This window comes from Lissotriton vulgaris, chromosome 6, assembly GCF_964263255.1.
Source record: "Lissotriton vulgaris chromosome 6, aLisVul1.2, whole genome shotgun sequence".
NCBI classification, from domain to species: Eukaryota; Metazoa; Chordata; class Amphibia; order Caudata; family Salamandridae; genus Lissotriton; species Lissotriton vulgaris.
In genome coordinates, this window is record NC_141694.1 from 594,474,222 (window position 1) to 594,546,310 (window position 72,089).

General features: G+C 44.8%; 1 protein-coding gene across 1 annotated transcript; it reads right to left on the bottom strand.

Annotated features, from left to right (window-relative positions):
- Positions 1–16,122: 16,122 nt before the first annotated feature.
- LOC147707748 (trypsin-like) lies at positions 16,123–47,188 on the bottom strand. The gene is made up of 5 exons (XM_086926604.1): positions 47,107–47,188; positions 40,515–40,683; positions 38,364–38,623; positions 28,845–28,981; positions 16,123–17,172 (listed from the first exon to the last, which is right to left on the bottom strand). The coding sequence occupies exons 1-5, from the start codon at positions 47,150–47,152 to the stop codon at positions 17,020–17,022; spliced, it is 765 nt and encodes a 254-aa protein (XP_086782730.1). The 5' UTR covers positions 47,153–47,188; the 3' UTR covers positions 16,123–17,019.
- Positions 47,189–72,089: the final 24,901 nt, after the last annotated feature.

The following is a 72,089-nucleotide window of genomic DNA, read 5'->3' on the forward strand; positions in this document are numbered from 1 at the left end:
CCCCCACCGGAGTTTGGAAAAGGCGAGGGCTTACATAGCCCGCGACGCCATCCCCATCTAGGAGAGGGGGAGGCCACGTCAGCAATGATGCAGCGGTCCCCCCGCATCGCAACCAATAGGAAGAGTTGGCAATTTTGAACTGGAAACACTTTGGGCATCCGGCCCAAAATGTCCAGCCTGCGCCCAGGTAGACCCGTCTGGCCTGGTCAGCCTGGGCGCCCTCCTTCCAAGGGGGAAGTAGGGAACAGAACAGTTTCTTGTTCTTGCTCCCCAAAGGAACATCCAGCGGGCCGGCTGCGGGCCCGTAATCTGTTTTCTTTTTCCCTCCCTCGCAGGTCTCAAGTGTCATTGGATCGAGTAGCGGTTTGGACGCCTTCTGCGACGTGTGGGAGTTGGCCTGTAGCACCGCTACAAAGTCAGCAAGAGGAGCACCACAAGCGATTTGCCGCTTTTCCGTCCTGACCCCCCTGTTTTCTCCTGCTTTCTTGTTGCAGGGACACGCAGCGGTTTGGACGCCTACTGCGACGTGTTGGCCTGCAGCGGCGCTACGAAGTAAGCCATTTACCGTCCCGACCCCCTGTTTTCTCCTGCTTTCTCATTGCCGGGACATGCAGTGGCAGCAGTAAGGAGAACCGGAGGCTGGAGAGAGTGGCTCCGATAGGTTAGTCGGCGGAGCAGCGGGAGATTGGTTGCGGTGTGCGCATGTTGTTTGGTTCGCCTGTGGGCGGTCCACCGGGTGAGCGCTGTAGTTTAAAGCGTGAGTGCCTCCAGGGCTGAGTAGATCTGTTCAGGGTTGGCGGTTATGCTCGTTTTGTTGGAACAACATGCCAGGCTCATAGGCGATATGGGGGAATTGTTTTTTTTTTTTAAATAAATCTTTTTATTGTTCAAAGCAAAACATAAACAGACATATCTGGTGCCATACATACATCCAATAATGACCGGGTGAGTTGGTACAAAAAAACAGGATAGTCGTGGAACAGCAAAAATATTCGAGAGGCTCGCACGATTAAGCACAATATAAAATTGCATCAGTATAACCGGTTAACAGTTCAGTTGCGAATCCTCAAAACCTTCCCACCCATAAAATCAAAACAGCAGGAGAATCATGGCAACCAAGTACTAGAAGTTAAGGATCAACGTCAGGATATTTCGGCAATATTATGAGTAAAGGAAAGACTGAGAAAAAATTGAAAAAAAAAGGAGAAAACCATATGGGCGATAACAGAAAGAAAACAATAAACCCATCCCCCCACCCTGCACCCCTGCAAACGGCTATTGCCTAACCCCCAGTAGCAGTGTGCCTGTCGCCCCAACTAACTAGGTACTAAAAGAAGAAATCTACCGAAGTAGAGAAGAGAAGTGGAGGAGGGCATATTCGTACAGGCTCCCGATCGCCCCTTCCCCCCGCCAGAACCAAGGACTCCCAAATTGAAGTCAAGAAATCAATCGGACAGCAAATATGTGTCTTAACAAGGGAATCTTCAAACACCGCCCAGCCTTACTATAGCATAAGTTTAGCAAATCCCGTGCCCATCGATACTTGAGTCACACCCAGTCTTTCGATCTCATCCTTGCCCCTTCCAATCAGACACATGAGTCCCCACCTGATAAACTACCTCTTCCACAAGACAGTCCGAGTGCGAAGAAACTATCATAGAACTCAATGCAAAACAAGGTAGTAGACGGAAGTGTGAAAATCGTCAGGTCCAGAGACTCCATTCCCCATTATGAACTCCCAGCGTTGATTCGTCCGCCATCTTAGCAGCTCCGATACATAGGGAAGTGACGCAGTGTCATTCCGATAACAGTTCTCATCAAAAGTTTCTGGCGTGGGAACATCAATTAGTCCTCCAGTGGTCGGCAACGATCGTGGGTTTAACAATCCATTGGTGGCATTGAACTCGTGTTTGTCTTCCAAAACACTGGTCAAAGGCTCCGATACCTCACACAATGGGGGGGTCTACTTCCTTCATTAGAGTGGCCATATTGGGTGTCTCGGTTGTTGCTGTTTTTTGTAGTGGAGCAGCGTCCGGTCCAATTCGTAGCATCTTAACCAAAGCGCTCCATCGTCGCCTGAATGCGGTCTTCAAAGTACACCTGAAGTGACTCAATGGCCGCCAACACCATTCGCAGTGACGGGCCACTCGGGGTCTGTTCAGCCACTCTACGATCAGTGTCGATCATGATCGCTTCCCCCCGCGGCTCGATCTCTCAGAGAGGAACGGGCGAATAGGAAACGGTTGACTGCAAAGGGAGACTTATGTATTGCTTCGATGGTATCCTGGGGCTGCCACCGCAGGCAGAGAACCAAACCCAGCGAACACCAGCGGACCGATTACCGGGTCACCGGGCAGGGCCCCCGTCCACAACTGCTAGCGTTAGGCTGTCACCCCTCCTCTGACCTTCACCAAGGCAGCCCGCTGACGTCTACATCAATTCGAAGAAACAAAAGAAAAATGTTCTTTGTCCACACCGGTAGACCGGACCCAATCACACCACCACAGCCGATGTTGTTGAACCGAAACCCGGATGGGCCAGTACTCGAGACCCCGGCTTCCGGGCAGATCTAGGCCGCAAACTTCCACTCGACATATCTTCGTCAGCCGAGCAAGTAGAGATCTCGGGATAGCACCATTAATCTCACGGCAGGTTCATACACATTGTGGCGGGGCGCAAAGACAGGATAATTGACAGGATATTCTGGCGGGAGGCCGAGGTCGGCGGAGCCGAGGAGCTTACGCGGCCATCTTGGTTGCTAGCGTGGCTCCTCCCATGGGGGAATTGGTTAATGCTCACATTTATTGCAGGTGGGGGCTAGGGTAGCACAGCGCTCGGAGACATAGATCTCTCTATCCCTTTTGCTACTAGTTTAAGGACCCAGCTGCCGAGTATTCACTGGAGCATCGGTGAATTTAAAGGGTGCAAACAGCCAACAGCGTGATTTTGTACTAACGGTTGGCCCGCGCAGGCGGTATAGAACACATTGAGCTGGGGGTTTTAAATCAGCTGTCTCAGCTACAGTTTGTGCATGCTCAGAGTCCCTTCAGGAGCTAAGGGGGTTGTTTTATAGCACTTTTTGGCTGTTTTGTGAGGGGCGATTACAAGAGGTTTAACTACAGGGCACAGTCAGATAATAGGTGACAATCTGCTTGGGCAGGGGGTTGGTGCAAAGGCGCTGCGTTTCTTTTGCACCACGTTGGCCTGGTAGTTTATCTGCTGTTTAAATGACATACTGTGGGGGCTTAATGTAGGCCTGGTAATCTACTCTTCTACCTAATAGTAAGTGAGGCTGGTTTGCAGGTGATCCTGAGGGGGAAAGTCTAAGGTGTCCGAGAATAGCAGACACAGGGCCGCGCGCAGCGAAACCAGTATTGTTTGTTTTTTCCACAGTCACAGCGTGCATCATTGGGAGGACAAGACTGTTCCTGGCTCAAAAAGGTCGCTGGTGGTCACTGAAGGAACCTGCCTGGGCAGCACCGGCTAGCCAGCATCTCATCGCTTCTGGGAGCCACAGAGGGTTTGAGCGGGCAGCTCACATGAGACTACTGGGTTAGCCAGTAGGTCGTGGCTCTGGTTGCGTGGGTGCAAGGGTTGGCTGGTGCTGCTGCTTCTTGGAAGTAAGAGGTGACACAGTGATCTGTCAAGGGCTCTGGTCCACTCGTATTGCAGGTTGCGTATGGTCAGGTCCCAAATTGAGGTAGCCTCATTCGCCATGGCCCCTAAGGTGCGGTAGATTGAGAAGCGGTCACGCATGGACCACATGCTGGAGGCTTTAATGCAGCAAGTCAGGTAATGGGGCAGACCCTCAACAGGTTGCAAGATAAGGTGGTGGGTCCAGAGGTGCATGAAGGGAGGCCCAGGCGGCCTATTGTTCTGCCAAAAACCTACTCCCCACCACCGCCAAAATGGAACAGGCACAGGCCCAGTGGTAGAGGGGCTCTTGTGAGCACGGGGGTGGCACCAAGAGATGTTGTGCAGGTTCCACCTGCACCTACGCCAAGCCTTCAGGTTGAAAGGGGCTCAAGTGACACAGTGCCCGCAGGGCTAACAGAGGGCCAAGCTATTGTCCCCGTGCCCCCCCAAGGGGAAGGGCCAGTTGAAGCCACACCTGTTCAGCCCGACATAGCATCCAGTCTGGTGGCAGTGCTCCCATGGCTGGAGACGGTGGGGAACTGGTCCCACGCCACAGGGCGACATACGGGGAAGGCGATTCATACGAAAGGGCAAAGAAATTGTTGGCTGAGTTAGGTAAATGGAAGCATAAGGAGGTGCCTGCAGTACCAGTAGGGGGGTGCAAAACCCATGGCCACAATACCGGTCCCCAGTGGCGAAGGCAGCAACACGAATAACACTGAAGCGCACAAGACGGCTGATGCAGCAGCACCAGCAGGTACAAGTGCGACATTACCTCCACTTGGCTTGGGGAAGATGCACTCCGGGAGGGAACGTTTGGTGCGGCATTTGTCTAAAGAGATTAAGGAAACCATCTGGAAGGGGGAATATGTCAGCAAGTTTCCCCTCCTGATAGACAAGGCAGAGAGGGAAGAGGCCAGAAAAAACAAGGAATGGACACATCACAAAGAGTGGTCAAACATTATTCTGAAGTATAGAGTAGAGGAGAGCCTGGCCAATTGGATACATGGCTTCACTATTTACATGGCTGTCATGTTAGAACGTTTCCCAGAGGTTGGGTCTGAAATGGCATGTTATCAGAATAGGATCACCGTTGCACACGCGACAAAAGGAGGTAATGGGTGGAAGGACTATGACACAGAGTTTAGGAGGGCAAAAGCACAGGATCCAACTCTAAGATGGAACCAGACTGACATGTTTATCCATTTGAGACATCTTGTCCAGGGCCCAAACAGATAACGTGCGGGGGCAAGTAGCTGACAGCATTCGGTTTCAGCCCTTTAAAGCAGGCCCCACCGGTAACACAGGGTTGATTATAACAAAAGAACCTACAGTAGGGCACCAGGTACATGTAGGTTCAAGCATTCCTGTGGTTTCTGTGGTAATGCATCCCACCCCGAGCCCAGGCATCACAAAAAATCCAGAGAAAAAGGGGGCAAGAACCAAGAATAGCGAGGAACATTTAGGAAAGGCTAGATCCCCAGTTAACATTAGCGCCATGATACCTTGGTTAGAGCTGTACAATAGCCCCGAAGCAGCCAGGAGGATTAGAGAAGGTTTTGTTGAAGGTTTCAGGATACCAGCTGAGGGCTACAACGGGGTGACACACTGTAGGAATCAGCTGCCAGAAGGAATTAAGCCTGGGTAGGGTGGCAGGACTTTTTGATGACATCCCAATGGAGGATTTTGTATGTTCTCCTCTAGGGGTTGTACCTAGGAAAACGCCAAGTGATTTCAAACTGATTCTCAATCTTTCAGCGCCTAGGGGCAGTTCTGTGAACGATGTCATTGCGGACACACTGTGAAGTGTGATATATGCATCTTTTGACCAGGCAGTTGACATGCTCAGATCGCTAGGTCACGGATCGTTGCTGGCAAAACCCGACATTGAGTCCTCTTTCAGACTACTACCGGTCCACCCCTCAGATTTTCACTTGCTGGGCTTCCAATTTCAGGGGAAGTACTACGTGGACAAGTGTATGCCAATGGGCGGCTCAGTGTCTTAGGCATACTTTGAAAAATTCAGCTCCTTTTTAGAGTGGGCATTCAGGAGGGACTCGGTGCAACAATGGGTGCTCCACTACCTGGATGATTTTCTTTTTCTAGGGGCACCAGGCTCAGGGGAACGTGGGGCAGCCCAGCCAAAGTTTTGTTCCCTGATGGCGGATTTCGGTGTGCCTTTGGCACCCGGTAAGACAGGGGGTCCGAGCACCAAGATTGAATTCCTGGGGATTGCAAGGGTGTCTAGAATACCAGCAGGCACTGTCAAAGATTTTGGGGTTGCGCTGCAACACTGCCTCAACAAAGATAAGGTTACTCTGCACCAGTTACAGCAGGTGGTAGGGCAATTGAATTTTGCACTGCACATTATCCAAATGGTTCGCCCATTTTCCTGCACCATTGCACAAGCCATGTCAGGCCTCAGAGAGAAGCATCATCACACCAGGCTGTCCGGCGAAGTCAGGCAGGACATGCTGATTTGGAAAGCATTCCTGCGTGACTTTAATGGGAGAGTGGTGTGGCCCAGCCCATCCAGGTCCAGCCCAGGACTTGATCTGGTGACCGAAGCGGCGGGCAGAGAAGGTTTCAGGGCCATTCTGGGGTGCTAGTGGGTGGCTCAGCGATGGCCAGAATAGTGGAGGAACTCTGGGCACACGAGTAACATAAGCTTCCTGGAACTTTTTCCAATCCTGGTGGCACTGTCTGTATGGGCTGAAGGACTGAGGAACCAGTCTGTAATATTCTGGTCTGATAACATGGCGGTAGTGGAATGCATACATAGCCAAACTGCTAAATGCAGCATGATGCTGCGTTTGCTGAAGAAGATTGTGTTACAATGCATGAAGTTGAATGTCCTTTTTAAAGCTAAACACGTGCCAGGTATTCTGAACCATGTGGTTGATGCATTGTCTGATTTTAAAATGCAGGCATTCAGGTCGCACATCCCAGAGGCAGCGGTGCACCCAACACCTTTCCCAGAACAGCTTTGGCAGCTTAGTGCCCCCGAGTATCGAACCTCGTGGCAACGAGCCTAGCGCCCAGAACCAGGAGTGCTTATAAAGGGGCTTTTTGTCTTTTCTTGGGGGAACAGTGGGAGCACAGGTCGCACGACCCAGAGTCAGTGGTAGCATATATTGCTTTCATGAGGGAACAAGGATGCACAGTATCAGGGGCAAGGAGGCATATCACAGCAATATCATTCTTTGCAAAGATAGGTGGAGGGTGGATCCCACGAGGAACTTTGTGGTGCAACGCTGAAAGGGTGGCAACGCTTGCAGGGAGAGCAGCCGGATGTCAGGAGACCCATAGGACTAGAAACGCTAGGGAAGCACGACCGCAGGTTTGTGTTTCCCCAGGCACGGTGATCCTGTTTCAAGCAGCATTCTGCCTTGCATTCTACGGTACATTTAGAGTAGACAATCTAGTTGCAAGAAACAAGAAAGATTGGTAAGGTGGCCTACAGATAGGACACATGAACATAGGGAAGGATTCAGTGCTGATCTCCATCCTGAAGTCAAATAAAGTGATCAGGAAGGTAGGGGGGAGAGCATTGTGTTACACAGGGCAGGGAACACTGCATGCTGCCCTTTCTACAGGCTGGAGGCCTTTATGGCCCAACGTGCCCAAGACACGAGGGGGCCTCTCTTGATACATAGGGACGGGTCACCACTCACGTTTTCCAGTTCAAGAGGGTCATGTTTCTAGCATTGGAGAATGCCGGTTTAGACACTGCCGACTTCGGGACTCATTCTTTTAGGATAGGGGCGGCAACCGATGCAGCAGCAAGGGGACTAGGGGACAAGCGTCTCAAGAGGATTGGTCGGTGGTCCTCTAACTGTTACAAGAGGTATGTGCGGCTGCACAGGCTCTAGCAAAGGGTGACCGTCTATTTTACGTACAAATTGAGTCTTCCCTTCATCCTGTGACTCAGGGAGGAGGGTATAGTTCACTATCAGATAGTGCTATGTACATGTTTGTAATGTGTGCAGTATGCCAACGTGGAAATGTATTTACCTTGGCTCTCTTTTTCCATGTGACTCAGGGTGAATCCTGCACTCGTTCGCACTCACAAGCCGCAGGATCAACCGGAAGACCGCCGGACAACGAACTTCAAGGAAACAGAAGTGGCGGCGCAAGTTTACTCTTCGCATCAAGAATATCAAGATATTTGGGTGATAGGGCAGTCATATATCCGCCGTTTGAAAAACTTCTTTTCAGGGTCTGTCAGGACTAGGGCCCATCAGCTAGGGGTTAGGTTATCATTTTTTTGACAGGGTGGCTTGTGCGTAGGTCAATTCAGGGAGCTGGTGAACCACACTTGAAAGCAAGTAAGGGAACACCTGCGATCTGGATCCTGCACCTAGGGGGTAATGACTTGGCCTGATTAGGTAGGAGGTTGCTCGTGGAAGATCTGCTCACAGAAGTAGGGTGGCTAGCGAAGCAGTGACCTCAGTCGATAATCGCATGGTCTCACATGATCCCTAGATTCCAGTGGAGCGGGGCGAGTCAGTGGGAGCGTGGAATCACGCAGTAAAGCGGATCAACAACAAATTTGATAGGTTATTTAGGACCCCTATATTGAGGTCAATAGGACACAGGGGGAACAGTTCTTTCTACAAGACGGGGTGCACCTCTCACATAGAGGGAATCAGGCTTTCATGGAGGACATCCTAGCTTGGATGGAGAGTATGAGGCCCAGTATATGACCTTCCTAGTGAGCGAGGGGGAGGCCAGGTAGTTGGGCAACTAAGCTGGCCTGTGGTGGTAAGGTCATGATTGGTAAGCATAGTCTTTGGTCATTAGCGGTCAGCACCATGTAACTCCAGGGGTAGTGACAGCTGGTAAGTAAGCTGTCGGGGTGCGGGTCCGGGGGAGTCATCCTTTCCAGTGGTCCTGGGGCCGCGCCCGCATGCGCATCAAGGCGCCAATATGCAGAAGTCTGCAGCCCCCGTAATGGAGTTTAAGGCATGGGCGTAGGGGGGAGGGCGGGGGAAAGTATGCGTCCAATAAGCTGTACCCCCTGCGCAACCTTAATCCGGGAATAGTATTGGTAGTACACAGGGATTGGGGGAGCTGCCAGTCATTGACTTTGCCGTAGGCTCTAGATGGGACACGCAGAAAGTAAATACATGTATTGTTAGATTTACTGTAGGAGCGTCTTGTGTATCAGACTGTTTTAAGGTTAGCCCTGTAACATCTGTCTATCAATGTATCTGTAGTTTCTGTGTAAATTTCTGTCTATATTGTTTTTAAAAATGTTTGTTGATTTTTATTAATAACTAGGGCTGGGGGTGGATTGGGGGGTGTAGGGGGTTACACGCTCCCTAATCCAAAAATATTAAATGTTGGTCTGGTTTCCAATACTGTTAGCCTGGGGGAGGGAGGTGCCATCCATAACCCCAGAGCAGTGGCGTAACAAACCTTGAGGGGGCCCCCCTGCAGGGTACGTGAAGAGGCCCCCTCCAGACTCAATCTAGAGTTCCCCAACAGAAGTGCGGTGCTGACGGGGCACCCTGGAGGTTGAGGCCCCCTGCACCGCGGGGGCTGCAGGGGCCTGTGTTACACCCCTGCCCCAGAGTCTGTAGTTGGAGTAGGGGACCTAGGTAAGTACCAGACCATATACGCCCCTGTCAAATTGTGCCCCCCTTCACATATTTTCATTTTTACCCCTGCCCCGATAATATATCGGCAAACGATTTTTTAATTTGTTTCATACTTGTCTCCAGTTTGTCAAGTCTAGCCGAAATGGGCAAAACAATTTTGGAGATGGTTTTTCTATGCATGATATTAATGTTTCAATAGTTTGCAGGGAAAGACCTTTAGAGTGGAGATGCAAAACAGTGTCTAAGTCACTCAGAGAAGATGATCTTTGCCTTGTGTCATTAGCCACTTCCGGAACTAATTCCTGTATCTTTTTCCTGGATCTAGTCCTAATAACCCTTGGAGCTTCTAAGTGTTTCGCCTTCTTTCGCTTTTTAGCTGGCGTGTCACCCTGCGGAGTTGCCGTGAGCAGGGAATGAGACAGATGGGTTTTATTGTGTACATGAATGTTCTAACTAGAATCACTTGTTGGTGCAGTTTGTACAATGACCTAAGCAATAGGAGCAGTAATGAAAGCAGCCGAACCGCCTTCTACAGACAAACGTCACTCTGCAACCAGAATTTCCTTGTCAATGGCCTTGGAGGCCCGTAGTAGGAAACAGTCGAGTGTAGAGTTATACAGAGGTTTTGAAGTGACCGCATTTCCCCCCTTGATTTCAGTTTAGCCAACATTTCAAAAAGGGGAGTGTAACTGGTGTGTATCAAACTTACCTATGCAAGAAGACTCTGTTCAGGCTGCTCCTTGGGATTTGACGTAGGTTTCGAAAAGTGGAATAGCCGTAACCAGGAACCAAGTGACTAGGCCCAGCCTCTTCCGGGCTCTGATAGTCAAGGACGCCCACGAGCAGCTTTAAGACACCTCCGGGTGCTGGCAAATGACGTGGGGGGCAACGGCCGCGTGCGAGGCTGGAACCAGTAGCCCTGGTCCTCCTCTCCCCCACTGGTAGCTGGAGGCAACAGGCAACTGTGACAGGACGGGCTTCTTGGAACTTATTATCACTATGTATTCCTTGTAACCAAGAGGCATTACAAATACTCCCTTACAAACTGAATAACTGCCTACTTTCCTGGTAGCTTGCATTGAGGTAAAACCTGCAAACGTTGTAGCCCTCAAAACCGTAGTGACCCTGAAGAATCAAGTATTCCTCCAGGTTCTTTTAAATTGCTTGTGGGAGCACCTCAGTACAATTTCCCAAGTAAATCAAGGAACTGCTCCATATAGACCATTTATGTGTGGACCTTCAAACACATACATAGATGCTGAATGGCACTCTAGCGTCTTTTTACATAACAATCTAGGGCTCAATTGGCCTCTTAGGCCATGGTTTAGTTCACCCAGACAGCTACTATCCTTCGTCTTACGCTTATGAGTTACATTGACTATTTTATGGCATGGAAAATGCTTAAATTGCCTGGCTGGCAGAAAACGTTAATACAGAACGTCTTCAAACGGTCTTGAAAGCCCAGAGTTCACAATGACCCCCCCCGCCCAAAAAAACCTTTTTCAACCCAGCTTTCTCAAAAAGCCATAGGCTATTATCACATCACTACAGGCTAGAGAGTCCAAAAACATTATCTCTTTTATGCAGTAATAACCAAATCTATAACCGAACTCCATAGAGAGAACTGTAAAGACTGATCTGTGTCCAGAGATGGCAGAATATGGATGTCATCTCTTCCCCGCATTAAAACTCCCTCCAATTTTCCAATTGTCTTTCTCACATACCGCATGGCATACTAGGTACTGAGCATCCTAAATAACCTGACAGCGAGGGTTTCTTTATGAGGTCAGGGGAGCGCCCGCTGGAAGCTACGCTAATTGTTAAAAATAAATTGGCAATGACATTATTTAATTGCCATTTTATTTTTAACAATTAGCACGGATTCCATCAGATGCCAACCTGGCCCTGAGCTAAGAGAAATAGGGGCTTGTCATGATTGTCCTCTGCTGCCGATTAGCAGCATGGAGGACTGTCCAGACACTCCAAACTACGCATGTCAGTTTGTCCGGCTGTCTTATGATGGCCCGCCTGAAATGCATACTTTGCAGCTCTCCACTCAGCTGCCTTAGACAGCTAGGTGGAGAGCAAGCACACGCCTCCAGGGCCTGAAGGATCATGGGTGCAACAAGCTCCATCCAATCCTGGCGCTACTCCCATGCTGGTTAAGGGAGCTCTTTCTTCCGCAGACTACAGGATAACTCAGAGCAGGACGCGTCATAGCCGTGGGTAAGTGCAATTTACTTTTTATTTCTTATATATTAAATGTGTAATCCATGTAGTTTAGTGTATGTTTAAGTTTGGGCTTTTGATTGGAGGGGTTGTTTGTACTTGGGCTTTTGGAGGAATTGGTTGTTTTGTTTGCGCTTTTGGATGGTGAGTTTGTCTAATTTTGGGGTTTTTGGAAGTGGTGGGGCACTTTGCTCGCCCACCACTTTCAAAAGGTATCAGTCACCCCTGAACCCAGATGGCACCACATTGATTTGGTAAGACCTCTAGCCACACCAAACACCAACATCATTGATACGTCAGTGAGTTAAGGCACTCTTAAATGTAAGCAGTAAAATAGCCACACATACCCCACTTTGAAATGCAGCTTTCCAGTCCTTGCTGCAAAGGCGTTAAGGTACCTGGACTATGTTTGCATGACAAGCCGCTAATAATGGCAAAATGTGTGCTTTAAATGGTTAAATATTTAGATTATCTGAGCCATATTGTACAACGTTCCCCGGCAGCACAACTTGCATGAGCACCCCCTCTTTGTGCCCTGGGGCCAGTTTGGTATTACAGGCGTTGCAGGTGTTTGCATAGCTCCAACTCAAATACAGATCTCGTTGGCACTAAATATACATTGGTGCAAGCTCCAGGGGGCTTCCCTCATTTCCTTGTGGTGTGACCCCATGCAAATGAGATAACCTTTTGCCTTTGTGCCTGCGCCACATTAAAGACACTGGCACAGAGGCAAGGCTGCTGTCAGGCAGCCACTGACTTTGCGCCATGTAAAGGTGAAAACAGTCAGCGCGCTCATACAGCTCCCATTCACAGTTTGCAAAGGGAGTCCCAAGGTACCCATAAGCATCCTGCTGAAGGTGGTTACAGTCACTCACTGCACTAACTAGCACGGGGCCATCGGCCATTCAGGCCTAGTTACTAACTGCCCAATGAAAGGCTCTCTGGCAGCTTCAAGCAGCTGGTCTGCCTTTTGAACAATATATTGTTCCTGTCAGAGGTGCAAGTTTGCATCTACTCTAGGAACAGCACATTTGCTGTGATTGGCATAGTGTCCTGTCTGTCCCCATTGCACAGATATAACTGCACAGTGGTGCAGAATGCGTCAGTGCGCCACATGTATACTGTGGCTCCTGGTTGTTACCTTGTGTAAACAAGGCAAAGCTTTGCCAAGGAGAGTTGTAAGAAAACTATGTTAATATAATGACTGCGATATAGACTTGCATTTAAAAATATAGATCAAAAATTCCCTAGACTTTAAGTACTAGCCCACAATGTCCTGCAACAAATGTAAATCACTTATATTCACTGCTCCTAATGTGATTGCTCATGACCTAGTAATTGAGATGATTGTATCCTACTAACCAGAGTTGGGTTTTAAAAAGTGTATGTTGACATTCAGCACATGATATAGGAATTAATTTCTGTTTAAACATGATACCTACCTATATGCAGTTCTGATGGCATTGGTGTTTGAACATGATGGGGCCGATTACGATGTTGGGCGGAAGCCTCCTCCTGACAGTCGGAATCTCCTCGACCGTGTCAGAGCCCTTCCGACCGACTCGGTTGGTTTACATTCTGAACACCCGATTACGATGTTCGCGGTCAGAATTCAAACCACGCGGTCATTCTGAATTGGTTCAGAGCGACTCGCAGAGTATTTGTGTTGGTCGGAACCGCATCATACACCCCTATTGACAGTGTTTCCACCCTCGGGATTGCAATGTCGATTTTCCAACAGCCTTTCCACATTAGCCTGTCAAACATGAAAACGCTGTTGGAAAGTGACTTTGGGGGGCCCTGGTAGGGCCTTCTATGCTCTGTGGCCTACGGTTGATGTCCGAGGGGGTACCTAAGGGACCCCCCCCTGTAAAACCCTGCACTTAGTGGCAGACACCATGGGGTGCCTGTGACAGGGTGCAGGGTTTTCGGAAAACACCCCATTTCCCCATAGGAGCCTGTGTTACGACCGATTGTCGGGCGGAACACAAGCTCCCGTAGGAAAGAATGGGACTCCGACCGAACAGTGTTCAGTAACATTGTAACCAGTCAGTCGGAACCACCAACCGCAAACTGGTCGGGCCCGATTCCGAGTTGATGTCGGGCAGAGGCTTTCCGCCCGACATCGTAATCGGACCCAAAGTGTATTCCCAAGAGCACTGTTTGTTAGGCAGGGCAACCTGGACAATCAGCAGTGCTTCTAGACTCCAAAGCTATTGATGTTAGGCAGAAACAGGCTAAGGGTTGATGTGACTCCAAGTGAAAGAAACATTTTTCAAAGCTCACAGTCTCTGTAGGTGTAATATGACATACCCTTCTGATGATATATATGTGCATAGCCTTGCACTGCTCTAAATTCTGCCATAGCATGATAAAACAATTTGTGATAAGAAAAAATTCAGCAGTTAAACATAGGGATGCATACCATCTGTGAAACTACCATGTTGATGCATGGACATATTTTTTGGGCCGCAGCTGTGACCCCTGTCTTGCAGCTTGTGACCCCTGGCACTGCTTTTGCAACCACTGGCCTCAGAGCTGGCAAAATCAGTGCCAACAACACTGTGGTCTCGCATTGTTGACAGGCTCCGCTCTTCTTGTTTTCGGCTAGTTAAAAAAGAAATTATAATAATAGAATGTAATTGTGTATTATTCACTATTAGTATAATATAAAATGGAGCAGCAGGAGCTGTAGCAGGACCTTTGCTGGTAGCTGAGGTAAGTAAAAATGCTTTTAAATGTATGTTGTGCATGCTTGTGTGTGAGTGTTTGTGTGAGAGACAAGAAGCATATGTGTATGAGTATGAGTTAGAGTGAGTGAGAGTAAGAGTGACTGCAAATGAGAGTGGGTGAATGAAAATGGATGAGTTAGGATTCATTTGAGGGAGTGTTAGAGTGGGAGTGACAATGGGTGAGAGTGACAATAAGTGAGTGTAACTGTGAATGAGCGAGTCAGAAGTGAGAATAAATGAGAATGTGTGCAAGTGAGTGTGACTAAGCATGAGAGAGTGAGGGTAAGAGTGAATGTGAGAGTGAATGTGAATACATGACTAAAAATAAGTGAGTCAGAGTAAGTGAAAATATGTTAAAGCGAGTGAAAAGGAGGGCATTATTAAGAGTGAGTGCAAGTATTTGAGAAAAAATATATGAATTTCAAAAAGAGTAAGGCTGAATAATAGTGAGTTCCATTTAGTTTGAATGAATAAAAGTGAGTGTAAAGAAGTGAGTGAGACTGAATGACTAGAAGTGAATGTGAATGAATAAGTGTGAATGAGCAAATGTAATTGAGTGTGAATGTGGTGTTACGCTTTTGAGTCTGCCAGTGTCCCTGGCTTAATGTAAGTAGTCATAACTTTATAAGCACCCATGCCAAAATACTGGCGTTTCATACTGGAGGCAATTCTCTGCATGATGGCCAGTTGTGACAACAAACTGGCACAAACATAATGGAGTAACGTTTTGTCATAACAGGCACCCCTGCAAAAATGCTGGTACTAGTATACAAATGGTATTTCTTTCAATATGGGCACTCATGGACAAAATCTGATTTTGGCATGCTTGAAGAAACTCTTGGGATAGTAGGCACCTATGGCAAATAATGGTTGCACAATGGAGGTAATTCTTGCCATAAGAGAGGATAACCGCGGCATATGGGGGGGGGGGGGGGATCATAACAAAATGCTGGCCCAAGTTTTTGGCATGAGGTTCAGCCATGGTATATTGACGGCAATAAAGACAAAATCCTGGTACTGACATGCTCCATGCAAGCTTTGCATAAGGGGCAGCCATGACATGTGAGGGCCACCCAAGAAAAAATGCTGACCCTGGCACAATGAAGGTCATTTTCGAAATATGGGGGCACTCATAGCATATTTTGAAAGAATTGGGTCAACAACTGGGGAGATTCAGGGTATATTGGCTTGGCACATCATGAATGGGCTTTAATATTTAATAAGTGCCCTTTCAGAGCCTGTGACTTTTAAGTAGGTTTGTGAAAAAATTGTGCTTGAAAATGAGCCATGCCTCAAATTTTGGGGAAATGTTCTGGAGTCAGAACTTGCCCACCCTGAACTCTCTTAGAAGAAAACTAGTTCACTCACTTCATTCATTTGCTACAATTTCGGGAAAGTAATACGCCCCATCACTTTCAAAGATCATGTCAGCAACCTAATAAGTGGTGTCTAAAGTAGGCATTAGTCTGTTCTGTGTTGTTATAGTAATCATGCAGTCATTATGGCACTTCAGCAATGTCAATTAGTGTGATGTTATCATGTGACATCACTTCAAGGGTGGATTTGGGGTCATAGGTTATGCAACTTCCTGACATTTCATTAAGGTTATATGGTGTGTGATGTCACTCCTACTACTGGCAGTTTGATGAATCAGCGTCCATGTGTTGATGTAGCTACCCGGAAAGCTAAGGATAGAGCATGATTTACATAGAAAAAAAGCAATAATGTGACTTTCGTAGAAAAATAAACAACCATAGCAACAGTGAATTGCAAAATGCAACCAACCTTTAGTGTATGAGATTAAAGTCAAGACTTTAGTGCAAGAGACATCAATAATTTACACTATCATGGTGCTGTGGTGTTGGTGCAAGAAAATTACAACACAAGGTAATGGGTTTTCGGCGAATGAATAGTCTACAGAATTTTTTGTTGCAACTTGAATGTTTATTAAGGAAGTACAGAGAATCGTGTAGTTTCCTGAACATATAGAAGTTTCGCTGTTATGGAAGGGACTATTAGATACAGTGTACAATTTACTGGAAGTTACACTATCACTATAAGCGTGAACGACAGCAGAAATCTCCAGACTGCAAATGGCACTAGATTTTGATACACTTTACTTGTTACAGCTCTTTCTATCACTTTCAGCTGGATTAAAAATTCACCACAGTCCCCTGTCGCATATATTTGATAGCCAGTTTCTGGCTTCTTCGGGTGCAAAGCATTCTGGTTCAACTCGTGGGGCGACCGATGTATCATATGTTGACTGATTCATGCATATTATTGACAGGACCACTGGAAGTATGCGATTACGTGGGCGCAGCTTGTTCCGCATAAGTATGGATTTGCCACAATTACCAAATAATCCATCATGTGCTGCATAATCTGCTGATTTTAACCCAAAAAATGTGTTTCTCGATCAACCGGATACAAAGTTAGTAAAAACTTGGTGAAGTGGTTCGCGCAGGCCCTTTTCAAAGGTTAGTTGGTCATCTTTGGGTTGCTATTTTCTGTATTTTGTTGTTAAACTGGTACTAATGAGGAGAAATCTTTGCCCGGACAGTATTACCGTGTGTAGAAACTAGAAAATAATGAAGGAACAGTATCTAAAGAATGTGTTGCATTATGCTGCACAGTTTGCCTTTTCTTGCCTCATAATTTAGCATACCCTGGCACATAAACTGGTGCTCCCTGCTGCATAATTCCAGTGGGCCTGACTATAGATGGCCATATTATGAACATGCATTATTTGTTATGACAATGTTTTGGGTGAAAGAACGACTTTTTGTTTTTAGTTGTGCTTATATAATGTCAAAGCATTAATTATTAGATATGACTTGATTGATCCACGCATTATAGTTGCAGACTTTGGTGTATACAGTTGGGGCGTTCTTCGAGGCGCACTTGCTAGGTCCCCAAGAGACAACACCCTGAAGCTGTCCGTTGCACTCCAGGGGTCCTCCTGAGTCTCCCTGCAAAAGAAACCCCAGCATTTGCCATTAGATACTGTAATTTGTGTTTCTTGACAAAACAGACATCCCCTGGTGTAAAAACATTTATTGCGCCCTCTTATCGAGGGAGGAATGGTCTAAGAGTGGACTTTTACATTAGCATTATAATTTTTGACAAGTTAATACGTTTTTATAACTACCATTTTTGTTATGCAAAGATTTATTTAAAAAATTTGCATTATCATTCAATAACCCACAGAAGGACAACTCAGTAAGGTCTGCAGCTGCCAGAAGATTCTCGCAACATGATAAAATAGCAATAGTTAAAGCATGAGTGGGTTGTATATGTCTCCAGAAGCCTGGGAAAGAAATGCCACACCACGATAAACATTAACTGTCCGTTTAAAAAAAAAATTTACATGTGAAATAAGAATCTAGCCTTCCATTTGTTCCATAATCTGTGTTATGCCGGCGTGAAGAGTTTCATGTGAATTGTGAATTGTGAAACCGCTTCTGTTTCAGCAAAGGGGCATCCCTGTGAGATTGTCTTCATTAGTCTTGCTGTCGCAGTTCAAAACCAGCAGCTGCCAAGCAGTGCCGTCCCACATGAGTAAAGTAGAAGGTGCAACCACAGAATCAACAATAACATCAATAAATAAAACAACAATAACAACGACAATAATAATAGTAACAATAATAATAATAAATAATAATACTAAAAACATAATAATTATTATGGTTATAATAATAATAATTGACCTTATCATAAACATTATTATCCGTTATAATAATAATAATAATGGTGCTGGACATATACAGAAGTATGTCATAAATTATACACCTTCTGAAGGTGAGTATTTTGAATGACTGTCTGTAAGGCAAGTGATATGCCCAAATGAAATACTTCCCTTCGCGGACGGGCGCGCCTAAGGCAAGCCCGTCTGCGCCCGTCCGCGACCTGCAGCGGCCCAGGCCCCGTCCCCCTGTCCAAACCATTTTAGAACAACGTGGAATTCTAAACTACACAAGGCAGACGCTACTACAGCTGAATAAGAGGCTGCCGCCAGAATGTGAACACATGCTGCAGGTGGAAAAATGGCCCCTGAAGTGTGTGGGATGTGGACATACATTCCTCAGAGACCAAGCGACGAATAAGGAAGGTAACGAATTATCTGCCTTATTACTAAACTGCCGATCGATGAAACGCCATAGTTTGAACATTTATGACCTACTGTTAGATGACAAACCCGACCTAGTCTTCTTGACAGAGACATGGCTGGATGATCAATCCATCCCTGATATCTTAGAGGCCCTTCCTCCCGGCTTCAATATCCTTCACATTAACAGAGGGGATCAAAGAGGGGGAGGGATAGCCATTATTCACAATAGTGACTTACCAGTCTCTCTTGAACCGACTCCCATTAATAAATGCGAAGCGGGACTTTTCTCTATCACGGTGAGCCCCAACTGCACCATTAAGGGCTACCTTATCTATCGTCCCCCTGGTGTAGACACTGCGTTCATTGAAAGCCTCCTGGAAGCTCTAACGCATTCTGCTTTACGCCATAATAAATTTATGATTGTAGGAGACCTCAACGTGCACCTGGACGATGTCAACTGCAGGGAGGCCGCTTCCTTAATTAATGAACTCAGAACCCTTATGCTTGTTTTAGCTGACAATAGAGCCACTCATCAAGCAGGACATTTGTTGGACCCAATTTTTACTAACTGGGAAGACATAAGTGTCTCTGCTCCGACTAAGATTCTGTGGTCAGATCACTATGTGATCCCATTTAAATTGAGGAAACTTCCCAACAGGGGGCCCTTACAGAAACCTCCCGTCATTAGACGCAGGGACTGGAGAAAATTCAGCCACAACGCTTTCAGTCAAGCCCTTGAACAGAACCCTCCTAAGCTCAGCGACAACTTGGTAGAGACGTACAAGATATTCGAAGATTGGGTGCAAGGTGCGCTGGATAATGTAGCCCCTTGGACTCATAAAGCCATGGCTCGGAGCACGAAATCTGCTCCTTGGTTCACCGCTGAGCTGCGCGCCGCTAAAACCAAGTGCAAAACCATGGAGCGTAGATGGAGAGTGGAATATGCCCCCTCACTACGCGAAGCCTATAAGAGTGAACTAAGGTTCTACCACAACCAGATCAGGAAAGCTAAAAGAGAGTACTATAATAAACGGATAGACTGTGCGGAGAACACATCTAAAGAGCTTTTTATGATTCTAAAAGAACTCTCAGTCCCTCCAGCGAGTTCAGGAGAAGTCCCCCCCACGACTGAGTCATGCAATGACATCGCAGACTTCTTTATAGGGAAGGTAGAAAAAATCTATGCATCGTTTCAGACTAACTCTGAAACTTTAAATCCCGACCCTAACTGCGGAAAGAAGGTTAGGGAAGAACTTAGGAAATTTGTGGTTCCCCAAACTGAGGAGCTTATCAATATCCTATCGAACATTCACTCAGGCTCTCCCCTTGATGCAGTACCAGCGAGAATTCTTCGAAATCATATCCTGTTGGTAGCGAAGCACATAGGTAACTTGGCTTCACTGTCTTTCCAGGAATGTTCAGTTCCGGATAGCTGGAAACTGGCCCAAGTCGTTCCAATAAAAAAGAAAGCCCACATAAGCATCACGCAATTAGACAACCTGAGACCAATCTCCCTCCTCCCCTACTGTGCGAAGGTAGTAGAAAAATTGGTCAACCGACAGCTGGTGAGCTTTGTGGAGGAAAACATGCTCCTTCACACGTCTCAATCGGGATTTAGAGCCAAACACTCGACAGAGACCGCCCTCCTCCTATCGACAGAACTGCTACGAAGTAAGGCGGATGAGGGTCACACGGCCGCACTGGTCCTATTGGACTTAAGTGCGGCGTTTGATACCGTATCACACCCCGTATTACTTGACCGCTTGAATGAAAAGGGAATAACCGGTCCTGCACATGAGTGGCTGGTCTCCTTCCTTAACAACAGGAGATTTCAAGTGCACTGCCCACCATGTAAATCTAGTGTAAGATGTCTCAGGCAAGGGGTTCCTCAGGGCTCAATCCTGAGCCCCACTCTATTTAATCTGTACATGGAACCCCTTGCCAAATTGGTGGAGTCATATGGTGTTGCAATAGTCTCTTATGCAGACGACACACAACTGGTGATCAATCTATCCCGTGATCCAGTTGTGGACGCTGAGAATTTCTCGGCCTGCTTGGTGGCACTTGACGGCTGGATGAAACAAAACTGTCTCCGCCTCAATGGTAATAAGACGGAAGTTCTTATTGTAGGCCCCTGCCCTTCCATTTGGACCTCTGCCTGGTGGCCCACGGAACTGGGCTTGGTCCCGGCACCAGCAGACACCGTCAAAAACCTTGGCTTTCTTCTCGACTCTAAGCTAGCATACACCAATCATGTTGAGAAGGTTGCCGGAAAATGCTATGGACTCCTGAAGGTCCTGAGGAAAGTCCTGGACCTTTTGCCCCCCAGCTCCAGAAAAACTATGGTACACGCCTTGGTCACCTCCCACCTAGACTATGGGAATTCCCTTCTATGCGGACTCAGCAAAAAAGGCCTAGCACAGTTACAACGCGTCCAGAACGCAGCTGCTAGATTGGTCCTTAACCTCCCTAGGAGAGCCTCTGGGAAACATGCATTACGCTCCCTCCACTGGCTCCCAATAAAAGAACGAATCAGATTTAAAACTATGTGTATAACCCACCGTATAGCTCACAAAAAAGCACCTCCTTATCTTCAGGACCTGCTTCCAGTCTATCGTCCCTCACGTCCTCTGAGGTCGATGGGCAGCATGCTTTTAGTGGCGCCTCGTATACATAGAGCAAGGATGGGAGGTCGTTCCTTTAGACATCATGCCAGCAATGACTGGAATAACCTACCCATCGATTTGAGGATGGAGCCGTCTGAAACCAGGTTCAGACAGAGGCTGAAAACCAACCTCTTCCCCAAGCTAACTTCAGCATAGCAGGCCAGGCTCTCCTTCTGTGATCCAGCTGATGAGATGTAGATAGGGCTGTCAGCGCGGGGACGCACTGTTCTCTGTGCAACCATGCGCTTAACAAATGTCATTAACCTAACCTAACCTAACCTGATTTTAGGGATTTGAAAAAGGAAGGCAGACCTGGATTGAAGAGACCTTTTGGGACCACTTTTCAAAAAAACAAAGGACCTGATTCACACAGGGTCTTAACGCACAGACACAGCCTTTCAAAGTAATTTGATTTTGTTTTGGAAGCTGATGAAGCATTTGCAGCGTCCTGATAGAGGTTGAGTACCTGGCGTTTATAGAAAAGGACACAATCTTATAGAGAATCTTCAGTTGGAGGAAATGATGTGACCTTTGCCAAGTATGTTTTGAAGCAGAGTCCATCATCAAACACAGCCCCCAGATTGTTAACATTCTTAACAGGCAAAGGTCAAAGGCCCCAGAGAATCAGGCCACGCTGGAGGAATAGATCTTAGGTGGACTGCTAGGACTATCACCTTGCTTTTATCTGAATTCAGTTTCAGACAGTTTCACTCAGCCACACCCTAACAATGGAGGTGGCCGCATTGCTGTTGCCATCTAGCCTGAGAATGATATCACTATTGTCTCCATAACACATCCAGGAGGGATGACGCTCCATAATCAGCCCTGCAAGAGGCATTACATACATGTTGAATAGCATGGGGTTCAGTGATGATCCCTGCAGAACTTTGCATAAAGTCTCCCTGGCTGAAGAGGAAATGTGAAACAGTCTTTGCTGTGGTCTACTAAAAATTACCAATTTAGTTCAAATCCTCCCACGCACTTCCATCCCTCCAAGTCTGTCAAGTCGTGTGGCAAGACACAGTGCTGATGGCTGGGTAGAGGGACAAAAGGATGAGCGCGACAACTCTGCCTTGATCCAGGATCAGACCTACTCCCTCTCTCGCTTTGAGGGCAAGCCTCCCTGATGCAATTCAGGAAGCAGTTGAAATCTTGGCTGTTCACGAACGTAGTCGAATAGCCTGCCGTATGTTCCAGGTTCGCTACTACCGACTTAACAGTGTTCTATTTTTCTGCCTCTTCTTCTCTTTTCTTGCTCTCTCCTTTAGCGCTACGCCATGTATGTGCGCGCTTTATGAGATTATTTTCATTCATTCAAGATCAGTGCCTAATTTGAGCTGGTGATTGCCAGTGGGAGCCACCAGCACTCATGTTTGGGGACTAGCACTTATTTTCATGCATCAGAAATTTACAGCGAGCAAGGGACGGAATGGTTGAAGAGAATGATGGAAAAAGCTTCACAAAATGAGAATGCAAGAACTGGCAAGAGTGAGATAAACGGGCAGCCGGCCAAGGGCTTCTGAGACGAGCTTTAGGCACCAGCACTCATTCTTTTACAAATTAACCACTGTTTAAGATAATCTGCGGTTCATTTTGAACAGAGACAAAATCTGCTTTGGTACCAGGCGAGGCAAGGAACCCACTTTTATGGGGTTGAGAAGCAAGTTTGTGGTGATAAGCTTCATCAGCTGAGAGTTAATAACCTTCTTTGTGAACTTTGCACAAAAGAGTGAAAGTGAGACGAGACTGGCTGCGAACAACCAAGCGGTCAAAGAAGGGCTTTTCAAATGAGAAAGAGTAAAAGCTCTTTTCTTGTTTGCAGGGAGATGACTCGACAGAAGAGAGTAATTAACCAATCTGCAGGCTGAGGTATTGATGACCAGATTTGTAGAATAAAAAATTTAGGCTAGACGGGGCTCAGACCGAAGTATGAATTACTGATGATCATAGTTTTTGTTGTCTCCTCAAGAGAGACATGACTGAATTTGGTGAGCACCTGTGCAGGAACTGAGGTCAAATCACTAGGCAGGGAGACTGAAGATGACTCAACTGAAAGAGTTGATAACAATCAAAATGGTATCGGAAGAAATTAGATAGAGAAATGCAAAAAGCCGGTTAAGGGGCGATCTGCTGTTGCAAATGCAATGTGCTGGAGAAATCCCTAATGATTCTAAACATTTCACGGGATGCTCTGCTGCTTTTTAGCAGTCAGGAAGTATAATGCTTCGACGGTGCTTGTCTGACTGGAGATTTGCATTTCTGTGGCCAGTCTTACAAGCCATTTTAGCCTCGGAAAGATAATTGTGGTGCCAGTGTCTCTCGACCTACATACAAGCTAGTTTAGTTAGTGTAGCAAATGCGCCTTTTCTGCATGGTCACTCCAATGTTAGCCTTTGTCTGCACACTTTATTTGCTGGCTTTAATACTCTGTGCACTTTACCACTGCTAAACAGAACTAAAGTGTCTGTGCTTCCCCTCTAAATCATGTACTATACATTAGAATTCCCTATTGGGCCCATTTACCCTTTCTGTAAGTCCCTTGTTTATGGTGCCTTAAGGGCACTTATGAGATGAAATGTTAAATGTCAAACTGCTTAGTTTGTAAAATATGACTTAATGGTGGCATCAGGTTTACTTGAGCAGAAAAGAAACGTTATTAAAATGTACTTAGGGCTGCCTGTGCTCGTACTCTGGGCCTAGGAAAAGCCAATGAGTGTTAACTGTTACCGCAGTGCACATTTTTCAGTGGCAATGGGTTGAACTGTCAGTCTTCTCCAGTGAGTCTACTCCTTTCCATCACAGAAGGAATCTCTTTGTTTGGTGCACTGAAGTGCCGGACTGCAGCAGTATCTGTTAGCACAGTTGAGGACCAGCACATTGGTGGCGGGCTGTTGTCAATGCTGAGCCCACAGCATATTTGGTGCCCTACTGTGGCAATTTATGGCGACTCGCGTGTTTCCCTCTCACTGGAATGAAAACCCCTGAGCCACACCTCCATGCCCTACTGCCTCCATAAACACAAGTTGTGTGTATGATGCCAGCAGCCATTGTGATAGATTAAGAAGCTTTCCATTAAATATGATAGCTTTGCTTGGCATGCATTCTCCACGTTCCAACTGGCAACCATTTTGTGCTGTTGGGTAATGAATCTGTGCCCAATCTGCCTCAGAAACTTTTGGGCACATGCATCATTGTGAATTGCATTCGCAAACGGTGCGAATCGCAATTTTCGGCCGTTTGCGAATGCAATTGACAAAATTGGGATGCATCATGTTTTTCGCAATTTTAGAAATCGCAATCATGTTGCGATTTCTAAAATTGCGATTGCATTTAAGAAATCGCAATTTGAGATTTCTTAAATGCAATGCATGAACATTTTAAATTTGCAAATTCGCAAATAGGGAGAGGTAAATTACCATGAAGTTGACCTTCATGGTAATTTGCGAAAACTTTCAAAAATGCACAAAAGTGCATTTTTGAAAGTTCTATTTTACACACCCACATGCCCTTGGGGCATGTGTGTGTGAAAAATGTACTTAAAGTTATATTTCAGGGGTGCAGGGGGGGTCCTTTGCTGAACTGAGGTTCAACTGATCTCTAAACAATCTGATAGACAATCATCTAAGATAGAAAGCGGAAAGGCTCCACATAAAGTGGTCAATCCCAGCACCAAGTCCACCTGGCACAAGACCAAACTTGTTTTAAGTGCGGCAAGAAAGGTAATTTCGCCGTAGTATGTAAATCAATTTCAGGGCAGAAACAGAATAGTTCAACAATGATAAAGTCATTGGAGAATTACTTGTCTGAGGATGATGGCAATTGAATATTAACGCTAACTTCTCCAGGGCATGATGAAACTGTAGGTTTATCTACTATGAATGGGTGTCACAGAAGTCTACCTCCAGAGTGTAGAATTGCTGCAAATGGAAAGATCAGTAAATTAATGGTGGATTCTGGTTCTCCTTTCACACGTTTGAATGTAAAGGATTTAAAGGGTTTCACAGGATACAATTACGAGCTTCACACATTGAAATATTTCTACATGGGGGAAAGAAAGTATAAGTTAAGGGTCAATTTGATGCCACGTTGGAGTTTGAGGGCAGTTCCACCAAGGGAGGCTCTGAATTGTCAGGATGGAATGAACAGGGTGATTTGGACATGGTATTGGATTCAAGTCATCTTAATACGGTTATTTAAATGAAAAGAATGTATGATTTAAGCAGTGCATATATCGGTCGAATTGGTGAGTGTGAGTGGGTAAGGACATTTAGGTAAATTGAAGAGTCCCCAACACCACATTATTTGCCCTGGCAGTTGTTCACGTGGTGTGCTAAGTACCTTTGCGGCTAAGTAATGTGCTGAAATCTGAACGTAGGAAATTGTGTGATCAGGGGATCTTTGAACCTATTGAAGTCTGCAAAATCTGATAAGTCGTTGAGGTTGTGTGTTGATTAAAGGCAACTGAACGCTAATATTTAGGTTGATCACCAACCATTGCCCCATATTAATGAACTGTTGCCAGCCCTTAAAGGGGCGGTGTTTTTTACATCATTGGATGTGTCAACTGCTTACCACCAGGTAGAGTTGTGTCAAGAATCCAAACATCTTACATCTTTTTCAGGGATTGTTGAGTAAAATGTTCAAAGATTTTCCCAGAGTCACATATTTTCAAGATGATATCTTGGTGTATGGTCAAGATAAATCTGAATAGGACCAAATACATACTGTGACATACTGAGATCTAGTGGGTTGACATTAAAGAAGGATAACTCCACACTTTCCCCGGATGGGGTAAAACCCAAAGTCAAAATACTGGAAGCAATTGAGAAGGATCCTAAACATCTCAACAGGGATCAACTTAGGTCTCTTTTGGACTTAATAGAATATTACGTCACATTTGTGGGACATTTTGCAAGTAGGACAGCATGCTTAAGGGACCTGCTTCAGAAGAATGTAACGTATATTTACAATAATGAGTGTGACAAGGTGTTTGAGTCAATTAAATGAGACATTGTTATAGCATGACCTCTGAAGCCATTCGATACTAATGACACATGTATCATTTCCACTGATGCCAGCAATTTGGGCCTTGGGGCCATACTTATGCAGAAGTGGAGCAATGTTGCTGAGGAATCATTGCATATGCTTCAAGGGCTTTGAGAGGTACATAGACTATTTATTCCATGATAGTGAAGGAGGCTCTTGCTTTGGGTGGGGTGTGCAGTACTTCAAAGTATTGTGTGGGGCAGCATGTTTATTCTAAGAATGGACCATAAACCATTGGTAGACCAATTTAGCACTAGTGAGGGTGGAAGAGCTACCATAAGCATTGCCAAATGACAATATACTGCAAGTGTTTCACAACAACTTAGACTACGTGGTTGGTGCCAGGAATGCATTTACTGATTGTTTGTCAAGACTACTATTATGTGAGTCTGAGCTGAAAATAATGTATGATGACTTGGAAAGGGTATGAGTGGTGAGTTCAATCGATGTTACTATGAATGGTGCTCTTCCTGAAGAAGCGTGGATGGAAGCCTTAGCAGTTGACATACAAAATGTGCAGGAATTTGTTGCCAGCCATTGGCCTCCTGCTAAAGAAGTTCAGGGGAACTTAATTCCATATTTAAGGGCTTCAGATGAGTTGCCGGTTGTTAATGGTGTTTTGCGTAGGTGTGGATTGTTGGTAGTTCTGTCGGAGTTGCGCAACAAGGTTCTAACTTAAATGTTGGTATTTATGCCATGAATACCTGTCAATTTTTTGTGGCTAGGGGTTGACATGCTGTGGAATGTTTTGTCTGTGAGTGTAGTGTGTGAGTCATGAGTGCTGAGACCCAGGTGACTGGTACAAGTCCTGTTACCCCCATAACGTGAAGTGGTGTGGCTCACTGGTTAGAGGCGGCAGACCCGAGAGCAGAGGACGGCCCGGGACCAGGGTTCGATTCCCGATGCGGCAGGTTTCTGGACCAGGGTCAGCGGACTCGATAATTCTCTCGCCTCGGTGCCCACTCTGATCAGCGATCACACTCGGCAACTATGGGCACTAGCTTGCCGCATCTTCACTAACGGCCCCACCAGACTGCCGGGGATGCCTGGTCTCACCCTGGAGATACCCATTAAGGGACCATCTCTCAGGGAAGCCAGGAAGGGTTTCGCAGCGGTCGAAGCGCGGAGGTACCCCTTCGGGAGTGATTCCAGCGCTATATAAGCACACAATTAATTAATTTAATTTAACCACAGCTAATTTGACATGGCACAAACTGCGCTTTGACATATCAGAAGCATGCAGTTGCACACTAAAATATGCTGGCATATTAATTGACTATTTTGCTAAGCGGCATGAAATCAAATTTGAGGACAGTGTGAATACTGGTGTAGTCATTGATCTATTCAAAGAAGTGTTCCGGTGACCAACAATGTCACCCAGTTGGTGTCGAGGTAAATGGAAGAATTTTCAAAACTGTCTGACATAAAACACATCAGAACGTCTTTATATCATCCCCATTGTAATGGGTTGGTGAAAAGAAATAATCGTATTATTAAGAATCAGCTTGCATTTGGCGTTGGTAATTGGTTTGGAAAGGAAGTCTGTGATGAGGTATATGATTTGAGCCATCAGAACCACACCTCATATAGGCACAGGTATGTCACCTTTCACTATATTAAGGGTCAGGGATGTCAGAACGAAATTGAGCAAGAAACAGATATATCAAAAAAGTGTTGATGTTGTGAAGGTTGGCAGTGTTGTGGATGTGAGACGTGAAGTGCAAAAGAAATATAGCAGCATAGGCAAATGTTGCAACAGATCGATTGTTAAGGCACCTGCTCATGTTCAGAAAAGATTTTCCAGTGTTGCGGCATCTGTTTAAAAAAAGAAGTGAAGGAACTTGCAATAATTATCAAGGATGGATGGGTGTGGAACAAGAACTTCGGTTAATTGGTTCCCGACTCCAAGTCCACCAATGTGCATTAGAAAATGGGTGTGGGAACAGATGAATGTGTTGAAGTTGAATGTGACCAGCACCAACTTAGATTCCACAGAGACGTATAACTAGTCTTGTGAAGTCTAAGGATTTTGTCATTAAACTGTTGTGTATCGTTTTGTACGTACATGCGTATGGTACCTGTTGGTTCTCTCTTCGCCTTATGAGATTATGTTTGCAACATGTTTGTATTTACATTTGCCTTTCGTTAATGCTCATTTTACCATTGCGTAGTTGGATATGTTGATCAACTTAAGTTCATTTTGAATGCATGTCCCTTCCATGTTCCCTATCCCACAATAGGCAGACTTATTCCATATTTTTTTTTTAATTTCCTGTTTCACTTTTAATAATTCTGCTAATTACATTCTTATCTGTTTTGATTGTGAAGGAAGGGGGTGTGAAGGGTTGCATATGTAGAATGTTTGGTGTTGTGGTAAATAAGCTGTATCTAAAATACAAAATGATCACAATATTGGTAGGTTAATTTCTATTGAGAAAAGGCAATGAAAATAGAAGAGAAAGCAAGTAAAAAGACCCTCATCTACAGTAAAACCTTCTTAGCATATTCCTTGCAGATGGGAAGATCTGTCAAAATTGGACAGATATCTTGTCTGCTGTATTACAAGTGCCATGGGCTGTAATAAACAGTGGTTGAGTTGCACTCTTAACTGTCACAAGTAGAATGGGGGCAGGACTTTTCTCTCCTTGGCAAATAACAACACCGGTTTAACAATGTTTTATAAGCATGCTGGGTCACAAAGCTAGAACTTGTTTCAGTTTCCAGCAAAATGGCGCTTTTGCAACCTTATGTCTCATTCAAATTAACAATCGACATGAAGTTCTGTACTGTAGGCATGAGCAGGGCGGAATGACTTTCTTACCCCACAGGAGCTCCGTCCTCCCTGCATGAATCCAGCACACACCATGTTGGCTGTGTAGTAGTAGGGATGGGCCTGCTGGCACTGTGTACTGGAGATAATTGGCAGATCCAGACACTGGAGAACCCGGGGATAAACCACTGGAAGAAAAACACAACATTGGAAGAAAATAGTTTAGATTCAACGAAAGATACACAAGGAGCAGACCAAATATAAATTTGTGAGGTTTGCAAACTCTGCAACCAGCGTGAAGTGCAAACATTATAACACTTGATCAAAACTGTTCATGCAAATTAATTGCTGAGAGAAATCTCTCTTTAAATAGTTTTTTTGCTGAGGTGTTTATTTAGCAAAATCTACTGTATGGGATCTTTTTTCTAGCAGTACACTCTTCGTAACTTACATTTACGGATAAAAAAACATGCTTATTGATTAAAATATTTGTGAAGCAACGTTGAAGAAATGTCTTGTTTCATGTATTTTATACCTTCTGTTTCGTTTTAATGCTCATCCAGTAACTGTTATTGAGCGGAAGAAAGTGTAGTGAAGCAGCACATGCTATAAGGCGATATGTCATTTCTAGAATCCTACACACCTTCTAGGCAACTTCAAGGTCAGAACTGTAGGGACAGGATTGTCCTAATCTGGCTATCAAAGGCCAATTTAGGGAGCTTCTGATTTTTTAAAAGTGAAAATGGCTTTATTTCAGCTTTCTCCTGCTGAAAAAATCTATCACTTCAATGCAAGTCAATGGAGAAGTTACTTCCTGCCAGTAGAGTAGCCACAGATGCATGAGTTACGGGAGAAGTTGAGAGAGGATCGCATTTATTTCATCTTGAATACTGTAAACAAATTTAAATATATTCATTGTGGGGAAAGAAGTATCTAGGGCATTGATTCTTAAACTGGGTCTACAGACCCCTGGGGCCCATGGCACCTACTCTACTCAGGGGGTTCATGACTACTTAGAAAATAAAATGACATCAGCAGATTAATAAACTATTATATAAAGTGTACAGTAAATATGAAGGACTCTAAAATTGGAGGCAACAAATAGAGCTTTATGAGGTCTTTGGTGGAGGAATTCCATACGAAACGCAGTAGGAGGGATACACAGCTTGAACGACGTGGATGCCTGAGTGGCCCTGGTGGAAAGATTTGCAGCCCCTGCAGATACACCATTAAATGGGGAGAGCACCCGCATGGGAAATTTAGAGGTCCTTTGGCCCTTTGCATTAGGCTGTACTTGGATGTGTACCTTGGATGTTTAACTGTAATGTCACTGGTCGATTGCCTCCTGCAAATTTATTATTGTTAATGCAATGGAATACCCCTCCAGTTGCTCGCTATGTACTGTGAATATTGTAGTAAGGGCTGCACTGATGGTTGTCATTGATATGTTGAAACTGGATAAATAAAGGATTTTCTTTTTAAATAGAACCCTATTTACAAAGAAAAATGTACTAGTGTACACTTACTCATGTGTAAATTTACTACTGTAGCTAATAGTAACTTTGCAATTATTTGAAAATTCACCATTTCCTAGTATAAAGTTACCTAGGTGCAGACTGACGTATCTCCACCCTGGGTGGAACCTTATACACCAGAATTTCTGAGTGCAAAGTTACTTCTCATAATGTTTAACACATAGGTGAAGAGTTCCTTCATCGTGGCAGAGATCTTCCTATTTGAAAGCATGCAGAAAATGATTAAAGTTTGTTATTATTTAAATAAACCTATAAAAAGGTTTTAATATAAAATATGGATGCAAAATGATTGCTTACATTTATTTTCATGCTCGAATTAATAAAATAAAATTTTGTCACATATTAACTTAAATGTTTAATATTTAAGGAAAACACATTTTATTTTTATATATTATTTTAAGCAATAATTTAAAAAATCCCATTTACAAAAATAATTTTATTTGAAGTTAAGATATATTAAACGTATTAATATTTATCTATATAAATATTGTGAATGATTTTTTTAACAAACGTTTAACTTTATATGTTTGATATTAAATGTTACACTAATTAATAATCCAAGGCTGAGCTGAAGTATATGTACTACATTTTGGGGGGCATTTTGGCTATGGTAACTTTAGCAGTGTAGTTTGTGAATAGCAATAAAATGTGTCTTTTGTGGATCGGGCGTTTGTATTTCGATGTCCTTCCCTAATCCAATTTTTCAATCTCATAAACCTATCCGAGTTAGGTGAAGGTATTCCCATTTTCAAGTAAATCCTCCCTCTCCTTCCCACAATTAATACTAAGATGTAGACCCATGTGTGTGGACATCTCCACACATGTCAGAGTCCTTTGCACACAAAAGATAGGAGTGGTGGAGTTGGAGGTCTCCGAATGTACATTAGTGAATAGTATTAATTTGTAGTACTACTTCACATAACAGAAAGTGCAGTTTGTGAAAAAGCCCCAAATTTGGTAGCCTTAGCTTGATTTTTGGGAACAGCACGAGCCCAGCAAACAGTAGCAAGTATGGCTGACTGTGGCATCAAATTAAGTAATGCTATGCACTGACAAAAAGAGAACATCCATTATGGGCAAAAATGACAAAGATATCTGCTAGAGTCCAACATATTGCTTTATCTTTTAGAAATAAAAACACATTTTGTGCGCTACAACCCTGTCAATAAAATTAAAAGTTCAGCTTTCGTATTTTTTCGTTTGTGAATTGAATCAAATATGTTATAATGTGGGCATTTCTTTTAGATATAGGGCCCGATTCCGATGGAACTGTAACCGACCGACCTCCTGTCGTCGGTTACAGACCTGCAAGTAGGATGCGACCGAACCGTGTTCAGTCGCAATCCTGGGAGCATGCGATCCGAACGGAACGCATGCGCGCACTGTTAAATGCAGAGCTGCAGTTCATCCCTACACCCTGTGGCAGGTACCTCAAAGTACTGTAATGTACTGGCTTGTTTCCGGTCCAGGGAAGACATAGTTTGGCAGTTCGGGCTGGACGGTTCACATGAGGCACAGGGTCAGACTGATTTGCATATAGCCATGTCTGAACGGGGGTGGTGGAGTGGGGTAAAGAATGATGATGAATTAAACCCAGATCAGTTGACTGGGGGTGAGTGTTTGTATTGTCAACGCTCCGTCCATCATCCCCTTTGGTGTCGCTTTGTTCGCCCTAAGTTGGCAGGGTATGCCCAGACGTGGGTCCCTTGCTCACTTTGCCACTGGATTCAAGATAGCCTGGCTGATGAGGGTTATGAAACCGAAACCGGCCCCATTTCTTGTTTCCGGTCAAGGGAAGACATGGCTTGGCAGTTCGGGCTGGACTATTCCCATGAGGCACAGGGTCAGTCTGATTTGCATAAGGCCATGTCTGAACTGGGGTGGTGGAGTGAGCTAAAGAATGATGATGGATTGAACACATATCAGTTGAGTGGGGATGAGTGTATGATTTGCTCAAGCGCTCCGTCCATCATCCCCTTTGGAATCGTATTGTATCTTGGTGGCATCATAAATCTATGCTGCCTGGAATGAGACACAACTTTGCTTTCCAGAAGTTCATTGTTTTCTTTGACTTTGGGGGTCAGCAGGATTGCACCTGCTGCCGAGCGCCTATGTCATCAGCAGCTAAACTTCACCTCATCTTATGCATTTTGAGCCTCGAACGACCCAATGCAACAACCGTTGTTTGTCACTACAAGTTGACTAGTTGTCTAATGGTGATCTCCCTCGACTGACTATCCCTAAACTGACCAGACAAAAGTCTTTAAGAGGCCAGAGCCCTGCAGGCTCACTATTAGAGCCTGCCTGGAAGGAAAACTGAGTGGCAAAAATTCCTTCTGCATGTCCACAAAGGGCTGTAAAACCACCAGATTATTGCAATTTAGGTCCACTTTGAAAAAAGATTCTCACGAATTAGCACCAAAATCTTTAGTACATACTGTCCCTCTCTCCACGTTTGCTGCAAGCACCCTGACGCAGCTGCAAGGCTCCACATGCGCTATAATAAAGCCTCAATGAAATAAATGACATCCTTGTTATTCATTTGACGTAGATGTGCGCAAGGGCCTCAAACCTTACACAGAGAGGAATACCTTGACAGGAAGCAGCTCTATGCATCAAACATCTGCCCCCTTCTGCAAAGGTGTACCCCTCGCTGCATGCTGCCAGAAGCAGGTCGAATACATTCACTTTTCAGCTTCATCAGAAGAATGAAAGGCGCAACAACACCCATGCTTCTCCTCCCTTCACCCTGTGCATAGGCAGTGAATGTACTCGGTGGTTTCAGTAGCTCAGCAGTTTAAGCACATATGCTGATAATAGAGGTCATTCAAGGGTTCATTGTTACTAATACTTGAAAATGGTTGTATGTTCTTACAACGAACTCCGTTGTAACACATGCCTTTACCACGCATGCGTTACAACGGAATGGTATTTCCACGCGTATCCTTCTCCACGTATTTTTCCGTGGTGACGTCATACGTCGTAAAGAGGAAGCGGAAGTTTCTTTCCGTTTCCTCTTATACGACCCGATTGCCTGCACATCTCGACTTCTGGTTAGGTTTTTTTTGGGGGGGGGAAGCCCCCCAACCCCCTTTTTTAATTGTACCCTTTACCACACATGCCTTTACTACGTACCTCGTAGTAAACGTATGCGTGGTAAAGGCTTTCGTTGTAACCAGGCATGCGTTGTAATGCAAGCGTGGTTAAGGTTTTCGTGGAAAAGGCTGCGTTGTAGTGGCCGTTTCCCCTTGGAAATAACACACGTGCTTTTTCGGAAAATCTAGGATTTACCCTTTCTCTAAGTGCTGCTTATGTCATATGGCTGCAGTAAAGTGCAGCAGGCATCCCTTTCCAAGGGATACTATGCGAAGTAAAATGTGCATGTTTCAGATGACATAATGATGACCGTGATGTTCGCATCACAAGTTAGGATTTTCACCAGCCCTCCCTTTAATGCAGAGGTTTTTAAAACTGGTGGTGGCCTCCCTGGGGTGCCTAAACTGATCAACGGTCGCTGCAAGGCATTGGCGAAGACAACCACCATGGTCAAAACAGTGTGACATCTGTTGTCTCTCATGTCCTGGCTGGGAGTGGGTGTCAAAGGCGAAGGAGCTCTGCTCTGAATGAGCCTCTAAGGCCCTCCCTCTCATTACGGATAAAAGATCGCACTATGGATTATTTGACACTAGGGAGACCAGACTGCCACAGCATGTTGGCGATCATGTATCCGATTAAATGGAGGAGTACCCCCAGGAGGTGCTATAATGGCTCTGTCAGAAGAAAAGAGGTGCTCAAAATGTCTGAAAGGACAAATTCATCCTTTGTTAGAAGACCCCTCACTCACCAACCTAGTTGGTGACATGCTTCACCATCGGGGTCCCACCCGGACAGCCGAGTGCCATCCGGGTGTGCTGCGACACTTGACTACAGTGGAGCGGGTTCGTTTTTTGAAATTTTTTTGTGAGTGTAAAAAAGGTAGGTGATATAAAAATTGTCCAGTAAGCTACTCACTATCAAAACTTTATTCTGGAGTGTCTGGGCAACTATACAATTCTTATAAGCTGGACACCATGCCAGATTAGGTAGGACTCAGGTGTCAAAGCTATTGTAGTAAAAAATAAAAATGGTCTACATGTTTCAACCGCTGTTATGATTATAGGGTTTTTGTCATGACCAGTGGTGGTAGCCCGGGTGGTATACACTCGCTAAGGTGTACCCTGCCCTTGACTACGTGAAAAAAACACCAAATAAAATTCAATGGGTGGTTGTAGAGTTACTTTTTCCCGGATTCCTAGAAAAAAGCACCTGTAAGGGAAGAAAAACAAGACAAAGGACAAACACACATTTCAGTATATTTGACATAGGACGTGTGTGAAGTGCTCAAAATACGACACCCAAAGTGATGGAGAACTACGATGGGTGTTGATGCATAGCTCATGAGTCGTCATGCATGGGTTTCATTAGGGTGCAGCGAGCACCATTGGGCTTTAAATACGGCCTGTGAATAAATATTACAACCCACTTAATTGCGGTGAGTCTGTGCACTCATAACCCACTCACTAGTAGAACGTGAGTTAAGGTGAGTGCTAATTACAAGGAAATGCGATCGCTCCCTAATTTTCAATTATACATCCACCGCAAGTTCCAATTTACGTAGGTGTCCATGCACCCAAAAACGGCATGATTAAAAAGTCGCAAAACGGCATACCAACATTCAGTCCAACACACGAGCAAAAAAACTAAAAGACACGTATACATTGAGAGACGGCAAGAAAAAACGCTGACTTGAAGCACTATTGGAGTGTGCCTCATGGGCGTTGGGTTTTGCACAGACCAGATCCTGCCACGATCTGGATCGGAGAACAGATAAAAGGGGGAGGGAGAGGAGGGCGGGGAGGAGAGAGGGTTAGAACTAGAGTCTAGATCCAAAACGGAGCCAACCCCGTACTTTGAAAAAAGTACGGAGCCTGCCCATCCCAGTAAAGGTAACTTACTTGTGGACAGGCCTAAAAGGCTGTTTCGCCTAACCTGCAAATCCCTTGGCGCCCCGTGTGTGTCAGCCGGGGGTTCCGAAGCAGTGTTTAAGAAGCCGGCATTTCCTGGAGTGACTGAGGGTGTGGCCATATGCCGTGACGCCACCGCGTGCTGAGTGGGCGTGGAGCGGTGAACAGTGCGTCCCTGTAGCTATGAAGACTGGGCGCTCGTTGTTACAATGAAACAGGCTTAATAAAGCATCACCGCATTGGGAGAAACAATAATATGGGATCAGCGCTATTCTACGTGGTTAAACCCAACCATGTCCCTGTAGCTATGGAGACTGGGCGCTCATTGTTAGAATAAAACAGGCTCACTAAAGCCTCACCGCATTGGGAGAAAAATGGCATCAGCGCTATTCTACGTGGTTAAGCCTAACCTTGATCGGGCATAAAAGACCTGTAAAGTGGAAATTAGGGGACACCTACATAAATACAGTGGGCCCCAGAGTCCTAGACAGTAAAAGGAGGGGGAAACACAAAAATCTAAGAGGCTTCAGGAAAGTAAAGAAAGGAAAATAAAAAAAGGGGGGGTGGAAGAGTATAGAGTAAGGAAGGGGTTGCCACAAAATATTATTGACCAAGGGGACTATGAGTATTCCCGTTATACATACACATATAAAAAACCTTTCTCTCTTATTGTTTTCCTGATCATGTATCTGATCTCATTAGGTCTCGCCTACGCAGGGCACATGCGCTGCATAGGAGGTCCTTTAGCCGTCACTTGCTCTTTTTGGAAGCACATACTTGTGCTTGTGGCAGCATACACCTTCAAGGAGCGCGCAGGGGCATGTCACAAGCACGATTATGTGCTTCCAAAATGAGCAAAAACAGCTGATGCTTTGCGCACGCGCGTTTGGAAGCTTCACCAGCGAGCTAGGCAAATGGCGCGTGGGCACCATAGGCATCACGCGCCCACTTAGTGTACGCGCTTCTCTACTTCACCATATTGCACATCTGTTTGCTCACCATTCTGCTAGTAATTCGGTTGCACAAACATTTTAAAAGTGCATCGCTGGTATCACTGCCACGTGCATGGCTGCCTCTCTGACACTGGTCACTGTCCCAGTCTCACCCACTACCCTCATCCCCCGTAAACAGTGCATCAGGCTCCTGCACACCGCTCCTCTAACAGCGAGCACGGCAGCTTCACAGACCCCCCTGCCTCCTGGTACCCTAGGTGTGTCTCCACAGCCCCACTTTGGGGTCCGGCATCACTGGATCTTTCTGCCTTTATGTTAGATACATTCCCTGACCCACTTGTACGAATATCATCACCTCATCACCGCTCGCCTTCGGCCTCTCCTGTGCCAGCTTCGCCCATCTCTTTGGACAATCCCTGTTCTGGCTTCACTGTGAACGCATTGAGCAATCAGTGCGCCCGCCTCATCAGTCCATGCTCCTGTTGCATACGTTATGCCAATCTGATTGTGCCCAACTCACATACCCTGTCATGAATCATAATGCCTCTAAGCACTACCAATCAACTGTGAGACAAGGAGTGATGAGGGATACATTGGTTGGCCCAAAATCTCACAAAGTGACTGTGGCGAGCTAGAAGCTTAACAAGTGAAACTTGAGGCGCACTCAGTCCTGTGCAAGCATCAAAAACACAGCAAGGCTTGCCCTGGAAAGAGAAGTGTGAGAGGAGGCGGAAGTACAAACGTCAGACAGCAGCAAGAAGAGCGCAGACAGGAACAATGTAACCGGCATTAGGACAAAGAAAACAGTCACAAGGCAAGCAGAAACACCCCTCGTATGCGCATGAATGGATGAGCGCACACACAATAATAAAACACCAGCACGGGCACGGAGCCCAACCCATGTGCAAGCGTCTCGCAGACAGCGCACAGGTAGAGCCCGCACACAGAGAACATGCACTGCACAGGGAGCTTAAGTGCCGGCTGCCTGTGCTTAAAGAACAATTGCTCATCTAGTATGATGACAAGAGTTCCAAAAGAAACAAGCATTTGCAATGCAATAGGCTGCTTTTTAAAAGTTTGTATATAGCTCACTATGTCTGTCTTCTCTCTGTATTTTCCTGAGAATACATCTCCTCATCTGCTATAAAAGTATCCTGCTCAGAAACCGTGAGACTGTCCCTAAAAGCCGCATTTCTGAATCGTCATGGTTTCCTATGTAATCAGTACCTTTTGGAGACAGCCCCTGAAGAGAACATAGTTTCATTTTCAGCATTCTTTTTGAAGACATAAAACAAAGATTGTTTTCACATTTAACACACAAATTCCACGTGAAACACCTGCAGCTGAATGAAACGTGTACACTGACCCTTTGATAGATACATGTATTAAGGTGCAGAGCACATTTAACAAGCATTGGCATAGCCAACAGGTCTCGCTTATGGGACCTCATAAGTATTTAGTTATGCAGCACAATATCCTTGGTGCAACAACATCAACTGTTGCATGGCTAAACTCTTTTAAGGACCCAAAGGCGAGACCTATTGGCTATGCCAATGCTTGTATTTAAAAGAGATGACTGAAGAGAACTGCAATGTTTGACTTCCTAAATATATTTAGAAATACAAATTAGATAGATTAGTTGCGTCAAAAATATTTTTGTCATTTTGGGGAACCACAGCGATTTTTGTTTACATGAGGGGGCGCAGCAATAAAAGACCACTGCTTGAACTGGTTGCATTTCTGTTCTTCCACAGCTAGACTGTTTACATCACCTCAGGTACCTCGAATTGTCCTATGTCAGGTGTCACGCACAATTTTACATTTATAACAGCAAAACAAAAGGGCCAAAGACGAGAATGCAAAGAAAAAGGCAACTTACAGCAACTTCCTCGCATCTTCTGAACTACCAGTTCTACAGTTAGCTTTTAGACATACAGTCAACTGCACTGAAGGACATTGCCCTTTAATTCCAGCCTCATTTTGGAATGTGTTGATTGCAAACTGGACAATGACACAGACAAACGTGTATACTATACACCTGATTGTACATGTAGAAATAGTGGATTTGCGCCATTTTACCTGAATCAGGCTGGGTATTTCCCCATCCGGATGTGAGGCACCAGGTGCCAGCTGCTGCACAGCTGGTTGGCAGAGCAATCGGAGAGACGAAGTTGTTGTACTGTGCCGGCTTGGACAGCTTGACCAGCATGATGTCGTTATCTTGAGTCTGGGAGTTGTAGTTCGGATGCTTGATGACTTTAGAGACTTGTATGGCCTGCTCCGTGCTTTCGGTGTAAGTCGTGTCATACTCACCAAGGTAGGCTACCAAGGTGTTGGCCCTTGCAGGGAAAAAACATGAATGGAGAATGAGTTAACTAGAAAAGAGATAGAGACAGAGTGGAAGACACAGGATGGATTGATGGAGGGACAGCTCGTTTAAACCTATTGGTGATGTGCAGTCATGCAATTGTGCAGAAACTGCAGACTTCACATTTCATAACTTTTGCAACATCAAGTGAACTTATATTACCGCATTTCAAATGTGGTGATGCCCCATCACAGCATAGGAAAGTCACGCCCATACACAAGGGCAAAATCGATGCTAGCTTTGCAGCTTCAAATGCAGAAAAATGGTATTACCACCTCGTGGTGTTACTGAAAATTTATTGACCAATTTTAAATGAGGGCCAGAAGGAGTGGCAGAGAGAACACACTAGAATATGTTCAACATAAACACTTCGCAAGACTGTGGCCACACTTAAACGTTAACCCTGTTGAGCTCTTTCTTACGACAGGTCATAGACGACCATATGTCTACATATTGAAGTAGGTATCATAAGAGTCATCCATGTCCCATTCCACCAGGAATAGTCCCAATTAACCAAAGAAAGTTCTAATGAGCACTATGAACAAATCAACTGCTCACCCCTTGGAAAGGCGCACCACATACCCATCTAGGATCTGAGCTTTCACAGTAAAATACCATAGAGCCCATAGAGCCAGGTCACCTGCCATGCACGAGTATTGGTAAAATGAATATACTATCACACAACTTGCAATCAGCCTCCCGACCTGTAAGGGCACAGAAACCCCGACTGCTGATATCAGCTAATAGCTGCTCTTCTCCTTCAATGTTTGCAAAATGGCTATTTTGATTTTATTTCACCTTTCAGAGGTCCATGGGGCAGTAGACCACACGATCCTCTATGATCATCTGAGTTTCTAGAAAAGTGGGCTTGGTAATGGGACAATAATTGTATCTGTTCCATTCAGACTACATTCAACAAATTAAATGGAATCATCATCGCCTCTGAAACACATCGAACGCAGGGTTCACCAAGACAGTCCTAAGCCATGGCAGTATTTAACACTTACATGAGACATCTTACTCAGATCATATCCCATTACCGACTGAATTTCCTCTGCATGCTTTTGGAAATGCAAACTTACTTACACTGGGGCGATGCCACAGATTAAGAAATGGATAGCAACAAGGAGGTAGCCAGAAAATGTAAATACACATCACTTGAACATTACCTCTTCTCAAACGCTGAGCATCAGGCGAGCAAACCCTACTCTCCTTAAGAAAGTTAGCATCGCACTTGAATAATCCATCCACCTATCCATCCATCCATCCATCCATCCATCCATCCATATGTCCACATATCTATCTATCCAGGAATTCGCACACCCGTCCTTTCATATTCCCCATCTTTCCATTTCTCATCTGTCAACTCATTCACCCTATACCCTTGACCCTTTTGCTCTTGCATCCATCCTCTTACCCTTTCATTTATCCACCTTTTTGCTCTTCCATCCTAGCTCTCTTCAATTGCATGAAACAAGCACTCAAATCCTAGCAAGCAGTTTCCTGCTCAAAAGGCAAAGGGGAGTATGATCCTCCCCAGGGCACAACAAAATATCTCTTTTGCATCGCAGATCGACAAACAGCAGCATTGATCCTCCTTGACCTCTCACCAGCGTTCTGCACTATATCCCACCACACACTGATAAAAAGACTCTCCCACATTGGCATCCAAGGGCATGTGCTCGGATTGATCACTACCTTCCTCACCGTAATGAAGGCAGAGGATCCACCTCCCACCTTTCACCTCTGAACATAAGGACATCAAACATGGGTGAGATCATTGGGCAATGGCCATCATTCAATGGTTCAAGTCGGCATATTTCGACAACTGATATATTGTACAGGAGAAGAGAAACACTCACGGCTGATAGCAATGGGCGGCTGATACGATCCAGTACTGATTGATCAGAGACCCTCCGCACCAGCGACCTCCATTGCACATGAAGTAGACCTGCCAGGGCACGCTGCCCCTGGCGCAGTTGTAGCCGTTGACTACATCATTGATATCTTCAACCTTTGTCGGGTAGGCAGCTGCAAGCAGAAATGAGTGGTCAGACAACTGGTTCCATAGCTATGGGATCAAATCACTCATAGAGTCAGTAACTATCACTGTTACCTATTAACGCTTCCACTCAGGATTAGAAACAGATCCTGAATGGTGCAGTAATGCCAAGCTCACTAAAGACCAAACGGTACTGATGATTCTAGGTTTGGCATTACCGCATCAGAGGTTGTATCATGAATGGCTGTGCTGGCTCAGCACAGCTACTTATGTATTTGTAGTGTCCAATTGAAATACATTCAGCCTGGGGATTTGTTTGAGTTAGTACATGAGCAGCAGACAGCAAAGTGCAGACAAAGAGAGGCAATATTTTTAGTTTTCTCATCATAGAGCTGAGAAGAAAAATACAGATCATTGCATTGCCCCCCCATTCAGAAGCATAAACCCGAAGCTGTCCGGTGAAACTGCTCCTATGCTGCTAGTATTTCCAGAATGTGGTATTACAACAGCTAATTACAGGTCATTGTTACTGAGGTTACAAATGTTGCTGGGCTTAAGTTTGTAAAAACACTGACAACATAATATTATGGAACACTTTCTTTGATGATGCATTTCCTCAACGAGAGTGGTATATTTTTAAAAACAGAATTGTAAATTATTAATTCTCCCTTCAAAATGTGCCATAGTCAAATGAGGTAGAAAGAGCCCTCTGTTAAAACTTTAAAAATTAAAACACGCAGGAAACGGTAAGAAAGTTTTTAAAAAGACATTTATCGTAAAAAAGGAAGAGGGTTGAGAGAGGGATGACATCCAATGGGCCTTACACAGTGTTCAAGAACATTCAGGAAAATAAACCCCCAAAATTAAACGAACAAAGTTACGGTCAAAAGTGTTTCTCAAACTACATTTACAAAGTGGACCCTAAATAATAACAGTACTGCAGAAGTGACACTAACTAGGCATCTGACTTTTAGGTCTGGCCTCTTTTTTTGAGATAGCTTTAGCTGTGTTCCCAGACTATTGTTTTCCCCCCAAATAAATCGTACGTTATATACATATGAAGAAGAGATTTTGTCGGCTGTCTTGACCTATTGGTCTGCTAAATCGCCACACACATTTTGCTTCCAACCTCCACATCATAGGGCATAAGTCTTCAAACTGTGGGATGCAGCCCCCTGTGGGACTGAGGATGTATTCCCAGGGGAGCACAAATGACGCTCTAAGTACTTGTAAATGAGTTTTCCAGGCTGCCTTTATTTACATGCAGGGTTGAAGTGCTTAAAAAGTAGAGAACTGTAATCCATGCCGTGGTGGTGGGGTCAAAGGCTTACCTAAAATTACCCAAATATTCTGTGTCTTATTGTTTTTTCACTTTCAGTTAACTGCATATAAAAAACACAAACCATAAAGGCAAGTTAGGCAAGTTAAACTAAACAGCGGAAAATGTATTATTTTATATTATGAAACTGCAGTTGGCTAATGTGAGCGCTGCAGATGTCTTTATGTGGGATCAAAGAGCTAAAGATCTGAATTCTGATTGGTGCAGTGGGGAATAGCGACTAGTGTATTTATAGTGCTGCGAGGTCCTATCCTGTAACAAAAAGCACTATGAATATGTAAGCCATTATTTTAACATTGTATTATATACAGTATAAGACAGGGTGCCACATATTGGTTTATTGATTAAGATAAAACAAGTGCTTTCATAGTACATATTTCAGTAATAGGTAGAATGTCATTGTGCAAATATATTTATAGTGCCCGTTAAAAGCGTTTTTCAGAGCTCTGCTGATTACACCCTTACATTTATTCTCAAAAAGAATAAAACTTTCTCTCCATAAAAATTCAGCCGACTCCCTCGATTGATGCCTGTGTTCCAAGCAGCCTTTGCATTTGCTGATTAACCAAATGCACACATTTACATTCCTTTTAGGGAAATGTAAATGTGTGTGTCTTGTAAAGCGCACTGCTACCCGGAGGTGACCTGGCGCTATAGACCGCTGGGGATCCCGTCCTGGCTTTCCCTGTGAAATGTTCCCTCCTGGGTATCTCCAAGGTGAAACCAGGCATCCCCGGCGTTTGTGGGTCGCCGTTGTGGAAGTGAGGCAAGCTAATGCCCAGAGTTGCCGAGTGTGATCCCTGGTCAGAGTAGGCACCGAGGCGAGAATGATCGAGTCCGCTGACCCTGGTTCACAACCCTGCCGCGTCGGGAAGTGAACCCTGGTCCCGGGCCGTCCTCTGCTTCCGGGTCGGCCGCCTCTAACCAGTGAGCCACACCACTTCAGTAGCAGGCACCCTGGTAAGCAGACCTGTTTCAGCTCTCTTTCCCTTCTTCAGCTTCACAGCACAGGAGACTCCCCCCCCCCCCCCCCCCCAAACCCTCTCCCACCTGCCCTCCCTTCACTTTCACCAAGAGGATTCTCAAGATCTACATTAACCTATTAGGGTCAATTGGTTTTTTTAACAAAAAAGTATGTAAAGTTGAAAAAAAGCATGGGCCTGTTGTTCCTCATAGATCCTACCTCCTTGATCTCTGTCCAGATCACCTTCCAGTTGAATCGAGGGGGGCGATGGCAGAAAGGAGACCAGCAGAGTCCTATTGAGACCCCGAGCCATGATAGTCCAGACACCTGGGGCCTCAGAGTTATGTCCCAGGCGAAACAGAATAAGAGCAAGATCCATGCATAGTATCGAAGAGATGGCCCCGAGTAGGGGGTGCTATGTGGGGTTATGTTTTTCATTTATAAATAGACAGAGGCAGTTTTCTCAGAGGAGTGATCTGAGGAAGGTGGGGAGAAATTGTGACTCATGTCTTTAAAGGACAATCACTGCCATTAGTGCAGCGACACTGAGGCCAGGCGTGTGAGTGACCACTGCACCCAAAATGTGGCTGTATTATTGCTTTAGAGTACAGGTAACCTGCAGTGTGTAGGGAGCAAGACAAAGAGGCCACATGTGGGCCTTTTCCCAGGTTTCTTTACACACAGGAGGAAATAGCCAATGCTGGGCCTCTGGCCTAGGGGTAATGGGCCAGTGGAATGGGCAGAGGAAACAGCTTGCTTCGCAAGGCTGTCATTTACATTGTTTCCAGAGGTGCAGTGCCACCGGAACCCAGAGGTGTGAGGAACCAACTAAATCCCGATTATGGCTGTTTTACTATCCTTCCTTGCTTCCTTTAGAGCCCACTGCACCTTTTCTGCACCAGGTTTGCTTTGGGCTTTGGACCTATGGCCCAAGGGAGGGGAAAACTGAAGCAGAGGAGACCCATTAGCTGGGCCTCAGAGAGAGAGGGCAGAGAGGGAGATGAAGCAATATGGGGGTCCTGCTTTTTTTTTTAATGTATGAGGAAACTGCTCTTTGCAAGGCAGTAGCTATCGTTAATGAAGTAAGTTCATTGGCACCGGTACCCAGGAGTGTGAGATGCCCGCTGCATCACAATTACAATTTTCTTACTTTACAAAAAGGGGCATGAAGTGGGCATGCAGCCTCATTTGCCATGCTAGCTTTAGGACAGAGGGCACCTTTACTGCAAGGAGGGGGCAACACATGGGATCTCATTTCTTACTGTTCAGGAAAAGAGTCTGTTGAAAGACTGGAGTGATGGGCAGGTTTCGTGGCCAGATACAGTGAGGAAAGGGGAACAGGCAGAGAGACAGCCCGCTTTTCAGGGCTGCAGCCATGTCTGGCTGTTGGCATGGGTGAGCTGGAACCAGGCCGGGCAGCTAATTTAGAAAGGCGCATATGCAGCTGACCTTGTGAGCTTCCTTGAATATACTTTCATTCCAGGCTGCCAGTTCAGTCCATTACCCCCAGACTGGCTAGAAAACCTTGTTTTCTTTATTTTCCTTAGCCTTCCTCTGATCCCCTTTATCTCACACCCCATTCCTCATCCCTTCACCGTTCCATGGAACCACTTCCAGTTTAAAAACTAAATAGGCGGTTCAGGTGAAGGGACAAGAGGCAGATGTCTGTTCACAGGCCAGTCACTGCTCTGAGATATTCAGCAGGACGTTACCTCTGAGCACAAACATGCCCCCCACTAGAATCACCAATGGGAGGGGCAGATGGGGAGAGGTGGAGGAGGAGGTTCAGGAGGGGTGCCAAATTAATTTTCGTCCAGGGCGCTGTCAGAGAAAATGCCAGCCCTGGCTGCTGCCATCAATAGTGCAGCAGTTGCATTGGGGCCCAGGAGAGTGACGGGCTCATCATAACACCCCTATTAAGAGGCATAGTATTTTTGGTCAATTTCTGGTTTTGTTCTATACATTGTCTCTTTCATAAGTGTTGCAATTATTATAGATTAAAATCTCTTGAAAAGGTTTCACTGATAAGTCCCACCTGGGCTCGCCTCTCCTGTTCCCCCAAATCTTGCCATTCAATTTTGGAGGGGGGCCTGATTTCAAACAATTTTACTTAAGGGGGCTCAGAGCACAAACGTTCAAAGACCTAAGGCTTAGGCAATGGCTCAGCCCAATAATCCCATTCGCTCCCTTCACTTTGAGGGAATTCACAAAGTTTTAGCAAATCTGTTGCACCTTGCCAAAAACATAGTTGCTTTCTCTTCGGTTGCAAAGCTGGTTTAAAATGTGCTTTTTTATTTCAAGTTTTTATATTAACTTCAAATGGCTGCTGTATGTTTTGCTGGCAGTCCTTTCTAAAGTTTAGTTGTAAACTGTTTAAGTATCAAGGCAACATTGTAGATAATTGCTTTTGAATAAACGGTTGGCTGGCAATTTATTTATCTCTCCTTCACATAGAAAAACAAAAAATGTGCTGCACAGTAAAAAGTTTCTGGTTTACAAAACATCTATAGTAAAACCGCTCCATTAATGAACGTTTTTTTTTTTAAATCAACAATTTTTGTTGCAATTATAATGCAGCCTCGTTCAGGTGATGGTACATTTCCTTTTTGTCTTTTTATTTTTTTGTAGCATGCGCTTGAAATAAAAAAAAAATAGAAAATTAACCATTGCACCAGATTGCAAAGAAAAGACATACTGGATTTATAAATGGTTGTTTTATGTGTTGGGAAAATGCATGCTTCCCTTAATTTGTTCATTCTTTTGGAGTTCACTGTAGGCATGATCATATATTTGCGGTGTTGCGATGTGTTTGCGACGAAAGAAGGCTTTTGGGGAGAACAATGGAACACGAATTTCTCTGCATCATGAAGTTTGGGCTTGGCAAATGGGAACTCCTTCTTCAACCTCATCACCATGGAAAATACAATACGTTGACTCTTTTTGTGTACAGCCAACTTGTCCCATCAGGACTTTCAACCACTTATCAACTGAAACCGGAACAGTTATTAAACAAGGGGCAACTCGGGCGATTTTATTTTACCAAGAATTTTCGGGTATCATTAGGAGTTCCCTCCACAACTTTAAACAAGCATTAGTAAAGTCAATTGGTCTGTTCTTGGCTGTCAGTCTTTTGACGTTGTCAGTGCTTGTTTTGTTTTGTGGCAGGTTTTGCACAGGTCTACTGTTGGGGAAACTGCTGGGCCCTTGTCAAATCTTTAAAAAATGGCTAAAGGCAAAAATATATTTTGGTCACAAATAGGGCATTTAATGGAATTCATTTGTGTGCAGATGTGCTCCTTGTGAAATGGAATAATGCCATCACTCACAGTGAAGTTAGCCAATGGTGGACAGACCCATTGCTCCATGCTGGAGGGCGTAGTGGGCGAACAAAAACCTGAATGGCATAATACTATACCAATTGATAAAGAGCGCTAGCTGAAACCTCCATAAGTTTATTCAACGCATAGGTTTAGCAATATCAAAAGGTCTTGGCTAACGCCTTATCTAAAAAATTTCAGCAGTAGATAAAAATGACATGTGAGCCTAAGTGCTCTAGAAAATGGATAGTTTGACCATCACCAAGTTTTCCCTGGTGTACTTGCATCATTCTTTGAAAGACAACTTGCAGTCTATCTTATCACTTCAAGAAAAGAGATGAACATAGGCAGGACCAGGAGATGGAACCATGGTATGAAAGAGCTCCAGAGCTGAGCTTGTCTAGCTACACCGTATGCAGCTCCTGCTTAGTTTATGTTGTCTCATTGGAACCTGAACTATCTCCTTTGGTCTGCGATTCCTGAACCCCGAGAATTTACGCACCTACTGATTGTATTTGATAACATGAACTAGTGATTAGTTTAGGTGGAGCTAGTTTCTTCCACATACAGGATGCTTCTGTTACTTGTTACTCCGATAGTTTCCCTTTCTAAGTGACGCTAGAGGTCTGTCCTTTACCAGCTTACTCTCGCTCTATGGCCGGCATATATTCATAGAACATATGGGATACCTGCAGCCTCAGGTTCAAAAAGAAAATGAGTCCTGTTACCAAATACACCTCAAACGCAGAGAATAAGGCTCTGTATAAGGATCTAAAGGCCTAAATTCCGCACGGATGTGTTACGCAAATTGACGCTATTTTCATTGTCTTACCTGCCTGATGCCCCAGTGCCAGAACCACCAGCAGAAAGAACTTCATCTTGGAGGATTGGTCTTATGCTGTGTCTGCCTACAACTGTTAAAACTGGAAGGGCCTTTATATACAGTTTTACATCAGGTCTCCTGCGTCAGAGATAACATAGAACTTTCTGCAGAACATAGGCTGTATGCCTTATCTTGTCCAAATTCTGATATGGCATTCGGAAATATCTCCTAAAACAAACAGTTAAATGAAAATTGGCCCACGTCCCAGAAGTATACAAGTGCAACACAATATATTAGTGTGTCTCACTACCTCAGCCGAGGGTTGGTGGCGGTGACATTGGCAGCAAGAATAGCTTGAGTCTGTGGCCTAATGTTACCAAAAGTTCAAATTGGTGATATCAATGTTAGAATAAACACAGACAGGCAAACAAATGCATAGAAACTCTCCAGCAAGGACAAGCAAGTTTATACTATTGACCTTTTACTAAAAAGCAAATTCAATTGTTGTTAGAGGTCCACACAAATTGTGTGCCCTCCTTGACTTTAGGATTTTCAAAGGTTGACGAAGGTTCTAAAGTCTAACAAAGTCTTAGCAGAAAACTAACAATTGAGCAGATGCAGCTAAAATACAGTTCTATTAGTGAGAATACAGATTACACCATAAATAACCATTCTTTGCAAAAACATACCTTCCTTATGGATATTATGTCCTCACATACTATTGATGGTCACTTTGCTCACATCTGGGGCCATATTGGGGAGAGGAGTTGGCCTAACGGCTAGGGCGGGCGACCTCGAATCTGGGGTACCCGGTTGGAGTCTCGGCAATGATGCTGAACATCCTGTGATTCTGGGCAAAGCACTTAATCTCCCCGTGCCTAACAAAAATGAATGTGTTCTCGTGTAATGCAACTGGTGCTATGTAAAGCGCTCTGATGGCCGATTCGGGACAAGTTCGCACCATACACAACTCTGCATAAATAAATAAATATCATAAAGAGCTGCGCTTGTGCAGAGCCGAAGGTCTGTTTGTGGGTTCTTGCGCTGCGTAAAGTGCATTCATTTAGCATCAGATTTATTGAAATAACACAGCTCAGAAACAGAAAGAGACAAACTGGGCTCACAGTTTCCGAAGTATTCTCTCTAAACATCAGGCACTAATTCAGACAAATGTAGGCACATGAAAACAGATGCTCAGCGCTGTGCTGAGCAAGCGGAGCCCATCCTGATATGGTCCCACGTCAGTTTCATATACTCTGAGGCTTATTAATGGGATTTTGACGAAGGGCCGAGCAGCAAGGCACCTAGCTGCGCTGCCCTACGCCAAAGGGACAGGATAGGAATGAACGTATTTAAGCAATACCGAGCATTCCTGTCCTTACTCCCTGCACTGGCACGATGGCGCAAGACTGCCTCCATTGCATGCAGGACTTTTTTGTGCAGGAAAGGGCACCTTCCGGCACTAAAACAATCTTATTAGGCGTTTTCCTCTTTCTGTGTGTGTTTCAGAATGCAACACTCATGGAAAGAGGAAAAAACGAAGAGAAATGAACATTTTTCTCTACACTACGCATCACCTCAGATGGCATACAGAGTTGGTGCTTCCCCAGGTTTGCATCACTTTGGAAATCAGCACCAGCATCGAATTCCATAGGTGTTATGTGGGAAAACCCACCGTAATGCCCATGGAACGCCTCCCAGGCTCAGAGAAAGGCGATGCTGCACAAATCGCTGTGTCAACTTACTTATGATTTATGAGGCCACTCAAAGCCATGCTTTGGGGCTTTGGGTGGCTTCATCAATCAAAATGAGAGCCCTTCGGGCGTGGCTAGCAGCCGAAGAATATGGCCGCTGCCTAGAGAGGCTCTGAGACCCTCTACTTTGCCCAGCCGATCCGATCATTGATCCGGCAGCCTACCCGTCTGGAATTGGAGGCTGAGGTGGCAGAAGGCCCGCAGTATCGGGCGAGCAAATCCAGACTTGATAAGAAGACTCACTGAGGCACTGGTGGTGATTTATCCTGCAGCGGCCTGACAACGGAGCAGTGAGCTGAGACCTGAAGTTGGGAGCGTATTCGGAGGAGACAAGTCAGCGGCTGCGGAAGGCGGGGGCGCGGGCGGAGAGCGGCTGGAGGCAGAAGGAATGAAAGCGGCATAAGCAGCTTACTGGAGTGTGCCTTGTAACACCTTCAGGCTCCGACTCCAGTGGGAAGAATGAATGAATGAATGAATGAGAATTTGTATAGCGCGGACTAAGCCCAAGGGCATCAAGGCTCTGTAAACAGACAACCCTACAGGCACTACCAGCATTACCTACTCAAGCCCGTCTCGCCGGAAACAACCAGGTCTTGAGGGTCTTATGGAAGATTGAGTGAGCTTGTTGAACAGAAAGAGAAACAGGGAGAGAGTTCCACGCCTTGGCAGCAGCCTGTGAGAAGGCTCTTCCACCCCATCCCATCTTTTTGTATCTGGGAACCACAGAAAGATTTTTTTTAGCTGACCTGAGGTTCCTAGAAGGAGCGTACCTATGGAGGATATTCTCTATGCCCACTGGGCCCTGTCCATAGTATGCATTGTGGGCGAGGCATAGGGTCTTAAACAAGACTCTACCATCCACCGGGAGCCAGTGCAGCGAACAGAGAGCAGATGAGGCTGAGTCACGCTTGGGAAGATTCAGCACCAGCCTTGCAGTGGCATTTTGTACCAGATGAAGGTGGCTCAGCTGACCCTTGTTAATTCCCAGATAAAGGGCATTGCAGTAGTCCAGCCTGGCCAATATTAAGGGCACAACCACCTTTTTATGAGCTTCAAGAGACAAAAACTGGGAAGTTTTTCTTATGACTCGAATAAGTCCAAAACAAGTGGTGACTGTTCTGGAGACCTGACGAGACATAGACAGACAGTCATCGACCACCACTCCAAGATTTTTCCCATGGGAGACAGGAGTAGGACAGGTACCCATGGAATTGGGCCACCACTCGCTCGACCAGATGTCAGAGTTGTCCTCAAAAATCAAGACTTCTGTCTTTTCCCCATTTAATTTAAGGTAATTTTGAACCATCCATGATGAAACAGCTGTCATACAGTCTTTAAAGTTTTGTGCGGAGTCTCTGATCTTTTGAGTAATAGAGACCATGATCTGAGTGTCGTCTGCATAAGACAAAGAAAGAGTGTGGGTGGTGCACAGCGGTGTTAAAGATGAAAGTTGAGTACGGTTGATGTTGAAGGTTCAAAAGGTTTAGGGTGCTCTCGAGGGTGGTGTTTCCGTCCAAAACACGTAAATCGATACTGGATAGGTGTGTACGCACCAAGTGCTAATACATCCCCAAGTGAGGCACACCATACACGATCATAACAATGATTCAAAAGTTCATGAGATATTGTGGTTGTTGTTTTTCACTATTTATTTTGTTGAAAAAGTTTTTCAGCAGAATAGATCAGATATCATTCCAATGTTACACTCATTGAAGTTGCCATGATACAATTAAACTGCTCCAATGCATTTCGGGCGGGTGGCCCTTTGTCACGGAATGCTGAAAGGAAGACAGAGAAAGATCAGAAGTCGTGGTAGTACAATCATGCAAGAAGTTAAGTACAAAATGCTCGATAAGTGAAGTGTGGAATGGTGTTAGGGGAGTAAAAAAAGGTAAGGGCCGATATGCGGGATGTGCAAAAAGATATGAAGGATAAAACCGGTGAAGGGCACTGGGTACAAAAAGTAACAGTGATAATAAGTTTAATCGTGGGACTTACTTAGTATCAATGATAGTGGCAGCCGCTACCTCAACGAGTCGGGGCAAACGCGTGGCGTTGTGACAGTTAGTAAGGGGTGTGTGGTGAACTTTTAAAGTGTGTATTAGGCAGTAGAGATAAACGAAGGACTAAGATTGGGATAGTGATGGTGAGGTCAAGGTGACGCCATGTTGGAGTGGCAAAAACAACTAGTTGGAGTGAATCTGAAGAAAGGATGATTAGAGTGGGTGAAAAATACAAAGAGAAATGCAGGACATATGTACAACTATATACAATAAAGGTACAAGTAACAACTGTATTCAATGCGGTCATTGAGTCCGTGTGGTTTTAGAGTCTGTAAACGGTAAGTCCACTCAAGTTCTCTTCTGAGTAATGTTTTTCTGTTATCAACACCTTCTTTGGGGATGATGGTTTCCAAGACAATGAATTGTAGTTGTGCTATGGTGTGTCGAGCTTCAAAAAAATGAACTGCAATGTTTGACTTCTCCTGTTTCAGACGAATGTTTGATTTGTGTTCATTCAAACGCGTTTTGATTTTTCGTTCAGTCTTGCCAACGTATACCTTGCCGCAAGGGCATTTCAGAGCATAGATTAGGTTCGTAGAGTCGCAGGTAGCGTTGACTTGAAGGTGAATCGCGTGTCCCTTCATGGGGTGTCTAATGCTGTTACCCTTGATGATACTGTTACAATGGTTACAGTTAAAGCAAGGTTGAGTGCCTTTGTAGGTTTTTGGTGTTGGAGTTGGTTTGGAGAGGATTTCTTAGATGTTTTTGTTCCTGGTGTATGCAAACAATGGCGGATTTGTAAACATAACCCTGAAATCGGGTTCCATTTGTAATATGGGCCAGTGTCGAAGTATAATTCTTTTGTAGGCCTGGCTTGCTGTTGAGTACTTAGAGACCAATACCATGCGTTGTTCGGTGTTTTTTGATGTTCTGCTGAGGCTTTGTTCTCTGGAAATTTTAGATACACGGGTCTGAGCTTCCTTGATAACTTGTTCAGGATATCCTCTATCCAAAAATCGGTTTTGCATTTCTTCGATACGTTGGTGATAGGTTTGTTCATCGGACACTATGCGTTTAATGCGCAGCATTTGGGAGAATGGCAAGTGTTTTTTGAGGGATCCCTGGTGGAAACTGGTGTAGTGGAGGGTGTTGCTTAGGTCAGTGTCTTTTCTGTGGAGGTCTGTGATGAAACCTTGTTGTGTGACTGAGATTTTGACGTCCAAAAATGTTATTTCTTTCTCGCTGATCTGCCAGGTGAGTTTGATACGTTCATCCTTGGTGTTGAGTTCCAAAAGAGATTGATTGAGACTTTCTTTGGAATCTGTCCATATGAAAAATAAGTTGTCGATGTATCTGACGTACATTTTTATCCTTTCGTTGAAATTGGTATTGGCATATATGTGAAGTCTTTCGAAGGTTTCCATATAGATGTTGGCATAGGTCGGGGCAGCACAGTTTCCCATAGCCATTCCAGATAGCTGGAGGTACCATTGGTTGTTTTCTTGGAAATAGCTGTGGTATAAAGTAAAACCCATGAGTTCAATCAGAAAAGTTTGCATTTGTTGGTCGATGTCGCTGTTAAGTAAAGTGTGTTCGATGGCTTCAATTCCGCCCTAATGCGGAATCGAGGTGTATAGTGAGTTAACGTCTGCGGTGCAGAGTATAACAGTTTTGTTGCTTTTGCATTTGACAGTAGAAAGTTTTAACAGAAAATCCGTTGTGTCTTTGATATAACTGGTGGTTTGTGTCACCAGTGGTTGTAGTTATTTGTCGATGAATTTGCCTGTGGGTTCATGTATCGATCCTTTGGTAGACACTATCGGTCTAAATGGAGGGTTGTTGAGATCCTTGTGAATTTTCGGACACATATGGATTGTGGGACTTCTTGGGTGTTGTTGCAAAAGGTAATTCTTAGTGCGTTCTTTAATGACATCATTGTGGTGTGCTTTGGTTACGATGTTCATCAAGGTTTCTTGAAATTCTCTGGTGGGATTATGATCAAGCTGCATATAGATATTAGTATCCTGTATATGTTCATTGAGTCGTTGTATGTACAGGGTGGTGTCAAGAATTACAAGAGCCCCGTCCTTGTCGGCTTTAACGCATCGGATTTCGGGATTGTTCGCCAAAGATTTAAGAGTGTCACGATCTTTAGTGGTTAGGTTCTGGTGTTTGGTTTGTCTTTTGAAGTTGATTTTAGACAGATCATTTCGTACAAGGTTCTCAAATGTGTCGATACTTTTATGACTGTTAGGCGCTTGAAATGTACTCAATGGTCTTAAACCTCTTAATTCATCGGGTTTGGTTTGATTCATAGGTGGAAGTATGTTGTCGAAAAAATGACGTAGTCTGAGTTTCCTAGTAAGTTTGAAAGTGCTCACTTCCAGCTCAAGTAAATTGGTGTGTGTCGTGGGAATAAATGAAGTGCCTTTTTCAAGAAGAGTAATTTGGTGGGGTGTGATGTTGGTTTTGGAAATGTTGATGACTAGGTGTTTCTTTTTTTCGTGAGGTCTTTCTTGGCAATTGCGCTCCATGTAGTGGGAGGACTTGTTTCCTTTTCTTTTGTTTTTGCTCCGCTGGAGTCTTCGGTTCTGTCTTGGCCTGGCTCTAAAAAAGGAACCGCAGTAGTTTGATCTTGTGCTGTAGTAGATGTGGAAGCAGAAGTTGAGGGTTGATCGGTGGTAGTTCCTCTATTGGGTTGTCTTGGTGGGCGGTATGAGGCATCGCTTTCTGAAAAGGATGTGTCGGTTTGTGCCTTTTGGGGTCTATTACGGCGACGTTGGGCATACACGTCTGTCCACGTGTATACTTCATCTAGCTTGTAATCAAGCGTGTCTCTTCGAAACTTTCTGATTTTCCGTTCGTTGACTTCCTTGTGATGTTTGTCAAGGATGTTTTGCACCTTGTCGAGGGATTTTGTCAATTCTTCCGGTGTTAGCATTTCTTTCAATTCTTTATCGATTTCTTTAATTTCCTGTTCAAGATCTTTAACCACACGGACTCAATGACCGCATTGAATACAGTTGTTACTTGTAACTTTATTGTATATAGTTGTACATATGTCCTGCATTGCTCTTTGTATTTTTCACCCACTCTAATCATCCTTTCTTCACACTCACTCCAACTAGTTGTTTTTGCCACTCCAACATGGCGTCACCTTGACCTCACCATCACTATCCCAATCTTAGTCCTTCGTTTATCTCTACTGCCTAATACACACTTTAAAAGTTCACCACACACCCCTAACTAACCGTCACAACACCACGCGTTTGTCCCGACTCGTTGAGGTAGCGGCTGCCACCATCATTGATACTAAGTAAGTCCCACGCTTAAACTTATTATCACTGTTACTTTTTGTACCCAGTGCCCTTCACCGGTTTTATCCTTCATATCTTTTTGCACATCCCGCATGTCGGCCCTTACCTTTTTTTACTCCCCCTAACACCATTCCACACTTCACTTATCGAGCATTTTGTACTTAACTTCTTGCATGATTATACTACCAAGACTTCTGATCTTTCTCTGTCTTCCTTTCAGCACTCCGTGACAAAGGGCCACCCGCCCGAAATGCATTGGAGCAGTTTAATTGTATCATGGCAACTTCAATGAGTGTAACATTGGAATGATATCTGATCTATTCTGCTGAAAAACATTTTCAACAAAATAAATAGTGAAAAACAACAACCACATTATCTCATGAACTTTTGAATCATTGTTATGATCGTGTATGGTGTGCCTCACTTGGGGATGTATTAGCACTTGGTGCGTACACACCTATCCAGTCTGCATAAGACAACACCTCCAGTCCAAATGATTTCACCACTCTTGCCAGCGGGGCCACATAAATATTAAAGAGGGTAGGGCTCAAGGAGGAGCCCTGAGGCACTCCGCACACAAGGGGGGAGGACTCAGAGTAAAAATTGCCCATTCTAACGATTTGAGACCGCTGACAAAGGAATGATGCAAGAAGGTCCAGGGCCCGACCGCCAACCCCTATCTCCTTGAGACGCTCCACCTATCTCAAGGGAGACAGGGTGTCGAAAGCGATGGTAAGGTTGAGTAAGATAAGGAGAGTGGTATGCCCTGCATCCACCTGAACTCGAATATTATCCGACACCATGGTGAGAGCAGTCTCCGTACTATGAGCCCGTCTGAACCCATGTTGGGAGTCATCCAGAATCTGGCGGTCCCTCAGGTAAGCTCTCAGGTGTAAGTTCAGATGGGATTCAAGGATTTTAGCAGGGAGTGGCAGAAGGTAAATGGGGAGGAAGTTTTTTAAATTTAGGGGATCTAAGGAAGGCTTTTTCAGGATGGGCCTAACCGCCGCAGCCTTCCAGATCACAGGATATTGGCCCGACGATATGGCTAAGTTCAAGACAGTCATGAGATGCGGGGTCAAAGCCACCTTGGCCATTTTCACGACTTTGAGAGGACAGGGATCCAAAGGTGACCCGGATTTGATACCTTCAAGCAAGAGGTCTACAGTTTCAGGTAATAGCATCGGAAAGGCACAAAAACATGCCAAAGTCATTTTACTGAGAGAACTGTTTAGAAGGGTTTCGGAGGAGGCAGCAGGTGTCTGCCTGGCATTAAGACGCTCCAGCTGATCATAAATATCAGAGATCTTGGAGCAAAAAAAGGAAGATAGGCGATCGCAAAGCTCCTGTGAGGGATCCACTTTGTCAGAGTGCTGTAGGAGCCACAAGGGAGTTAAAGATGTTAAAGGGCTCCTTAGGAGTGGTGATATCCCCGGTGATCTTGGAGTAATATCTTTCCTTTTCCTCAATTATGGCTGCTTTGTATGCCTTTAGACATTGCTCATCAAAGAAATCCTCTCCAAACCAACTCCAACACCAAAAACCTACAAAGGCACTCAATCTTGCTTTAACTGTAACCATTGTAACAGTATCATCAAGGGTAACAGCATTAGACACCCCATGAAGGGACACACGATTCACCTTCAAGTCAACGCTACCTGCGACTCTACGAACCTAATCTATGCTCTGAAATGCCCTTGCGGCAAGGTATACGTTGGCAAGACTGAACGAAAAATCAAAACGCGTTTGAATGAACACAAATCAAACAATCGTCTAAAACAGGAGAAGTCAAACATTGCAGTTCATTTTTTTGAAGCTCGACACACCATAGCACAACTACAATTCATTGTCTTGGAAACCATCATCCCCAAAGAAGGTGTTGATAACAGAAAAACATTACTCAGAAGAGAACTTGAGTGGACTTACCGTTTACAGACTCTAAAACCACACGGACTCAATGACCGCATTGAATACAGTTGTTACTTGTACCTTTATTGTATATAGTTGTACATATGTCCTGCATTTCTCTTTGTATTTTTCACCCACTCTAATCATCCTTTCTTCAGATTCACTCCAACTAGTTGTTTTTGCCACTCCAACATGGCGTCACCTTGACCTCACCATCACTATCCCAATCTTAGTCCTTCGTTTATCTCTACTGCCTAATACACACTTTAAAAGTTCACCACACACCCCTTACTAACCGTCACAACGCCACGCGTTTGTCCCGACTCGTTGAGGTAGCGGCTGCCACCATCATTGATACTAAGTAAGTCCCACGCTTAAACTTATTATCACTGTTACTTTTTGTACCCAGTGCCCTTCACCGGTTTTATCCTTCATATCTTTTTGCACATCCCGCATGTTGGCCCTTACCTTTTTTTACTCAACCTAACACCATTCCACACTTCACTTATCGAGCATTTTGTACGTAACTTCTTGCATGATTATACTACCACGACTTCTGATCTTTCTCTGTCTTCCTTTCAGCACTCCGTGACAAAGGGCCACCCGCCCGAAATGCATTGGAGCAGTTTAATTGTATCATGGCAACTTCAATGAGTGTAACATTGGAATGATATCTGATCCATTCTGCTGAAAAACTTTTTCAACAAAATAAATAGTGAAAAACAACAACCACAATATCTCATGAACTTTTGAATCATTGTTATGATCGTGTATGGTGTGCCTCACTTGGGGATGTATTAGCACTTGGTGCGTACACACCTATCCAGTATCGATTTACGTGTTTTGGACGGAAACACCACCCTCGAGAGCACCCTAAACCTTTTGAACCTTCAACATCAACCGTACTCAACTTTCATCTTTAACACCGCTGTGCACCACCCACACTCTTTCTTTGATTATCCTGCATTTCCGCCTAACGGGAGGGTATCACGCATTTGAAATGCAATTTGAAGAATCAACAAAAGCACTGAAGCTAGAGCTCATACTCTAGCGTACGATGAAGATGAACGTAAACGAATTTACTCGCTGATCGAAGAAGACATTAGCCCCACGTCCACTACCCGTAACAAGGAGCAATGCATTAGACAATTCATCTATTTATCCAAACGGCATATAAATCAAAAACTTCATGCAAGCACCTTATTAAAATACCACCGTGCACTCAGGATCCCTCGCGGTTTACGGATAGCACTCAAACCGTCGCTCTGCAAAAACTCCAAAACCTTTAAGGTAAAGTGGGAAGGAAAACTTAATAAATGCAGCCTTGATTTGATCTCATTGATAGTAGAAGAACTTTCTGGCATACTTAAAGATCTTGAACAGGAAATGAAAGAAATCGATAAAGAATTGAAAGAAATGCTAACATCGGAAGAATTGACAAAATCCCTCGACGAGGTGCAAAACATCCTTGACAAACATCACAAGGAAGTCAAGGAACGGAAAATCAGAAAGTTTCGAAGAGACACGCTTGATTACAAGCTTGATGAAGTATACACGTGGGCAGACGTGTATGCCCAACGTCGCCGTAATAGACCCCAAAAGACACAAACCGACACATCCTCTTCAGAAAGCGATGTCTCATACCGCCCACCAAGACAACCCAATAGAGGAACAACCACCGATCAACCCTCAACTTCTGCTACCACATTCTACTACAGCACAAGATCAAACTACTGCGGTTCCTTTTTTAGAGCCAGGCCAGGACAGAACCGAAGACTCCGGCGGAGAAAAAACAAAAGAAAAGGAAACAAGTCCTCCCACTACACGGAGCGCAATTGCCAAGAAAGACCTCACGAAAAAAAGAAACACCTAGTCATCAACATTTCCAAAACCAACATCACACCCCACCAAATTACTCTTCTTGAAATAGGCACTTCATTTATTCCCACGACACTCACCAATTTACTTGAGCTGGAAGTGAGCACTTTCAAACTTACTAGGAAACTCAGACTACGTCATTTTTTCGACAACATACTTCCACCTATGAATCAAACCAAACCCGATGAATTAAGAGGTTTAAGACCATTGAGTACATTTCAAGCGCCTAACAGTCATAAAAGTATCGACACATTTGAGAACCTTGTACAAAATGATCTGTCTAAAATCAACTTCAAAAGATAAACCAAACACCAGAACCTAACCACTAAAGATCGTGACACTCTTAAATCTTTGGCGAACAATCCCGAAATCCGATGCGTTAAAGCCGACAAGGGCGGGGCTCTTGTAATTCTTGACACCACCCTGTACATACAACGACTCAATGAACATATACAGGATACTAATATCTATATGCAGCTTGATCATAATCCCACCAGAGAATTTCAAGAAACCTTGATGAACATCGTAACCAAAGCACACCACAATGATGTCATTGAAGAACGCACTAAGAATTACCTTTTGCAACAACACCCAAGAAGTCCCACCATCCATATGTGTCCGAAAATTCACAAGGATCTCAACAACCCTCCATTTAGACCGATAGTGTCTACCAAAGGATCGATACATGAACCCACAGGCAAATTCATCGACAAATACCTACAACCACTGGTGACACAAACCACCAGTTATATCAAAGACACAACGGATTTTCTGTTAAAACTTTCTACTGTCAAATGCAAAAGCAACGAAACTGTTATACTCTGCACCGCAGACGTTAACTCACTATACACCTCGATTCCGCATCAGGGCGGAGTTGAAGCCATCTAACACGCTTTACTTAACAGCGACATCGACCAACAAATGCAAACTTTTCTGATTGAACTCATGGGTTTTACTTTATACCACAGCTATTTCCAAGAAAACAACCAATGGTACCTCCAGCTATCTGGAATGGCTATGGGAAACTGTGCTGCCCCGACCTATGCCAACATCTATATGGAAAACTTCGAAAGACTTCACATATATGCCAATACCAATTTCAACGAAAGGTAAAAATGTACGTCAGATACATCGACGACTTATTTTTCATATGGACAGATTCCAAAGAAAGTCTCAATCAATCTCTTTTGGAACTCAACACCAAGGATGAACGTATCAAACTCACCTGGCAGATCAGCGAGAAAGAAATAACATTTTTGGACGTCAAAATCTCAATCACACAACAAGGCTTCATCACAGACCTCCACAGAAAAGACACTGACCGAAACAACACCCTCCACTACACCAGTTTCCACCAGGGATCCCTCAAAAAAGACTTGCCATTCTCCCAAATGCTGCGCATTAAACGCATAGTGTCCGATGAACAAACCTATCACCAACGTATCGAAGAAATGCTAAACCGATTTTTGGATAGAGGATATCCTGAACAAGTTATCAAGGAAGCTCAGACCCGTGTATCTAAAATTTCCAGAGAACAAAGCCTCAGCAGAACATCAAAAAACACCGAACAACGCATGGTATTGGTCTCTAAGTACTCAACAGCAAGCCGGGCCTACAAAAGAATTATACTTCGACACTGGCCCATATTACAAATGGAACCCGATTTCAGGGACATGTTTACAAATCCGCCATTGTTTGCATACACCAGGAACAAAAACATCAAAGAAATCCTCTCCAAACCAACTCCAACACCAAAAACCTACAAAGGCACTCAACCTTGCTTTAACTGTAACCATTGTAACAGTATCATCAAGGGTAACAGCATTAGACACCCCATGAAGGGACATGCGATTCACCTTCAAGTCAACGCTACCTGCGACTCTATGAACCTAATCTATGCTCTGAAATGCCCTTGCGGCAAGGTATACGTTGGCAAGACTGAACGAAAAATCAAAACGCGTTTGAATGAACACAAATCAAACAATCGTCTAAAACAGGAGAAGTCAAACATTGCAGTTCATTTTTTTGAAGCTCGACACACCATAGCACAACTACAATTCATTGTCTTGGAAACCATCATCCCCAAAGAAGGTGTTGATAACAGAAAAACATTACTCAGAAGAGAACTTGAGTGGACTTACCGTTTACAGACTCTAAAACCACACGGACTCAATGACCGCATTGAATACAGTTGTTACTTGTAACTTTATTGTATATAGTTGTACATATGTCCTGCATTGCTCTTTGTATTTTTCACCCACTCTAATCATCCTTTCTTCCCACTCACTCCAACTAGTTGTTTTTGCCACTCCAACATGGCGTCACCTTGACCTCACCATCACTATCCCAATCTTAGTCCTTCGTTTATCTCTACTGCCTAATACACACTTTAAAAGTTCACCACACACCCCTTACTAACCGTCACAACGCCACGCGTTTGTCCCGACTCGTTGAGGTAGCGGCTGCCACCATCATTGATACTAAGTAAGTCCCACGCTTAAACTTATTATCACTGTTACTTTTTGTACCCAGTGCCCTTCACCGGTTTTATCCTTCATATCTTTTTGCACATCCCGCATGTCGGCCCTTACCTTTTTTTACTCCCCCTAACACCATTCCACACTTCACTTATCGAGCATTTTGTACTTAACTTCTTGCATGATTATACTACCAAGACTTCTGATCTTTCTCTGTCTTCCTTTCAGCACTCCGTGACAAAGGGCCACCCGCCCGAAATGCATTGGAGCAGTTTAATTGTATCATGGCAACTTCAATGAGTGTAACATTGGAATGATATCTGATCTATTCTGCTGAAAAACATTTTCAACAAAATAAATAGTGAAAAACAACAACCACAATATCTCATGAACTTTTGAATCATTGTTATGATCGTGTATGGTGTGCCTCACTTGGGGATGTATTAGCACTTGGTGCGTACACACCTATCCAGTCTGCATAAGACAACACCTCCAGTCCAAATGATTTCACCACTCTTGCCAGCGGGGCCACATAAATATTAAAGAGGGTAGGGCTCAAGGAGGAGCCCTGAGGCACTCCGCACACAAGGGGGGAGGACTCAGAGTAAAAATTGCCCATTCTAACGATTTGAGACCGCTGACAAAGGAATGATGCAAGAAGGTCCAGGGCCCGACCGCCAACCCCTATCTCCTTGAGACGCTCCACCTATCTCAAGGGAGATAGGGTGTCGAAAGCGGTGGTAAGGTTGAGTAAGATAAGGAGAGTGGTATGCCCTGCATCCACCTGAACTCGAATAATATCCGACACCATGGTGAGAGCAGTCTCCGTACTATGAGCCCGTCTGAACCCATGTTGGGAGCCATCCAGAATCTGGTGGTCCCTCAGGTAAGCTCTCAGGTGTAAGTTCAGATGGGATTCAAGGATTTTAGCAGGGAGTGGCAGAAGGTAAATGGGGAGGAAGTTTTTTAAATTTAGGGGATCTAAGGAAGGCTTTTTCAGGATGGGCCTAACCGCCGCAGCCTTCCAGATCACAGGATATTGGCCCGACGATAGGCTAAGTTCAAGACAGTCATGAGATGCGGGGTCAAAGCCACCTTGGCCATTTTCACGACTTTGAGAGGACAGGGATCCAAAGGTGACCCGGATTTGATACCTTCAAGCAAGAGGTCTACAGTTTCAGGTAATAGCATCGGAAAGGCACAAAAACATGCCAAAGTCATTTTACTGAGAAAACTGTTTAGAAGGGTTTCGGAGGAGGCATCAGGTGTCTGCATGGCATTAAGACGCTCCAGCTGATCATAAATATCAGAGATCTTGGAGCAAAAAAAGGAAGATAGGCGATCGCAAAGCTCCTGTGTGGGATCCACTTTGTCAGAGTGCTGTAGGAGCCACAAGGGAGTTAAAGATGTTAAAGGGCTCCTTAGGAGTGGTGATATCCCCGGTGATCTTGGAGTAATATCTTTCCTTTTCCTCAATTATGGCTGCTTTGTATGCCTTTAGACATTGCTCATCAAAGAAATCGTCTCCAAACCAACTCCAACACCAAAAACCTACAAAGGCACTCAACCTTGCTTTAACTGTAACCATTGTAACAGTATCATCAAGGGTAACAGCATTAGACACCCCATGAAGGGACACGCGATTCACCTTCAAGTCAACGCTACCTGCGACTCTACGAACCTAATCTATGCTCTGAAATGCCCTTGCGGCAAGCTATACGTTGGCAAGACTGAACGAAAAATCAAAATGCGTTTGAATGAACACAAATCAAACATTCGTCTAAAACAGGAGAAGTCAAACATTGCAGTTCATTTTTTTGAAGCTCGACACACCATAGCACAACTACAATTCATTGTCTTGGAAACCATCATCCCCAAAGAAGGTGTTGATAACAGAAAAAAATTACTCAGAAGAGAACTTGAGTGGACTTACCGTTTACAGACTCTAAAACCACACGGACTCAATGACCGCATTGAATACAGTTGTTACTTGTAACTTTATTGTATATAGTTGTACATATGTCCTGCATTGCTCTTTGTATTTTTCACCCACTCTAATCATCCTTTCTTCACACTCACTCCAACTAGTTGTTTTTGCCACTCCAACATGGCGTCACCTTGACCTCACCATCATTATCCCAATCTTAGTCCTTCGTTTATCTCTACTGCCTAATACACACTTTAAAAGTTCACCACACACCCCTTACTAACCGTCACAACGCCACGCGTTTGTCCCGACTCGTTGAGGTAGCGGCTGCCACCATCATTGATACTAAGTAAGTCCCACGCTTAAACTTATTATCACTGTTACTTTTTGTACCCAGTGCCCTTCACCGGTTTTATCCTTCATATCTTTTTGCACATCCCGCATGTCGGCCCTTACCTTTTTTTACTCCCCCTAACACCATTCCACACTTCACTTATCGAGCATTTTGTACTTAACTTCTTGCATGATTATACTACCACGACTTCTGATCTTTCTCTGTCTTCCTTTCAGCACTCCGTGACAAAGGGCCACCCGCCCGAAATGCATTGGAGCAGTTTAATTGTATCATGGCAACTTCAATGAGTGTAACATTGGAATGATATCTGATCTATTCTGCTGAAAAACTTTTTCAACAAAATAAATAGTGAAAAACAACAACCACAATATCTCATGAACTTTTGAATCATTGTTATGATCGTGTATGGTGTGCCTCACTTGGGGATGTATTAGCACTTGGTGCGTACACACCTATCCAGTCTGCATAAGACAACACCTCCAGTCCAAATGATTTCACCACTCTTGCCAGCGGGGCCACATAAATATTAAAGAGGGTAGGGCTCAAGGAGGAGCCCTGAGGCACTCCGCACACAAGGGGGGAGGACTCAGAGTAAAAATTGCCCATTCTAACGATTTGAGACCGCTGACAAAGGAATGATGCAAGAAGGTCCAGGGCCCGACCGCCAACCCCTATCTCCTTGAGACGCTCCACCTATCTCAAGGGAGATAGGGTGTCGAAAGCGGTGGTAAGGTTGAGTAAGATAAGGAGAGTGGTATGCCCTGCATCCACCTGAACTCGAATAATATCCGACACCATGGTGAGAGCAGTCTCCGTACTATGAGCCCGTCTGAACCCATGTTGGGAGCCATCCAGAATCTGGTGGTCCCTCAGGTAAGCTCTCAGGTGTAAGTTCAGATGGGATTCAAGGATTTTAGCAGGGAGTGGCAGAAGGTAAATGGGGAGGAAGTTTTTTAAATTTAGGGGATCTAAGGAAGGCTTTTTCAGGATGGGCCTAACCGCCGCAGCCTTCCAGATCACAGGATATTGGCCCGACGATAGGCTAAGTTCAAGACAGTCATGAGATGCGGGGTCAAAGCCACCTTGGCCATTTTCACGACTTTGAGAGGACAGGGATCCAAAGGTGACCCGGATTTGATACCTTCAAGCAAGAGGTCTACAGTTTCAGGTAATAGCATCGGAAAGGCACAAAAACATGCCAAAGTCATTTTACTGAGAAAACTGTTTAGAAGGGTTTCGGAGGAGGCATCAGGTGTCTGCATGGCATTAAGACGCTCCAGCTGATCATAAATATCAGAGATCTTGGAGCAAAAAAAGGAAGATAGGCGATCGCAAAGCTCCTGTGTGGGATCCACTTTGTCAGAGTGCTGTAGGAGCCACAAGGGAGTTAAAGATGTTAAAGGGCTCCTTAGGAGTGGTGATATCCCCGGTGATCTTGGAGTAATATCTTTCCTTTTCCTCAATTATGGCTGCTTTGTATGCCTTTAGACATTGCTCATCAAAGAAATCGTCTCCAAACCAACTCCAACACCAAAAACCTACAAAGGCACTCAACCTTGCTTTAACTGTAACCATTGTAACAGTATCATCAAGGGTAACAGCATTAGACACCCCATGAAGGGACACGCGATTCACCTTCAAGTCAACGCTACCTGCGACTCTACGAACCTAATCTATGCTCTGAAATGCCCTTGCGGCAAGCTATACGTTGGCAAGACTGAACGAAAAATCAAAATGCGTTTGAATGAACACAAATCAAACATTCGTCTAAAACAGGAGAAGTCAAACATTGCAGTTCATTTTTTTGAAGCTCGACACACCATAGCACAACTACAATTCATTGTCTTGGAAACCATCATCCCCAAAGAAGGTGTTGATAACAGAAAAAAATTACTCAGAAGAGAACTTGAGTGGACTTACCGTTTACAGACTCTAAAACCACAAGGACTCAATGACCGCATTGAATACAGTTGTTACTTGTAACTTTATTGTATATAGTTGTACATATGTCCTGCATTGCTCTTTGTATTTTTCACCCACTCTAATCATCCTTTCTTCACACTCACTCCAACTAGTTGTTTTTGCCACTCCAACATGGCGTCACCTTGACCTCACCATCATTATCCCAATCTTAGTCCTTCGTTTATCTCTACTGCCTAATACACACTTTAAAAGTTCACCACACACCCCTTACTAACCGTCACAACGCCACGCGTTTGTCCCGACTCGTTGAGGTAGCGGCTGCCACCATCATTGATACTAAGTAAGTCCCACGCTTAAACTTATTATCACTGTTACTTTTTGTACCCAGTGCCCTTCACCGGTTTTATCCTTCATATCTTTTTGCACATCCCGCATGTCGGCCCTTACCTTTTTTTACTCCCCCTAACACCATTCCACACTTCACTTATCGAGCATTTTGTACTTAACTTCTTGCATGATTATACTACCACGACTTCTGATCTTTCTCTGTCTTCCTTTCAGCACTCCGTGACAAAGGGCCACCCGCCCGAAATGCATTGGAGCAGTTTAATTGTATCATGGCAACTTCAATGAGTGTAACATTGGAATGATATCTGATCTATTCTGCTGAAAAACTTTTTCAACAAAATAAATAGTGAAAAACAACAACCACAATATCTCATGAACTTTTGAATCATTGTTATGATCGTGTATGGTGTGCCTCACTTGGGGATGTATTAGCACTTGGTGCGTACACACCTATCCAGTCTGCATAAGACAACACCTCCAGTCCAAATGATTTCACCACTCTTGCCAGCGGGGCCACATAAATATTAAAGAGGGTAGGGCTCAAGGAGGAGCCCTGAGGCACTCCGCACACAAGGGGGGAGGACTCAGAGTAAAAATTGCCCATTCTAACGATTTGAGACCGCTGACAAAGGAATGATGCAAGAAGGTCCAGGGCCCGTCCGCCAACCCCTATCTCCTTGAGACGCTCCACCAATCTCAAGGGAGACAGGGTGTCGAAAGCGGTGGTAAGGTTGAGTAAGATAAGGAGAGTGGTATGCCCTGCATCCACCTGAACTCGAATATTATCCGACACCATGGTGAGAGCAGTCTCCGAACTATGAGCCCGTCTGAACCCATGTTGGGAGTCATCCAGAATCTGGTGGTCCCTCAGGTAAGCTCTCAGGTGTGAGTTCAGATGGGATTCAAGGATTTTAGCAGGGAGAGGCAGAAGGTAAATGGGGAGGAAGTTTTTTACATTTAGGGGATCTAAGGAAGGCTTTTTCAGGATGGGCCTAACCACCGCAGCCTTCCAGATCAAAGGATATTGGCCCACGATATGGCTAAATTCAAGACAGTCATGAGATGCGGGGTCAAAGCCACCTTGGCCATTTTCACGACTTTGAGAGGACAGGGATCCAAAGGTGACCCGGATTTGATACCTTCAAGCAAGAGGTCTACAGTTTCAGGTAATAGCATCGGAAAGGCACAAAAACATGCCAAAGTCATTTTACTGAGAGAACTGTTTAGAAGGGTTTCGGAGGAGGCATCAGGTGTCTGCCTGGCATTAAGACGCTCCAGCTGATCATAAATATCAGAGATCTTGGAGCAAAAAAAGGAAGATAGGCGATCGCAAAGCTCCTGTGAGGGATCCACTTTGTCAGAGTGCTGTAGGAGCCACAAGGGAGTTAAAGATGTTAAAGGGCTCCTTAGGAGTGGTGATATCCCCGGTGATCTTGGAGTAATATCTTTCCTTTTCCTCAATTATGGCTGCTTTGTATGCCTTTAGACATTGCTTGTGTGACTCCCTGCCAGAGGGAGCCGGGTACTTCGGCCAATATCTTTCCTTCCTTCTGCACTCTTGTCTCATGTTTTGAAGACGATCAGAGAACCAAGGAGCGGAAGGCGTTTTCCTGGCCGAGTAACACAATTTTTTAGGGGCAAGAGAGTCCATCATAGCAGTAATTATTTTGGAAAAGGTTTCCCGCAGCCATATCAACGTTATGAAGGACCTCTGCCTTTGTGTGTAATGAGCTTCAGTAGGCAAAGAGGAGGAGCTAATCCCATCTTCCCCCTTAAGGCAGAGGCCACACCAACTACATGAGAAGGGTCCTTTCATGTACAGCGTTTCTTCTTTCAAGATGTGAATTGGAATTGGAATTAGAATAGGATTTGTAGAGTGCACGGCTACCCAAGGGCATCCCAGCGCTGGACTCGAAGGGTGTAGCTAGGAAACGGAAGTGACCTAGGGGAAAAGCCAGGTTTTCAAGAGCCTTCGGAATTTTGACAGGTTGGATTCCCTCCGAATGTTCAGGGGGAGCAAGTTCCACAGCTTAGGGGCGTTATAGGAAAAGAGGCGTCCTCCTGATCGCGCCTTCTTGATTCTTGGGATGTAAGCCAAAAGGAGGTGGTCGGATCTTAGATTCCTGTTGGCTTTGTGAGGTTTAATCAGGGTTTTCAGGATCGAGGGCCCTTATCCTGGAGATTTTTATGTGTTATGCAGAGAGATTTTAAATTAATTTTCTCTTGGATCGGGAGCCAGTGTAGTGAGTTTAGGACAGGCTTGGCCGTGCTTCTGTTATTTGTACCTGTTAGCAGTCTAGCTGCAGAGTTCTGGACAAGTTAGAGTTTGTTTATGACTGATTTCAGGGCGCCAAGATAGAGGGCGTTCCATTAATCTAGTCTGGAGAGGATAAGGCCCTGGATGAGTAGTTTTTTGGATTGTGGGGGAAGAAGGGGGAGGATTTTGCGTGTGGTGCGAAGCAGGCCAAAGCAGATTCCTGCGGTTTTCCTGGCTTGAGTTTGAAAAGTGAGGTTCTGGTCCAGTCAAATACCTAGGCTTTTTATTTATTTCTTGGGAGAGGGGGCTTGTCCCATGCAGGTTGGCCACATCAGTTTGGGGGTGAGTTTGGGTTGACTGCCTAGCACTAGGATTTCGGATTTATCTCCGTTAAGTTTGAGAAGGGACTTGCTCATCCAGCTGGAGATTTCTTTGAGGCAGTCGCATAGGTTTTCTGGGGATTGGTCTGTCTGTTTAAGTGAGATGACAAGTTGTGTGTCCTCTGCGTACGTGACCCATTTAATGCCAAAAGGGGCTACGATCTCTTCTAAAGGGGACATTTAAACATTGAATAGGGTAGGGCTTAGGGAAGAGCCCTGAGCATTGTAGTGTAATGGCTCTGGATAAAGGGTTGCCTTCAGAAACCTGAAATGCTCTATTTCCTAAAAATGACTTGAGCCAGGACGGGGGTGTCCCTGTAACTCCCTTGCTGTTTAGACGGTGGACAAGAATGCGGTGGTCCACCGTATCAAAGGCCGCGCTCAAGTCTAGGAGGATCACTGCTGCGGATCCGCCCGAGTCTAGGATCTTTCGCGCTTCTTCTACGACTGCTAGCAGGGCTGATAGATTGCAATTTTCCTGTCACAGAATGTCCTAATGATGTTGTGAATATGTTAGCCTAATGTGTCTAACCAATATGCAGTTACAGCCTATTATTCATGTGCTGCAACCCACTGAGCTAATTTTGTAATATGCAAGCTTCAGTTGGATAGAATTGTTTCTGTAATGTGTAAGCTTTTGTCTTATTATTGCCTTCTAAGTTAGAAAACCTGATGTGGTACATTGCTTTCCCTTGGTTAGGTTCCCATTATTGATATTTCTGTATACTTTCCTATAAGAGAGAGAAGCTTGTCTATGGCAGACAGATTTCTGATGCTGACATTTGCTCTGCAGCTACAATGTCTCATGGTACAGTTTTCCCCCCTCCCTTATGAGCAGAAAATCCCTGTTTCAGCATTTCTTGCCTTGAGTTAGTTTTGCAGAAATGTTTCCATGCCCTGGAGTAGCAGAGCCTCTGCTCTGTGGCCTTGAGGGGAGATAACAGTGTTGCCTTCGCAGGTGCAGATGCCTCATGTATGAGTTCAATGTTCACCCTCTGCTGAGCCCAGTACTTTTCCAGTCTGGGCGTGGTTTTACTCTTCCATGCTATATTATAATGTATTGCTGTGATGAGATGAGGCAGTCCTCTTGGTGCACTCCCTGGGGTGTAGACCTGACGGGGCCCATCTGCAGATGAATATTATGTCCTAATAAATATATTTATAATTCTTCTCCACTGCCTGGCTGGCTTATTATATGAGAATGATAGATGAGTGAGGTAAGTCGCTCAGGTGGATTTGAGCCACTTTTATCAGGTGGCGCCCGAATAGTGACTCCGCGATAAGGATCTTTCTCACCCGTAAGTGGGTAGCAGAAGGCCGGGGACCCTCTGGTCGGCACGGTGGGTCTGGGTACCCACTTTGATGCCGAGCTTGGTTCTCACAGTGCTGCCCCACCCTGCTGATCGGGAGAGGTCCCGGTTCATGATCCTGCGCCGGGGTCCAGAAGGCAGAACTTTGGAGCTGACCGTGTTGGTCCCAGCAGCCGGCGGTGGAGAACAGTGGATGTCGGGTTCCGTGAACAGGAGAGTGGTCCGACTGGTGATTGAAGGAGCTAGGTGCTCCAGAGACCGGTGTGTCTCCAGTGATTAAGAGGACGGTGTGTCTCCGAGACCGGTGTGTCTCCAGTGGTAAAGGAGCCGGTGCGCTCCTGAGGCTAGTGTGCTCCGGGGAGTGCGAGTGGTGCTCTGACAGACTTAACAGAGGTTGGGAGGACGTTTGTTTTTGGTCTTCCGACCAGGTGGTACTGTGGTGGAGGCGTGGCTCATTGCGGGTAGGCTCCGGAACTCACCCCGAACCCCTAGGGTGGCGGTTCGGCGGGAGTGGGTCCTAGGTCTCCTGTGGTAAAGTGCGCAGCGATCTGTAGTGCGGCCCGGGTGGCGGATGTGTCCTCCAACCTCAGAACAGTTAGTGTACTGTTCGGTCTGCGGTAGGGTCCAGGTTCCCCAGGACTTGGTCGACGGGCCATGTCCCATTATGGTAACGCGTGTTTGGCAGGGACTTAATGCATAGAATGTATGTGCGTGGGCGATTGTAAGTGGTTGTGTGTGGAGATAGTAGCTTGGTCTTTTGTGACCGGGTATGTGTGGGTTCTTTGGCGGTATCTGATTGAGTGAGTTTGGTGGTGTTTGATTGAGTGTGCAAGATGCCACGTTTCAGTAAGTTGCAATGTTTTGGGTGTTGCTGCAGTTCATCTGGTGTCAGATTGGCTGAGAGCCAACCCGCTCCTGTAGAAGACTCTTTTAATTTTTGAGATGCATATGACTATGGATTTATCCTGATTTTGTTTAATATTTTTGATGCAGCTGAGATAGATTACTTGCAGGAGAGATTGTTTGCTAGGCACAGCCATCAGAGCATGTTTGATTCCCTAAGGTGGTGGCAGAAAGAGGAAAGTTTAGTTTTAAAAGAAGACAAAATGTGTACATTTGGAATTTGCAGAGTGTTCCCATTTAAATTTGCTTGCAATGGCTCAGTGAGCCAATGTGAGCAGAGATTAAGAGGATGGGGTATGTATTTCATGTAATATGTTTGATTTGGTTATAATTGGTTTGGTTTGAGAGCAGTCTGTGGGTTGCCTTTTACTTGTGTAAATGTTTGTTTGAATGAAGTGAGTGCATCTTGTTGCATGAGCCAGATTGTCTGGTCCTTGTGAGCTACCTGAGATGGTTGTGCCTGGCTATCAGTGTGTTTTTCATGTAGTTTAAAACGGCATGCATGGCTGTGCTCTATGGAAAAGAATGTGGTTTCTTTCATCCCCTTAATTTGTGAACAGTAGTAGATGAAGAAAAGAATAAGGATTTGATTACCAGTAATTAGAATGTATATTAATAGAATGTAGAAAGAGTGTAAAGTTAGAAAGAAGTGAAAAAAAAGAGAAATGTATTTTTTAAAATAGGGTTAATTATTGCATGTTAGAAAGAGTTAGGAAGGCTTATTGGCTTTGTCAGCGCCAGAACGACGAGCGCAGAGTGTGAGGCAGATTTGGCCTTGGTGATGAATGCCAGGGGGGCCAGGAAGGCTGGCTAGCAGCCCAGAATTCTTAGCTCTTGGAAGACGGTAAGAGTGAAATGCATTTTCTGAACGGCAAAAGAGGCCTCCAAAGGGGGTGGAGAGCTGGAGTTGTTTAGTTAGTTTTAAAAATGACCTGTTGAGTGGATGTGTTTCAGTCCACAATAAAATAAAAGGGGTTGTAGAACTCTGGGCTGGTAAGGTTTAGAATAACAGTGTGTGAAAGAGCAGAGCAGTTGTGACCTTGATGTGATAACAGCATTCGAATGGGTTCGCAGAGCACAGAGAGCAAGAGAAGAGACAGACAGAAGATTGTGAAGTGCGTGCAAACTGCTGTTGGTTTAGACTAAAGTATAATGCAGTTGTTCAGAACACATGTGATTTAGTATTAGGAACAAAAATTATGAATACATTTCAACAGGTTATTCCATTTGGACACAGAGAATTACACTTTAAAATGGCCCAGTCTGAGAAAAGAAGGATTATTTTGAGAAAAATTAATTTACTAAATATGTTAGTGAGTGTTTCAAATGCAATAGTTTAAGCACATGTTACTCCTATTATTTGAATTATATTCAGAATAGGTGATTGATTTGTGTGCAGTACAAAGGCAAGAAGAAAAAGAGATTTATTGGTTGTCTGTTGTGTCCATTTTTGTTGTGGATTTTTTTTGCTTCACTGTTGGTCCATGTCATATGTTAGACCTGACATCATTGGCTTGAGTCTCTCCTCCATTTTTTATGTTTGCCTCTACTGTTTTACGATGTTTTGCTGGTATATGCTTTGGGCGCCGTGTCACTGCTGATCAGTGCCATAGCGCAAGTGCTCCCTATGTTAAAATGATGTATCTATGGTATCCATGTTTGGCTTATTTGGTTTACTGTCAGTCCCTAGTCTAGTGCACCAGGAGTGCCGGGGCTTGTAAATACAAATGCCGCTCGTGGGCTTGCAGCACGTGTTGTGCCACCCACAGGAGCGGCCTTGTAAAAGAATGTCTACGGGTCGGTCATTGCGAGACCCACGTGCAGTCCTGTACTGTCACGCCGGCTGCGCAGGTATCCCTACTTGCCAGCCCCTCCAACCTTCCCTTAACTTCATGTTAGTCACCCCTATGGTAGGCCCATGGGCAGGGTGCATTGTAAGTGTAAGGTAGGACACGCCTGACCAAGTTGGCATGTCCTGATAGTGAAGTGCCGCCATCTTCGTGCTTCACTATTGCGAGGTAGCCTGCTCTCCGTTGGATAGAATGGGCCGCCGGGATTGTTAACGCTATAATCCTAGCTGGCTTGGGGAGCATGGTGCAATGTCGAGTTTGGTATCCCTGAACTCAGGATTTAATTACGCATCCGTTGGTGTGGATGGTTTTTGGACTCTGGGTTCGAAAATAGCACTTTTAGAAAGTGTCTATTTTCTTGCCTAACCATATCTGGTTTCTGCTGGTCTTGCGTGTGTGTGA

Excerpts from the sequence above, each read along its gene's own strand:
- LOC147707748 (XM_086926604.1), bottom strand. The coding sequence starts at position 47,152 with ATGAAGTTCTTTCTGCTGGTGGTTCTGGCACTGGGGCATCAGGCAG. Across the intron at positions 40,684-47,106 it reads GGCACTGGGGCATCAGGCAG|CTGCCTACCCGACAAAGGTT; the intron begins GTAAGACAATGA and ends TTCTGCTTGCAG. Across the intron at positions 17,173-28,844 it reads GAGGACGGAGCTCCTGTGGG|GGAGACTCAGGAGGACCCCT; the intron begins GTAAGAAAGTCA and ends TTTCTTTTGCAG.